Here is a 65239-nt window from a genome sequence, read left to right on the forward strand (position 1 = left end):
AAGCACTCGAGCAAGAGATGAGCCGTGTGTTCGATCGCGCAGTCGCCGGACGCGAGGCGGCGCGCCAACTGGCCGATCTCCGTCAGAACAACAACTCCGTTTCCGATTATTCCATCCAGTTCCGGACGTTGGCAGCCGAGTGCAAATGGAACGAAGAGGCGCAGTGGGACTTGTTCCTGCATGGGTTGGCTGATCGTGTTCAAAAAGAGATTTACACGCTGGATTTACCCAAGACTCTGGATGAACTGATTGAACTGGCACTACGAGTTGATGCACGATTACAACAGAGAGAAAATCGATCGTTCCAGACTCCAATGGGGAATTTCGCTGAGTTTCCCAGACTCAGGGAGCGAACACGGTCAGCCCCTCGAGCGATCCTGAACCCATGCAGGTAGGTCGAGCTCGGCTCTCCGGGAGGAGAGAACATCGCCGTTCGAGAGGTCTATGTCTCTATTGTGGAGAGGCCGGCCATTTCATCTCCACCTGTCCTTTAAAAGGCCAAGCCCGGCGGTAGGACGGAGGCTACTGTCGGGCGGGATATCTTTGACCAGATCCTCGAACGCCACCCTCCTCCCGGTGAGACTCCAGTGGGCAGGCCACACCTTCAACGGCCATGCGCTCGTGGATTCGGGAGCGGGGAATCTTATGGACTTTTCATTGGCACGGAAACTTCACGTCCCCATCACACCTCTGGAGCACAGTATCACCATCCACTCACTAAGTGGACAGGAACTTCCGGGCATCACTCACACCACTGGACCCATCACGCTTATCACTTCGGGTAACCACACTGAGAGAATCTCACTCTACCTCACTCAGTCACCGCACGCCCCTGTTGTCCTGGGTCATCCGTGGTTAGTGAGACACGGACCCAGGATAGAGTGGGGTCAGAACTCCGTGTCCAGTTGGAGTAATCAGTGTTATGCCTCATGTCTTTCGTCTGCTGTTCCGTCTGTTTCTTGTTCTGTGTTGCAGGAGGAGCCAGTGAATCTGTCTAACGTGCCACCAGAGTATCTCGATCTGAAGAAAGTGTTCAGTAAGTCTCGGGCTGCTTCTCTTCCTCCGCATCGTCTCTATGACTGTGCTATAGATCTACTGCCAGGTACGTCTCCGCCTAAGGGCAAATTATATTCGCTTTCTGTTCCAGAAAGGGAGGCTATGGAGAAATATATTTCTGATTCTCTAACAACTTGATTCATCCGCCCTTCCTCTTCTCCAGCGGGGGCGGGATTCTTTTTTGTGGGGAAGAAGCATGGCTCTCTGCGACCTTGTATTGATTACCGGGGGTTGAACAGCATCACGGTAAAGAATACTTATCCTTTGCCGTTGATGTCTTCAGCCTTCGAGAGGTTGCAGGGAGCATCAATCTTCACAAAATTGGATTTACGTAATGCATATCATTTGGTTCGCATAAGGGGGACGAATGGAAGACTGCGTTCAACACCCCCAGGGGGCACTTTGAATATTTGGTTATGCCGTTTGGGCTTTCCAACTCCCCAGCAGTGTTCCAGGCACTCGTCAATGACGTGTTGAGAGACATGGTAGACCAGTTCATATATGTTTACCTGGATGACATTGATTTTTTGCTCGTCTCTCCAGGAGCACGTTCAACACGTCAGACGAGTGCTTCAGAGGTTGCTAGAGAATGGGCTTTTTGTCAAGGCGGAGAAATGCGCTTTTCATGCACAGTCTGTTCCTTTCCTAGGGTACATCATTTTGTCTGAGGGAGTGCGAATGGATCCTGAAAAAGTTAAGGCTGTGGTGGAGTGGCCAAGCCCAGATTCCCGTAAGGCCCTACAGAGGTTTCTGGGGATCGCCAACTTCTACCGGCGTTTTATTCGCAACTTCAGCCAACTAGCCGCACCTCTGACGGCCTTGACCTCCCCCAGGACGACGTTCAGGTGGTCAGACACAGCTGAGGCTGTGTTTGCTAAACTGAAAGGCCGCTTCGTTTCAGCCCCCATCCTTATAGCCCCTGATCCGTCACGTCAGTTCGTGGTGGAGGTCGACGCGTCAGAGGTGGGGGTAGGAGCAGTGCTATCCCAGCGCTCTCCCACAGACGACAAGATGCATCCCTGCACGTTTTTGTCCCGTCGTTTATCGCCTGCCGAACGTAACTACGACATTGGTAACAGAGAGTTGTTGGCAGTAAAGTTAGCGTTGGAAGAATGGCGTCATTGGTTAGAGGGGTCAGGGGTACCTTTTATCGTCTGGACCGATCATAAGAACCTGGAATATATCAGAACCGCCAAAAGATTGAACTCCAGGCAGGCTCGGTGGGCACTTTTTTTCGGTCGTTTTGATTTTTCTCTCTCGTACCGCCCGGGTTCCAAAAACATCAAACCCGACTCTTTATCGCGTATTTTTGACCATTCCGATCGCCCGTCTACTCCCGAGTGCATTTTACCCGAGACCCTATTTGTCTCCACACTCACATGGGAGGTCGAGTCGAGGGTCAGATCGGCCTTAAAGGGGTAACGCCTCCGCCCGATTGCCCACCGAATCGTTTGTTTGTGCCGGAGGGATTACGGTCCGACGTTATTCAGTGGGGTCATTGTTCCAACATAGCTTGCCATCCAGGAGTTGCTAGTCGCACTAGTTTTTTAATCAAGCAACGGTTTTGGTGGCCATTGATGGCTCGTGACATTCACAGTTTTGTTTTGGCTTGCTCGGTTTGTGCCACTGGTAAGACTTCCAATCGACCCCCAGATGGGTTACTTCAACCGCTGCCTGTCCCTTCGAGACCCTGGTCCCACATAGCGCTAGATTTTATCACCGCCCTCCCACCCTCTCAGGGCAATACGGTCGTTTTGACTGTGGTGGACCGATTCTCGAAGGCGGCTCATTTTATTCCCTTGCCCAAATTACCCTCAGCCAAGGAGACAGCGTTGGCACACAATACGTTGCCAGTGTCGTCCACGGGCCTATCTCCGTTTGAATGTAGCGTAGGTTACCAGCCACCAATCTTCCCCAGTCTGGAATCCGAAGTCGCGGTCCCCTCCGCTCACGCCTTCGTTCAGAGGTGTCACCGCACATGGACTAGAGCCCGTGAGACTCTACTCCAGGTGGGGGCGCGCACCAAGGCTAAAGCCGATCGCCACCGGTCTAAGCCTCCCGTATACGTCGTTGGTCAAAGAGTGTGGCTTTCAACCAGGAACATTCCTCTCCGCTCCGTTTCTAATAAACTTGCTCCCAAATTCATTGGCCCGTTTACTGTCACCAAGATCATTAGTCCGGTGGCAGTCCGCCTCAACCTCCCTCCAGCGTACAGAAGGATTCATCCCGTCTTTCATGTGTCCAAAATAAAGCCCGTATTTCGTTCTCACTTTAATCCGCCTGCCCCGGTTCCTCCCCCGCCGCGACTCGTAGATGGGGAACCTACCTATTCGGTCAATCGTATACTGGACTCTAGGCGGAGGGGACGCGGATTCCAGTATTTGGTGGACTGGGAAGGTTACGGTCCAGAGGAGAGAAGTTGGGTTCCTGCTAGGGACATCCTGGACCACTCCCTTATCGATGATTACAATCGACAGGTAAGGGTGTCTGGGAACGCCAGGCGGCGTTCCTAGGAGGGGGGGTACTGTCACGGTTCATGGATTCACTGACTCGCCTTTGCTATGTGTGTGCGTGTTGTGTGAATGGGCGCAGCTCAGCAGCACGGCTCGTTATCGCTGATGAGCTGATCAGCGCCAGCTGTGTTGAATGAGAATGTCCTATATATTGTTTGTCACCTCGTCTTGTCTTTGTCAGATGGTTGTGGAGGTTCAGGTTCGGCTCACGGTTTCTCTCCCTCGCTCCAGTTCCTGTGTTCCTGTGCTGAGATTCGCCTGCCGGTTCCGAGGATCGTCTACGGTTCGTCCATTGCGTTCTGCCCACGGAGTCCTGCGTTGCCGAGCCTGTTATTTCTACTGTTGCCTCGTTTCTCATCTGCACTACCTCTTCTATTGTGTTTAAATAAACACCTGTTCTCACTTGCTATTGAATCTGTGACTTTTTCCTTTGAGTCATGACACTTGAGGCCACATTTGGGCCGAGACCGTTTGCTATGTGGGTGTTTGTATTGAATAAACAAACATTTTTGCGTGGTAGTCATATTTATTTATTTTTATTTTCGGTTGCAAAGAACAGCTTCATATTTAAATGATTTTGTCTTTAATCAGATGAGAATGGCTATTAAATATACTATTTGTGTAATACTGATGATTAAGTTAGAGTTTTTATTATTTTTAGACAGAATTTTGTGTAAAAAAATGAAAAGGGGACAACAGCAGCAATACATGCAAGGTTTCTTCAAGAAGAATGTCAAAGACAGGTAGATGCAGTACAGCGCAGTGCAGGTCAGAGCCAATCCACCCAGCAGGGCCAAGTCGGCCAGCAAATAAGCAGCCCTGAACCTGGCAGCACGGGTCAGAGCCGGTCAGAGAGGGTCAGTGAGGACTACACCAGCTGACATCTATCTGCAGCAACAGGTGAAAGTCAGAACATGAACAATTTTTACAAAATGTTCACTAGAAACAAACACACTCACACACATGTTTGTTTTGTGAAAAGTGGGGACTCTCCATATGCGTAATGGTTTTTATACTGTACTTACTGTATGTGCTATTGTCCTACACCTAAACCTACCCCTTACAGGAGACTTTCTGCTATTTCAGATTTTCAATACATTCCATTCTGTGTGATTTATAAGCGTTTTGAAAAGTGCGGACATGGGGTAATGTCCTGAAAAGTCACCTTTTCCTTGTAATACCTGCCATACCCTTGTCATTATACACATCTATGTCCTCATTTGTCACAAAAATGTCACAGAAAAAGCTATGGTGTTAGCTTTCACTGTTATGCTGATGATACTCAGCTCTATATTTCTTCTCGGCCCGGTGAAACACACCAAATTGAGAAACTATCGGAATGCATAGTCGATATAAAAAATTGCGACCTATGCTCTCAATGTCAAATGCAGAAATGTTAGTTCATGCGTTTATGACCTCAAGGTTAGACTATTGTAATGCTTTATTGGGTGGTTGTTCTGCACGCTTGATCAACAAACTACAGTTAGTCCAAAATGCAGCAGCTAGAGTCCTTACTAGAACCAGGAAATATGACCATATTAGCCCGGTTCTGTCAACACTGCACTGGCTGCCTATCAAACATCGGATAGATTTTAAAATCTTGTTAATTACTTAGGCTGCATTAATTAGATCAACCGGAACCGGGAACACTCCCCATAACACACAATGTACTCGTTACATCGTAAGTAGAATGGCATCTAAGCTAATATTACTCTGTTTCTTTCCTATTCTGTTTCTCAGTCCGTATCCGATCAGATGTTGGATCAGCACCAAGAGATGATGTCTACAGCCCTGATCATCAGCGGAGACCAGCACACCCAGATGACCCCCAGAGACATGTCCCCAGCAAAAACCTAGATTAAAATACAATAAAACTGAAAATATAACAAAATAACTAAAAATATAATAAAATACCTAACTACATAATACTATTATTGTTAGAAATTGCAACAAAATTAAAATAGAAATATAAACTTTTGAACTGCGGGTTTCGTCTGGTCAGAGGAGAACTGACCCCCGACTGAGCCTGGTTTCTCTCAAGGTTTTTTTCTCCATTCTGTCTCGGAGGGAGTTTTGGTTCCTTGCCGCTGTCGCCTCTGGCTTGATCAGTCGGGGACACTTAATTTCTAGCGATTATCGCCGATTTGATTGCACAGATACTACTTAAACTAAACTGAGCTGGACAATGACATCTCTGAATTCAATAATGAAATGCCTTTAACTGAAAATTGAGTGTTTAATCTTATCATTATACATTACTGACACTCTATCCTCCAATTTGATACTGTTAAGTGCTTTGACACAATCTGTATTGTAAAAGCGCTATATAAATAAAGGTGACTTGACTTGACTTGAAATCTACTAGTCATGTCCCGTAACTGAATTTCATAATCGTCTTCCCGATCACAAATACGTTTCAATCTTTGAAATTGGCCATGAGGTATGTTATCGATCAGCCAAGGTGGATGAAAACTGTTCGCTCTAAGAATCATATTGCGATCAGTTGGTTTCCTAAAGATCGAAGTATGTAGCTCACCATTAGCCTCCTTAGTTATTTTTAAATCAAGAAAATTAATCTTAGACACTGAATATTCAAGGCTCAATTTCAAATTTCTATTTGTGCCATTAATATATCTGTGGAACCTATGTAATTCTGATTCAGAACCCGACCAGATCATAATGAATACAGCTAATAATACAGCTAAAATTGTCGTGCCGCGACAGCAGTCGTGTCCGTTGAAGACATTACTATCCGTCACGGTGTTGCCAAGTCTGCAGTTTTCCTGTGGAATTGGGCTACTTTATCAATGTTGCCACGGGTTGTTTTTCATGTCCACGGGTTGAAGCAACCCTAATAACGTATATTTTAGGCCCCAGATCGTGATTTTTACCGAGGGGACCCCTTCGAAACGTGGTTAGTTTGGGTTAGTTTTGAGTAGCAATTGGGCGGGTTTTGTTGTGAAAACCTGGCAACCCTTTCTGTCAAGCAGGTAAGTTATTATTGCTAACATAGCGACTCATCGAAAAATACATTGGCATCATCTGTATTAAAGAGAAAATAATCACTTCATCCGATGTTCAAGTGAATAAAATAGCCTTGACAGCCTTACTTACTGGAGTTCCACAACTATTGACTTTGTTCTCTCTCACCGGACTTGTGTGTGTTTGTAGGTGATGTAAAAGAGGAGAGCAGGCATTCGGACCAAAGCACTGTGAGGCAAGGGAGGGCAGACTCAACATGTTTCTAAACTTAAAATGCATTTTTGCCGTGTTTGTGTTGTTTTACTACTTTATTTAAAGTATAACACATTGTTATTTACAACACACAGCGTGGTTTTTAATCAGATTTTTAGGGGGGACAACCCTCAGATAAGGGGGTCCTGTCCCCCCGACCTCCCTGGGATTTCTGCCTATGTCTGTAGCTTCTGAAGGGCGGCATTAAATGAAAAAATATTATATTTAGGCAAAATGAAAATAAAAATGTACTCATCTACATTCTTTTCAAAAGTTTTCACCCCCTGGCTCTTAATGCATGGTTTTTCCTTCTCGAGCGTTTGAACTTTCTGCAATAGTTGCGTATGAGTCCCTCAGTTGTCCTTAGTGTGAAAAGATGGATCTCAAAATCATACAGATTGTAAGGTACTGATACAGGTCAGTACTAAATAAACAATGACGTGCATTTTGTATGATCCCTTATTTTGGTAAAATAATGAACATTTGGCAGATTCTGAAAGGGGGGTGTATACTTTTGACCTCAACTGCAGGTTCTCCCAAATACAGTGCTTTCATCCACTTTAAGACCAATCTAAGAACCAGTACTTTTAATTTTTCCCTCATTTCATTGGCAATATGTGTTATTATAATAATGCAACAGCGATCAGATTTGTGACAAGACCCATTTTTTTATCCATTATTTTCTTTTAACACTTGTAAATCTCTAAAAGAACAATCCATTTCTTTTTGAGAAAACTATCTTCTCCTTTGAAAAAAAAAAAAAACGCTGTTCTATGAATGCACCGTCTCCAACAGAACTTTAGCATTTAATGCTTCTGTCGAGGTGATCAACACCTCTTTCTCTTTCTGCCGTTTAATTTCTGCTGCCTTCTTATGAGCTAAGCTGTCTCTGTATTTGTAAATTTTCTTTCTCATGGCCTTGACATCCTTTGCAGAGACCTCCCCAGAAGTCCACTCCTCTGCCACCTGTACTCCCTTCTGAGTTCCCAAAAGGCGTTTGGCATCTTTGCAGTTATTCAAGTTAAGTACAACCAAGGGGAGTACTGCTGGGTCCATGCCTTAAGCTGCTTCCCGCTGAAGTCTCTTATAATCTGATCTGTGCTTGTATGCAGGGACAAAGCTGGATGTACACAGTTTGTTGTGGATGTGCTGACTAGCGTCGTCCTGGATTAGAGCTGGTCTGTCTTTAAATGATGTAGAGTCTGTAGACTGAGCTCCTACAGTTAACCTCGGTTATCAGAAATGTAAGCCCATGTCAGAAGCATTGCGTAAACGAATAATACGGTGCTGTTTGGTTTGCATTTATTTGTTGCGCCCTCTTTGTGAATTGTTGATTCAAACATCTGGTGTTGAGTAGCATCTCTCTTAACTAGCATTACTAGCATCTTCTATGTTTTGTAGGTTGAGCAGCTGTATTTATTTGTTTTTGGGATGTGCATGCACTATTTTTGAGTAAATAACATGCAAACAATTAGCATATTAACAGCCACTACAGGACAATCTGAATGTGACCTCTGACCTCATCCTGATCCAGTATCTGCTCCTTCAGTTTCTCCACCAGCTGACACTAAAGATTGATCTCATCATCCTACAAAACACACACACACACATATATACTTTATTTGATTCCACATTACAAGTCACAATTCATTAGGAATCAAATTTTTTGAATGATCCAACAGATTAAAACAGATCAGCACATTGTTATGGGTTATACAGTTCTAAGGATACAAGAAACATCGCCTTTTCCAAATGAACATGCTTCCTGTAATTGCTGAGATTGAACAGTACTTTGCCAACTGTTTAGCCCTTGTTTTAGATAGGCCCCCAATGCAAAGTCCACGGATCGCCAGCCTGTGTACATGACCTAGACTACCAAACACTAGCACAATAAGCTGGCATTTGTACCCAAGGCTCTCAATGGTAGATATCAATAACTGATATTTTAAAGTTTTAGAGCAGTAAGAGTCCTCCATAAACAAGTCAATAACAATATCTATATTAACAATATCTGGAGTATTAGCAATTCCTAGAAAAGTATTTGCAGTTGAGTTAAACCATTCAGACTGTACAGTAGTGTGTTTAAAGATCTGTTCATCAGCCACACAGGGAATCTGAGCAGCAATGAGATCCACAAGTCTGTCATGTCTAGCAATATATAGTCCTTTAAATGATGAACAACTGTTCATGATGTGAGCTACTGACTCCAGGTGTTGAGGGGGGTCATGCAGCAGGCAGAGTGGGGAATGGGTCGAGGGAAACCACAGTGATAAGTTGTATTTTGTAGGAAGAACCTGCAGACGTGCTTTTACACAGAAAGTAAGGATCTCCTCACTGACGGTGGCATTGCTGTAGATGGTGTGTGATACAGAGTGGTCTGCACAGGGCAATTTTTCCAACTTTCCCTGGAGTTTTAGACTGGACCAGTACTCCATATTTTGAACTCTTTGAATAGACAAGAGAGTCTGCCTTGATGTTCTAGGCTGGAGCAGGTGAACAATGTTGTTATGGTGCAGCCTGGCTTCCACGATGACAGATGGATCCTCTACGACTGCATCAGAGACCTCTACAGTTTGATTGTGGGAGGTCCACTTCAGTTCAGTACCTGTCCTCCAGCATAGGTCGTTTAAGTCTGGCCAGTCTGATGACACACCAAATCCCTGTGCCCGTCCATCCAGCTTTCCATTGGTCTTTCTTTTAAAACCCAGGAAGCTGTCTTCCCCACTGCATGCATGTAGCACTTTCCGTCTTTTAAAATCCAGCAATAAGGATGCTCTGGCCATTTGCCCCACGTTGAAATCATCACAGTTTAGCATGTTGGTAAGGTGAGACTGTCTTGTGGCTGTGTACTCCCACATGCAGTTTGGAACTCCAAGCCCCCCGTCCTGTCTCTTCTGGAAGATGAAACATCTTGTAGAATGTGTGTTGAGACAAAGCCATTTCCTAACCACGTTTACGGTTTTGTTGTCCATTTCACGCAACACTTTTTGTGGAACATGGACATTTGCAAAAAGATGTTGAATTTTAGAAAAAGCTATGTCTCTTATTGCTTGCACTTTTAAAATAACGGGAAGAGTTGATGCGTCAATGAGATCCAGTCTGGTCATAAACTGATGTACCATATCAGTCACTTGCACACTCCATTCTCCAGCAATGTTAAACTTGTGACCCAGGTAGTTGTAGGTCTCATGTCTAGTGTACACTCTGAGTGGCTGGTCTAAGATGGTAAAAGAGGGGGGTTGGTCGGCCTTTGATCTATACCAACGGTTGCCACCACTCCTCCTCTCATAGAAAACTGCACATTTACTGTGCTTCACTTGTAGGCCAGACCATATCAAGAATCTATCAGTGCAAGACAACATGTTTTTAATCACGCCTTCATCTCGAGATGCGACGACCACATCATCAGCATAGCCCTGGACTGGGTTCGGTGACAGGACGTGGGGCGGGGCATGTGCGCAGAGCCATTTTAGCCATTGATTTATTGCAATGATAAAGTTTACAGCACTCCATGGACAGCCAGTTTTGATTCCTACCTCAAGTGGTATTGGTCTGGTGAGGTCTTTTCCACAGATCACTTGTAGGTAGGAGTCACAATATACATCTTTTATTATGTCCACATAGATCTTAGGGAGCTGCATCTCTTCCAATGCATCAATCATGACTCTATGAGGCAATGTGCCAAAGGCATCTCTGAAGTCAAGGAAGACAATATATAGCTTAGCAGATTCATGCTTAAAATCGTCGATGGCAGTTTTTAAGCAAAAAACATGCTCATTCATGCCTTGTCGCTCAATATAAGCTTTTTGTTTGTTAGACAAAATTCCAGCATCAACCAGCCAAGGTAGTATTCTTGAAAGCAGGCACTTCATAAAGACTTTGTATACAGATGGCAATAGTGAGATGTCCCTCCATGTTGAGGGGTCTTCTGGTACATTGTCTTTCTTCGGTATTCTGTAAATGAGTGCTCCCTTACATGAACTAGGGACTTTACCATTAATCAAACAGGTGTTAAATATGCTTTTCAATATGTAGCAGGATGTTTGCCTAGTGGCTTTCAGATTCTCATAAGTAACACCATCTGAGCCGCTGGCTTTGTTATTGGGCAGATTTACAATTACTTTCTCAATCTCTTCTATTGTAAACGCCGATGTAGACGGCAACGACTCAGTCAATGTATTGTCTAAGTCATCATTCCACGGGGGTAATTCAAGCGTGATAGTAGTCGGGTCAGCTGTGAAGAAACACAGAGTGCTTGTGTAACGGGGCTGACGAGACGTGAGACGTGCGGATCCATGTGCAAGTTTTTATTAGGCAGAGACGTGGTCGTACAGGCAGGGTCGAAACAATGGCAAACAGGTATGGCAGAGACAAGACAAAGAGTAATCCTGGGGCAAGCAAAGGTCGACGATCGGCAACAGTATCCAGTGGGCAAGGCAGAGAGATAATCCAGGCAACACGGGCTAGAATCCAATGGGGTGCAATCAGAGTCCAAACGGCAAGGCAAGGGTTAATCCAGGGAAACACAGGCTAGAACAAACACGGGAAAACACAAACCAAACAGGCAGGGGAAAACTAGGAAAACAACAGGGGCTCTGTAGAGTAGCTACGGCTATGGGAGCAGTACACGCATACAATACTCGGCAGAGAGGCAGAGAAAGTCCAAGGCTTATAAAGAGTGTGTGATCAGTATGTGCGTGGGATCAGGTGTGCGTGTGATTAGTGCAATGAGTGATTGGTGACAGCTGTGATCAGTGTTGGATGATGGGAAATGGAGTCCATGTGGTGTGTGGTGAGAAAGTCCATGTGGTGAGCGAGTGACCTCTGGTGGTGAATGGACGGAAGTGCAGACCAGATTCGTGACAGCTTGTAATTTAGATGCGTTTGGCAGAAAAGAGGAAAATGATAGAAATTTTCATTTTCTCTGATGCCACTTGGCTTATGGTGGTTCAGTCATTAGTCCAATGAGAAAAATGGTTTAACCAGACCATAGATAATCCAGACCCAGAGAAGCTAGCCTGGATTGCATGCTGAGGTGCTCTTTTGGCAAAATATGTGGATTTCTCTGAGCGAAAAAGGCTATATATCCCTGAAGATAAAAGCAGGAAGAAAATAGGTAACACTTTACAATAAGGTTCATTAGTTAACTACATTAGTTAACATGAACTAATAATGAACTGCACTTATACAGCGTTTATTAATCTTTGTTAATGTTAATTTCAACATTTAATAATACATTAAAATCTTGTTAACATTAGGTAATGCACTGTGAACTAACATGAACTAACAATAAACATCTGTATTTTTATTAACTAACGTTAGCGAAGATTAGTAAATACAGTAACAAATGTATTGCTCATGGTTAGTTCATGTTAGTTAATACATTAACTAATGTTTAACTAATGAACCTTATTGTAAAGTGTTACCAGAAAATATAAGCAGAAAGCATCTGGTTTATTCAGACAACGGTCAAGCCAGCCGCTACCTGGATTTTGCTGCACGTCTGTATGTGGAATTACAGTACGGATACACAGAGTGGCCAAAAAACTGACGAAGACGTACATTTCAACAGTTATTAATGAAATGTTTTTTGTTGGTTTGATTGCTTCTGTAAGATTCACGAATTGGCCCAACGGAGGTATCCCAATGGCTTTTTGGCTTTTGGTATGAATATATTCCCATAACAATGACAAAATTCGCTTTTACAAGATGCATTCAAAACTTACAGTCTCTCACTTCCGCCAATATTGGGAGGTGCAAGATTCGATGGCTAACATTACCAGATAATCCGTGCCGATCGAGGTGCTTGACAAGGTTTTTGCTCTGATTCTCGGGAGGGGAAAATCAGGGCTAAATTGGGCTAAAACTCCTGTAGTGTGAGCCCGGCTTAAAGGGGTCATCGGATGCCCATTTTCCACAAGTTGATATGATTCTTTAGGATCTTAATGAAGAGTCTATAACATACTTTGGTTAAAATTTCTCAATGGTAGTGTAAAACAACACCCTTTTTACCCTGTCAAAATCGGCTTTGCACGCAGCAAGCCATTTTAGTGCATGTACCATTAAATGCTAATGAGCTTATTACATCCAACAACAAAGCACCTCAATCGCTTAGGAGACATTCTTGTCTACTCCTGCTCTGTTGGTGAAACAATGGTGGACTGATGACAGCTCACTCAGGGCGGGGCTAAGGTAAAGCGCTACTGTCAATCAAACAATCATGGGAAAGGCCTGTCAGTGTGATGTCACAGATGGGCATCTGAGAATGGCTTGATATGAGAAAGGGGGAATGATTTAACGAAAAAAAAAAAAAAAACACTGGGTGGATCTTTATCATTATAGGGTGGTTGTGTACACACAGTGCCAACACCCATTTAATTTTAATTTTGTTTATTTATAAAGCACAAATAAACCCAACAAGAGTTGACCACTGTGAAAGGAAGAAAGGTAAAATAAAAAAAGAATAATAATAAAAGTGATACACTGAATATAAGTTGAAATGAGGCAAGAGTAAAAAAAATACCACTAACTAAAATCATATACAGAAGATGCAGATCTCACAGATAAGGGAAGACTGTTCCATAGCCTAGGACTGGCCACTGCAAACGCACGGTCACCTTTCAACTTCAGTCTTGATCTTTGATATGACAAAACTGTCTGAGGATCGCAAGCATCTGGCAGACCTACTCACATTTACAAGTTCTGACAAATAAAAAGGTGCCAGACCATTTAAGGACTTAAAAACAAACAGCAGAATTTTAAATTCAACTCTATAATAAACTGGCAACCAATTAAGAGACATTAACATCGGAGTAATGCGTTCTCGTTTACAAACTCCTGTTAAAAATCTGACTGCATTTTGAACCATTTGAAGCCGTGACATGGAGGATTGGGTTAGCCCAATATACAAGGAGTTACAATAGTCCAAACGTGATGAAACAAAAGCATGTATGACTCTTTCAAGATCTTTAAAAGATAGAAAAGATTAAACTTTTGACAGAAGTTTAAGATGGAAAAAACATGACTTAACTACTAAGTTAATATGTTGGTCAAACTTTAGGGAGGAATCAAAAAGAACTCCCAAACTGTTTTACCGTTTAAATAACCACAGGTAAAATTTGGTTTTCCTTTACCCACAGATGGTCCAAAGACAGTTGCTTCCGTCTTACCTTCATTTAAATGCAAAAAAAATTGGACATCCAAGATCTTACATCAGCTAAACATGCAAGCAATGTTTCTAAACCATTCTTGTCATTGTGTTTTAAAGGTAAATAGATTTGGGTGTCATCAGCATAAAAATAAAAGGACACTCCGTGGTTCCTAAAAATGTAACCTAATGGAAGCATGTACGGTACAGTGAAAACAAGATGGGAGCCAGAATAGAGCCTTGAGGAACACCAGAGGTAAGAGGAGCTACAGATGAAACAGCGTGTCCAATACCTACTGAAAAAATTCTGTTACTAAGATGAGATCTAAACCAGCTCAGGGCACTTCCTTTGGATGCCCACACACTTTTCAAGGTGCGATAAAAGAATGCCATGATCAACTGTATCGAATGCTGCACTCAAATCTGAAAGCACTAAAATTACTGAGGTCCCAGAGTCAAGTAGCAAAATGTCATTTAATACTCTTAAAAGAGCAGACTCAGTACTATGATTTTTCCTAAATCCAGACTGTAATTTTTCAAGAGTAGTATTTGTTTCCAGAAAACCCTGTAACTGTAATAACACAGCTCTCTCTAAAATTTTTGCAATAAAACGTAAATTTGAGATTGGCCTAAAATGCGATAAAACAGTTGCATCCAGATTAGGCTTTTTCAACAAAGGTTTCACCATTGCATGTTTACAATAATCTGGAACAACCCCAGAAAGAAGGCTCTTATTTACAATTGCTAGAATCCAGGCCCCAACAGTATCAAAAATCAGTTTAAAAAAGTGGGTAGGAACAATATCAAGAGCAGACATGGTAGGCTTCAGTTTGATGACTGAATCCATTAAACCCTGCATAGTAATCTGCTCAAATGAATTAAAAAACCTAGTAAGAATCAAAAGATCTGAAGGGTCATCGGTAGAAGAAATTATGGACTGTCTAATTGCTTCTGTTTTTTTCAACAAAAAATCTTCACACAGTTGAAGACTCTGCAAGACAGATATTGCCTGTTGGATTAAAAACAGAATTCAAGATATTAAACAAAGTCCTTGGACTATTGGTGTTTTTGGAAATTATTTCAGAAAAATAGCTGGACTTGGCAACTTTCACAGCTTTTTGATATGTTATTAAAGACTCCCGTAAGATTTCATAGGAAAACTTGGGAGTTTATCCTTTTTCCATCTACGTTCTGCTCTTCTGCAGACTTGTCTTAGACTACGAGTATTACTGTTTAGCCATGGTTCAACTTAGTTTTTTTGTTCATTCTCATAGGGGCAACGATATCTAAAGCATTGGTACACAAATAATTAAACGTGTTAAGAAACTCATCCACATTTAACATATTAGCAAGATAGTCTACAGGGAGCAAATGACAAGCCTCATTGAATGCTATAGAAAAATCATCCACAGAAGTTGGACCTAATAGGCCAACACGTGACCATTTTGCAGGTCTAATAATTTCAGTAGTATGACACGACACATTTCAGTTCAAACAACTTATAAAAGTGCATGTCGCATCTGGTGACCCCTTTAAAATTGGCCTTAAAATCCTCTAGTGCGTGGCCAGCTTCAGTTACAGTTTAAAATGGTTACATTTGATTTATAATAAAAAAAAAAAAAAAACTAAACACTACATTGGAATGGAGGAATAGTCAAAATCACAACATGTGTGTATACTTCAGTGTTACTTAAAGCCTCTTTTAATAATTACTTTAAATGACAGGTCCAACACTAAAGGTGACACGCTTCTGATTTTTTCTCCATACGAAATGACTTAAACACATACATAGTTAAATACTTTTACACACAATTGCAAATATTTAGTCAAATCTATACTCAGGCCTATTGTTTTTAAAATATGATCAAGGTCAAGTAGTAAGTAAAATGTGCTGCCACTGAAGTGACTTTATTAACAATCAGTATCCCATACTTTCTTCCTGAATCTTTCCATGTCTCCATATTCAAGGAGCAGTGTGTCATGCATCTTTTGAGATACTTGAACATTGTCATCCAGTCTTGTAAACTGCCTTCTTTGGAGTCGAATTCACTTTAGGTCGCACTGACTCTTCTACATGATGCCTTGTGTTCGGTTATCTTGAGTGAAGTTCTGAAAATTTAAAGTACATCTCTAACCTGTTGGCATTCTAAGGAACAACAAAAAATATGGTTGAAAAAAAAAAAAAGATATTTCTTGCAAGACTTTACCTATTTCTTTGATTTTCTGACTTTGTTATAGAGCTTACTCAAATTCTGGTATACTGGGCTTGTCCCATGACGTCCTAGATCCCCTAAAGACCATTTAAAGATTGTAAAAGTACTGGACATTGCTTAATACATTGCTTGATAAATAGTTTTCTTAAATTAATTAAACTTATTAACATGACTTAAACCTACCCAGCATCATTCCAGACCACAGGGTGGCATGCGGGAGGAAGTATTTGTCCAAACTGGAAAGGAATGTTGGTGTGTAATAAATGTTGGAATCACCATCAAGTTTAAGTGGTGCACTATTGATTGTTTTTCTGAAATGATCCATGAGTGGTGTGGTCCTAACATCATGCTGAAAAACAATTGCAATTATGTCAGACAAATTTCTAATGTATATGCTTAATGAATTATTAATCATTTATTTTGTTCAATGTTAATCTGGCTCAGCTAAGACTGTCTGACATGCAGGATACATCCTGGACAGGTGCTGACTGAATCACAAAACTCAAACAGAATTTAAACTTTAACCTAGATGTCTACTCTGCAGTTGGTTCAGACCACCAACAAGGCCAAGCAGGTCTGGTTGGTTTTTATTATACAGTATACTGTATGTATTATAGTTGTGAGGCCATGTGCTGAAACGCATTGTAACTGTAACATTATTTAATACCTTGTAGTCTTCAGCAATGATGATTTTCTCATCTAGTTCAAAGGTACCCCTTTGTTGCAAAAGAAATTGCAGGTTATTGTAGTGCTTCGCTACATTTGCTCCACTGCAAGGAATGCAAAAAAGGACCGCTGAACTACAAACCACCTCATCCATCTCTTTCAGTGTTGAACAACATGCAAGGAAGCCAAATATGTGCATTGCCAGTGTGTAGTGTTTGGGAATTCTACAAAGAAAGCAAACAAAAACACAAACATTATTATTGTACATTTCATTTCAAACTGTATGTAAAGTGATCATACCCCATAAATACATACTGTTTTTTGCAAAGATCCTTGGCATTCTTCATGGTGTGACTTAAAGGGGTCATCGGATGCAAAATTCACGTTTCAAGTTGTTTGAACATAAATGTGTGTGTACACATCCATTCTATAATGATAAAAATACACCCAATGGTTTTTTAAAAATCCCTGTTTTAAAATTATTTTTCTCAAATCGGGCTGTTCTGAGATTCCTGTCAAAATGTAGATGTCTCAGATTAAGCGTCCGATTGAAGTGCTTAGTTGTTGGATGTAATAATGAATAAAGCAGTCATCATTTACTACTGACATTTGAGCCGCTGAAGACGCAGAGGATTAACGTTACCTTCGTTTTGAAGTGAATGCGCCGATCCCCGATCTGCCTAAATGCGTCTATGCTCACACGAATCATTCGTGATCAAGCTTCATCTACAGAAGAAGTGAGTATAACTTTTTTTATGAATCTTTGCAAGTCGCCTTTCCTAATAACGTGCTAGTTAGCCAGTTTCGCGGCTAAAGTAAACAGTACTGCTCGTCACCCCACGGAAGAGAGGGGCGGGTCAGCAGAGCTCATTAGCATTTAAAGCAACAAGGACTAAAAAAACGGCTTGATGAAAACAGAGCTGATTTTGACAGGGTAAAAAAGGTGTTTTTTACACTACCATTGAGAAATTTTAACCAAAGTATGTTATAGACTTTTCATTAAGACCCTAAAGAATCATATCAACTTGTGGAAAATGGGCATCCGATGACCCCTTTAAACATCTGAAGAATGGGGAGGTCAAATGTTTTTGTATTGGATGCTGTCCAGTAATTAAGAGAATGCAGAATGTAATGGAAATGGAGTGCAAAAGCACAAGGGATCCATCATATATTATCATGACCGGCCTTTTGATTGCCACATTTCCATACATCCCCATGAGATCAGTCTGAAAAGCCTGCAGAAAATATGTCACAGATGCTGTGGTGTGGTTGCATGTGACATAGGTTGCCACAGGTAAAGTTGATGCACCCTTGGATGGATTTCTAACAACCAGCTCATAAACATAGTATGGTGGGCTTTCTGCAGTCTTCTATTGAATTAAACTCCCAGTCACATCCAAGTCATTCTTACACCTTTTGTAGAACACAGAGAGTGTGTTCTTTGACCACAGCATAACTCCTTTGGGCTGCGACATCACCTTCTGCAGGACATCATTGTCTGTGCCATGTTGTTGGTCAATCAGTTGTTGTTTTAAACTTGTGAACTCATCAGATTACAAATTACTAGATATACGGACATGTTTATAATATATTAAGCTGACTACTGTCCTTTATTTTCCTTTACTTTCAACTATCCTTTATTTTATCTTTACTTTTACTTGTACTGCTTATTGGGTGACATTCCATATATTAATATCACAAATGTGTTGATACAGCCAAACTACAGAGCTGGAACATTAAAGCCTTCACGGACAGAGCAAAGTGATGAACAACTGGCTGTGTTAAAAAACGTAAAGTATTTTCTCCAGAGAACTCTTAACGCAGACCTAACTACAACAACAAATAACACTTTTTGTACTGTAATATTTCTCTTTATAATGATTTCTTCAGTTGTTTAGATATTTCTTTTACCAAATAATGTTGTTGTATAGTACAGAAAAATGAAACATTTAAACACTTAACTTTTTATATTACTCGCATTATAATGAATATGCAATGACTTGCTCCAGACATGCTGAAGTGTTTAATTAATTAAATTTGCCATTGTATTATGATTTGAGTATTTGTTACACTTAATAGAATAAGTACGGTTATCCGTTTCACTTACAGAAGCACAATCTGATTCCAAGTTATCTGTTAGAGGACTACAGAGGACATCACTGTCAGCCTTTGTCTCCTGCACATCCTGGAAAGACGGAGATGGTGGAGTCGTTTCTCAAAGTCTATGTTAGATAAAGTACACCAAATGGAATGCAAATTAAAAATAAAAAGTCACCAGATTGAAAGATGGACATTCAGCCTCTTCTTTGTGGCATGGAGGTAAATGACCATCTTAAGTATTTGAATGTTTAAAAAAATTAATAAATTAGAAGTTACATTTCCCTGAAAATGGAGTTGACCGTGTGTGTGTGTGTGTGTGTGTGTGTGTGTATATACACATCAGTATATATGAAAATGTGTATTTTTCAATTAAAGACCACTTATAGATTTAATATGGGCTGCTTTTGGTGTTTGACACTTTTTTTTATTGGCCATTTTGTGTTTCAAGAAAAATGTATAATGTTTCTCTCTATTTAACAACAAACAAGTCGAAAGACGACTTCCCTTACTGATCACATCTCTTGCGCAGCTGGATGCTGGACTCATGAAAAATAATCACGTTGTTTGTATTCATCAAAACTGATTTACTGAAGTCAAAACATGGCCAGAGTTGGCGTTGGCGTGAGCGACGAGCCGGCAGAGGATTGCGTAGCCTTCCTCGAACAGTTGTGTTCACGATTTCTGCTTTACTTAACGTATACTGTGAGGGTCGCTGTGACTGCATGATGACAGCAGGCCTGCTGTTTTATCAGTCAGTGGTTAGCAGAAACGGGACACATAAATTAAGCCCAATATACGGGACGTCCCGGCTAATACAGGACAGGCAACCCTAGTCTTAACACACAAACTGTTATGTTTCCTGGGCCCATAACCTGTTAGCAGAGTACCCAAATTACACATGGAATACGTGTACTTTTCCCATCATCCAGTCCCACTGACTGCCACTTTTCATTTAAATGAAATGTGACACATGACATGCACTTTGCAGCATGATTGCCTGTCCAGCAGGGTAACAGAACAGCAAGACTGGGAAAACAAATATAAATAAGAGCATAATACATACAGTATATACATATGAACAGTTTTAAAAATATCAAAAGTAAAATGCATGTCAAATGAATAGATAAATATGAATTTTTATAGTTCAGGTTAATCTGTGGCCTAACAATGGCTTAAATTACGTACATTTTGAGTACAAAAAAAAACAATATTTTAATACATTCTAATAATTTGATTAAGGTATGAAATGTTTTAGAAACACTCCTAACTGTTTTTAACATGCAAACTCCAATGTAAATAGATTCACCTTAACTGAGAAATACACTAGGCTTTAAAGAAAGAAAATTAAACTTTATTAACATTCACTGTACATACCCAGTCCTTGCACGTGACCAAACCCGATTCACCTCACGCTTGCAATCCATAAACGTTCTTATAGATGAACCATAAAATATTCATTATTAACATACTACGCTCACATACACATTTTATGCAAATCGTTCACCTCTTCTAGAAGTATATACATTTACCTTGTCAAATTCAGAATAATGGTGCAAAACCCGGAGCACTAGTTTGCGTTTGGTGCTCTCCTCACACTGAAATCCACGCAGATGTGTCGAAACACCGTTTCTTAAAGGACACAGAACCAATTTGTGCTTAACGTTAAGTTTTGTCGATTTTCACCACTTGGCTACACTGCATAAAATGCTTTTCTTACTTATTTTTGTCTTGTTTCCAGCCAAAATCAAGAAGGATTTTCTAGACGAGTAAAAACTATTGTCTTGTTTTCAGAAAAAACATGTCAAAATTAATGTCATAGGTGTTCCACTGGAAATGACATAAATGAGTGTGAAATCATAGTACCGCTTGATAGCTATTCAAAAGAATATGGAGCCGCCTGTTCTCACGGTACTTTCATGTCATACATTGATTGAGTCTGACTTGTGAATTCATTGAAGCATTATAACAGAGTAACTGTCATTTTAACCCTTCCAGTAAAATGTAGCTGCAACATCAATGACAGCTATTAACTCGTCATAGACATATAAATACATAGACGCCCTGTTGCTGCCCCTGCTGAAATAAAACAACAGAAACAGAAGTTCTAATGGTTTCCACTAGAAATACCATCAGAAACATTAAAAACCATTAAGCGTTAACCCTTTAAAACCATCACTTAATGATTTCAGCTGCAGGAACACAAATCAAGTAGGAGGAGCAACAGGGAGACACAAACAAAGAGAATACACAGGAGGCCTGTTTGTTTTTACCCAGGTACGTTCATGTTTAGTTGGTAACTTAGGCTACACAGCTACCCTTCTCCGGAGCAGGTTTTATTCTGTGTTAGAGATCGCAAACCCAAACTGGACCAATCAGCTGTGAGCACAGAGGCATATATCTGATGCAGTGAAGCCACTCCCCCATATCTCTCGCTTCAAATTAAAGTAGTTTACAGTCAAAGAATTTTAGAGACAAAATTGCCTGACTTTTGCAGCTACTTATCTTACATAAATTATATAAATTAATGAATTATTTATAATATGTTAACCCATTTAATCCCACCTGTCACAATAGTGACCGTAAAAAAAGGTTTTCATTTATAAAGCTGTAAAAACTGACTGATGTTTTAGTGCACTTCCTGCAAATATGGAAAAAAATAAAGGGTCTCAATTAAATATGTGCAGTTTCACATGATTAATGCAAATTGTTACATGACCAGAGCAGTTTATTTCCTGTTTGCACCTTGAGAAGATGAAAGGCTAGTAAATTATATGTTAACAAAGATATGACAAAGATTTTTGATACACATTATCTTTAGGGTGTCTAGTATTAATATATGCATTCGCATATGTTTAGTTTTGTTGAGTGTGGTCATAGAGTGAGTAAACATGTTGATGGTCACAATAGTGACCGCTGGGATAACGGTGAACTTAGGTATACAATACAAATCCAATTGCAGTTGCTAGTGAAAATGACAATAAAATGTTGCAATGACAAAATATTGCACTAAATTGAAAATTTGATGTTATATTTTAAAAAAAAGTAACAATTTTGAAATGCGGTGATGGTTGAATTTTTGTTTTCTGTCTCAGTGTTCCTATCAATGTCGCATAAGGTTTTTTTATGCGTAGTAGTAACCTTAGAATGTGATCAAACAGTTTAAAATAGCTGAGCTGAGATATATAACAATATATAAGCACCGCAAACATGGATTTCAGTGCACACAGAACTGTTTGCGTTTTAACTCACGAGATTTTTTGCATGCTCTTTTTCAAACAGTTCTAAACAGTTGCAAACAGTTCTGTGCTCCACATTCCTAACCCAGCACTGTCGGATTACTTATTACTATTATCAGCCCAAATTGGGTCAAATCAAGCCAGCTTTCAGTTTGTACAAAACTGAATGAAGCCATTTTACTGACATTGACAGTGAAGTAATACTTAAGATTGCTTACCTTCGACATGCCACGCCTGTGTGGTACTGAGATCCCACATCAACTCCACTTTTCTTTAACAAATCAATACTTCGTTCAGATGACACAAAGGGCTATGTTGATGAGTCTCTTGATTCGCTTAAAGTTGTCTTCATTTATGTGTCTCACCATCAAGTTCATTGGGCCAGATGAAGGGTTATTGGCAGCCCATTTAGCCACCATGCATGCTATGTGCTGTCGACTTTTATTGTGAGCTTCTAGGGCTTGTTTACTGTAATTGTTGGTTACGACGGAGAAGGCGCCAGACTTGTCTGCCTTTGTTTGAAACTGACGGCAAACTGTGCAAAACATTACCTCTTTGTCTTCGTCATGTTTTACCCATGGAAACGTCTGCTTCCAAGAGGTTAGAAACAGACTTTTTCCTTTCACCTCATAATTGGAAGCTACTGCCATGTTGCTGTCTCTTCGTTGTATTTGTTACCAGGTGACATCATTAAATCAACAGCGTTCACAAGGTAAGAGAAGCCGAAATGCACAAACAGTGTCATATCTACTGTAAACATGATTGACACAACGTGAGTCCGTATTTTTTAACGTGTGAAAATTTTGGACGAGAATTTCAGACACAATTTGCAAAGACCTTTAGTCTCTCTGTGATGGTGACAGCTCCCTTAACTAAACTGTAACATTTCATTAGGTATGCATGTATGTCTTGTTTGTTGAATGACAACAGGACACTCTGGATGAGTGCCCAGCTATAATCAGGCTCAATCTGTTGAGTTTCCCTGTCTTTGTGACGGTCTGATACAACCAAAAAGAAACATTTGGTATTGTGTGGTCATTTGGAAATGGCTCATCTTGGCTGTGTCCTGTTAAGCTGATTCTGTTTCCATAGTTGCTCATTTGTTCATCACCTGCTCTTAGTTCTGTTGATCAGCCCTGCATGTATTTAAGTCTTTATTTAGTCTCATCAATGTTTTATATCCGGGGTGTCCAATCCTGCTCCTGGAGGGCCGGTGTCCTGTAGAGTTTAGGTCCAACCCCAATTAAACACACCTGAACCAGCAAATCAAGGTCTTACTAGGCAGACTAGAAACTTCCAGGCAGGTGTGTTGAGGCAAGTTGGAGGTTTCCTTTGTGGATTAATAAAGAAGTGTTCCTTTTGGATATTCTTCATCATTGTGTAGTTATTGCAACCATTGCTGCCAGATTTGTGAAAAGTAAAAGAATTAAGTAAGAATTATATACACTCTTTGCTAGTTTTGACTAAACACAACTATTGAACAGTTCCACTGTTGCCCAGGAAAAGATACAAATCATACCACATAACACACACTGACTTTTTGGAGGGCATTAATCACTATTGGTAGAGATACTGCTAGAGAAACCACTTCTCCTGATACGCCAGTAAAGGACCAGGTCTTAATTTCTGTGAAATAATATGGAAAGAAAAATAAAACTGGGGAGAGAGAATGCCTTTAAATTCTAAAACATACATAGATATGTTCTCGAATGGCTCTGTCAAAAATAATAAGGCTAGTTATATTTGAGTTCAATAATATTAATATTAATATTAATAAGACTAATTTGAGGCTGTTTTGTGAAACTTCCTTGGCTCACCCCCTCCATCCAGCACCTTAACTGCTGGTGCAAAAGGTTCCAAAATCAGCTTTAGGATGCATGGAAACTGCCTTCGGAGGAGGGATCAAAACATTGTGCCAAGGTAAACAGTTCAAGGTAAATTCAGGATTAATAAATAGTTACATTAGACAGCTGTCAGCTGTGTGCAAAATTATTAGAACACTGATAATAAATACTGAATACTTGGTGGTACTCTTAGAATTTTAAATGAGAGCGGGTGAAATGCTGTGAGATGGAGTGATGGGGAAAAACCTTGACATTTAGTGACTTCACTGTAAAGAAAAAAAAAAGAATTATATGTGTGTGTGTGTGTATTAGGGGTGTCAACGTTATTAATCGCAACCCCCAATTAATCGCATGTAACGCATGCGATTAATAAAAAAATTTTAACACGTTAATATTTTTTTGACGCAGATAAATCGTTTGATAAGGTTTGACCCCAACTTCCCGTCATCGCAGCGCGGAAGGTTATCTATCATTGTGTGATGAGGGTACAGCACCAGTGTTGCCAGGGTAACGATAGCGGCACAAGTGGGCTATTTTGAAAATACAGTCGCGGGAAAAATTACAGAGCCGTGGTTTGCGGTTTTTTGGACTACTTTTATAATGTACCGCGGCCGCCCAAAGTGTAGACAAATAAAAATTAAAATAGATCCTTTTACTAATGTGTATTATACTTGAAATGTATACCTGGCAACTTAAGAACAGAGAGGTGGTTAACATCACAAACAACGTGAGTTTCAGCAGAGCATACATGTTAAGGCTTTTACACAGCAGAAATACACATGACAACAGCCACTATAGATTATATACGATAATAAACACACGATTACGATAGATATGGTCTGTATGTGATTTTTTTTTAAAAATGAATGTGTACGTCTGAAATGCTAATTTGTGCAGCGATTATAAAAGGCTATAAATAGCATATTTTAACAACAGTAAACGACCAAATTCCACATGTGATCGCAAAAGGAAGTTATTACAAACATTCAATGGTGATTTGAAGTGAGTTCTGAGTAAAAGTGTACTATTAATCTCATTAACTGTCTTATGTGGCATGATGCTAATGTTAGCTCTAATGCAGCTGCAGAACAGGTCCAATTCTTCTTCATAATGCATTTTGTCATAATACTTCATGTAAGGTCGCAAGAAATGTTTTGTTGTATTTATTCAGAAATACTTTTGATAATAGTTGGGTAAATGTATACTGGGATTGAAACGATGTGGCTTGGTAAACGTTTTATTGCCAGTTTAAAGGCTGATAATGGCTGAATAAAAACAAAGGAATAATGATAAAAGAATAATAAGAATTATGTCTCATACCTGGCGGAGGTTTCCTTAAACTAGTTTGTCATGCATTTCTTTTTCAACACATTTAGAGGTAAATCCTAGTATTTTAAATTTGTGATTAATCAAAGTCCACGACTGTGATTAACGCGATTACATTTTTAATCGACTGACAGCACTATTGTGTGTATATGTGTGTATATATATATATATATATATATATATATATATATATATATATATATATATATACAGTATATATGTATATGTGTGTATATAGATTATTTTTCTTGTCCCTTTGGCAGATATTTTTCCTGGTTTTAAAATGCCCCTATTATGCCATTTTTAAGGTTGCTAATATTGTTTTTTGAGTTTCCTAAAACAGGTTTACATGCATCCAAGGTCAAAAAAAAGTTTAGTTTTCTCAAAAAATAGCTTTAATTTTACCTCATTTCTAAATGATTCCTAAACGACTCGTGCGAAGAATCAGTCTCTCTAAGGCCCCGTTTACACTAGTGCGTTTTCGTTTTAAAACGCATAACTTTTGCTACGGTTACGCCTATCGTTTACACTACTCTGGTGTTTTCGAGGTCAAAAACGGAGACTTTTAAAAACGCTGCAGACCCTGTTTTAGTTTGAAAACTCCGGGGTTGTGTTTCAGTGTAAACGGACCAAAACGGAGACTTTTGAAAACGATGGTGTGGCTGCCCACATTCGCACTGCGAATCCTTGACAACCGTGTAAACAATAACATCATGCTCGTTATTGTACTCATAGATATGTATGTATATCTATGGTTAGATTCCCCATTCGACCACTCCAAGCACGCAGACGCGTCCGCCATCTAAATAATAGGGAATAGTCTCGGGTTACTTGACTGTAACCCTGTTCCCTGAAAAAGCGGGAACGAGATGCTGCGTTCAAAGCTCTATTGAGAACATTTTTTGTTCAACCGGTTGTTGAAGCACGTGTGTCAAACACGCCAAACTTTGGCTTAAATAACCTCGGTTAGGTGACGTCACTCGTTTACGAACACCTGGAGGTTATAAATAGATGTGACGCGGAAACATCCTCAGGTCAAACTTTTGTCTGAAAGGACGTCCAGTCATGCTTACAGTGCGGCACTGAGGCGCAGCATCTCATTCCCACTTTTTCAGGGAACAGGGTTACAGTCAAGTAACCCGAGATGTTCCCTTATCAAAAGCTACTCTCGATGCTGCGCTCAAAGCGCTATTGGGAACGAGAATACCAACGCCGCCGCACTGGTAGTGTCTGGACCCCCAACGTTGTGTAGTGTGTGCGCACAAACATTGACGAGGTCTCAGACATGACTCTGGGATGTCGACTCAAGGACATGCGAGCCCGGAGTAACATGAACATCCAAACTATAGAATCTAACAAATGTGTGAGAGGACCAACCTGCTGCATCACAAACTTGCTGCAAGGGGACACCTCTTGCCAAATCCATTGAAGATGCAATCCCCCTGGTTGAATGGGCCCTTACACCTAGAGGCGAAGCTTGACCACGCGCCTCATAGGCTAGGGCAATAGCACCCGTCACCCAATGTGACATAGTCTGTCGAGTGGCAGCCGCCCCCCGGTTGCGGCCTCCATAACATACAAAAAGCTGCTCCGACTTACGCCACTGGTTAGTGCGGTGGACGTAAACCTGGAGAGCATGTACTGGACACAGTAAGGGAAGTTTCTCTTGCTCCGGTGTCATGAACGGCGGAGGGCAGAAGGCTTTGAGAACGACTGGATTTATGGTCGAGAATGGAACCTTTGGAAGATAACTAGGGTGAGTATGCAAAATAGCTTTTACCAGCCCAAGGGCAAAATCTAGGCAGGATGGCGAGACTGACAGAGCCTGCAAATCCCCAATTCTCTTCAGAAAAGTAATAGCTGTTAGAAAAAAACATCTTTAGGGTCAGAAACCTGACAGGCGCTGACTCTAGTGGTTCGAAAGGGGTGTCCACTAAGCCCTCAAGCACTATAGCAAGGTCCCATGAAGGAACTGTCGCTCTAGTGGGTGGCCTCAACCGCTTAGCTCCTCGATTGAAGTGCGCAACTAGAGGGTGTTTTCCCACCGAAACCCCATCAATCAGAACATGGCAAGCCGAAATGGCGGCCACGTAAGTTCTGAGAGTATTAGGACATGTGCCCAAGGACAGTTTTTCTCGCAGAAACTCCAGTATTGAAACGATCTGGAAGTGAACTGGATCTGTATGGTATGTCGTACACCAACTTTTGAAAACGCACCATTTGATGGCATAAGTTCTTCTAGTGGAGGGAGCCCTAGCGCTTAGAATAGTCTCTATTACATTGCTGGAAGGCCAGCATCTCTTAGTTGGTCCCCCTCAGGGGCCAGACGTGAAGGTTCCAGAGCTCGGGCCGGTGATGAAATATTGTCCCCTGTGCCTGAGAGGGAAGGTCCCTCCTCACCGGAATCGCCCACGGCGAGCTGTCGAGGAGAGATATTAGATCTGAGAACCATATTCTGGTCGGCCAACGGGGCGCTATCAGTAAGAGGTGAGACCCCTGTTGACGGACCTTGGCCAGGACTCCCGGGAGCAGAGCAATCGGAGGAAATGCATAAAGACGCAGTCTGGGCCACACATGGGCCATCGCGTCCAGACCCAGGGGAGCTGGATGAGTCAGAGAGAAGTAGAGGGGACATTGTGCTGTCTCCTGTGAAGCAAAGAGGTCCACCTCTGCTTCGTAAAATCTTTCCCAGATTTGACTGACTGCTTCGGGGTGGAGTTTCCATTCCCCGTGTATCACAGCTTGTCTGGACAGCAAGTCTGCTCCCACATTCATATGCCCGGGAATGTAAATCACCCTGAGGGACAGGAACTTCTTCTGTGCCCAAAGTAGAATCTGCTGCGCTAGCTCGTTCAAGTGGCGCGACTGCAGTCCGCCCTGACGATTTATGTAAGAGACTACCGCCGTGTAGTCCACCCGCACTAGGACATGGTAGCCTCTTAACTGCTGGAGGAAGTATTTCAGGGCCAGAAATACAGCCTTCATTTCGAGGCAATTGATGTGCCATTCGAGAAGATGACCTCTCCAGATCCCTTGGGCTGGACGGCCATCTAAGACCGCTCCCCAACCCATGAGGGATGCGTCTGTCGTTAGCATCTTGCGACGACAACACGGACCTAGAGTGGGACCCAAAGTCAGAAACCGGGGTCTGAGCCACATAGATAGGGTACGAAGCCCCCGGCACGTAACCCTTATTTGCCTCTGGGGATTGGCCCTTGGATGAAATCCCCTGGCTCTGAGCCACAACTGAAACGATCTCATGTGCAGGAGGCCCAAAGGTATCACCATGGATGCAGGTGCCATGAGACCTAGCACTCTCTGAAAGTGGTGAACCGTGACTTTCTGGCCTAGCTTGATGTTCTTTAGGGTGTTTAGAATGGATTCGACGCGTGCAGGAGACAGCTGTGCCCGCATTGCGATCGAATCCCATACGACCCCCAAATACGTTGTCCTCTGAGCAGGAGAGAGAACGCTTTTCTTGGCGTTGAGTCTCAACCCCAGAGATTCAAGATGAGCTAGGACGACACCCCGATGTTGAAGCGCTAGCTCCTGAGACTGAGCCAGAATCAGCCAATCGTCTATGTAGTTAAAATGCGGATGCCCTGGAGTCGTAGAGGAGCCAGAGCTGCATCCATGCATTTGGTGTATGTGCGGGGTGACAAGGCTAGGCCGAACGGAAGAACCCGATACTGGTAAGCTTCGCCCCCGAAAGCGAACCTCAGGAACTTCCTGTGTTGTGGCAATATTTCTATTTGAAAATAAGCGTCCTTTAGATCGATTGTCACAAACCAATCCTCAGATTGGATGTGAGAAACAATCATCTTGATTGTCAGCATTTTGAACTTGTATGTTCTGAGGTAGCGGTTCAACCCGCGAAGATCTAAAATCGGACGCAACCACCCATCCTTCTTGGGAACGAGAAAATACCGGCTGTAATAGCCTGACTGTCTGTCTGGCAGGGGAACACATTCTATGGCCCCTTTGTCCAGCAGAGTTTGCAATTCCTGTGTCAACAAATGCGCTCGTTCCGGTTTCACGGAAGTGGAGACCACGCCGTTGAAATGCGGAGGATGATACACAAACTGAATCCTGTAGCCTCTCTCAACGGTCCTTTGAACCCAGGGGGAGATATTTGGCAGTAGCTTCCATGCAGCTCTCTTTTTGTGCTTCACGCCTCAAAGGAACCAGACCTTGAGCACGGCGGGAAGGAAACCTCACAAATGCCTCCTCATAGCGTTTTGCCTCCCGAAACCTAGTGGCGACGGTGTTGACGGCGTCGCCAAATAGGCCGAAAGGTGAGATGGGGGCATCAAGGAGGAAAGCACGGTCTTTATTCTTGATGCCCGTGAGGTTGAGCCACAGATGTCCATGTAAAACCATGGCAGCCATAGAATGGCCGATGGCACGGGCCGTCTGCTTGGTCGCACAGAGAGACAAATCTGTGGCCCGTCGAATTTCTAAAAACGCCTCTTCATCAATTGACCCGCCTGTGCTCAAATCTTTCAGCAGGTCAGCCTGGTATGCTTGCAAAACTGCCATAGTGTGCAAAGCAGCACCAGCCTGACCCGCTGCTTGAATAGCTTTCCCCACCAGTGAAGATGTTACTCTGCATGGCTTGGTGGGGAGAGTTGCTTTCTTTAATGATGATGAGCTCCCAGGAGAGAGATAGCCCGCGAGCATCTCTTCAATCTGGGGCATCATCATATAGCCCTGTGCCTTTGCATCAATGATAGTCGAGTAGATCAACTTCGATGGCACAAAAACACGGGACGAATACGGTCTGTTCCATGAACGAGTTACCTCGTCATGGAGGTCACCGAAGAAGGGGAGAGACCGTCGCTGAGGTCCCTCCCCCCGACCACCCGACAGATATCTGTCGTCTAACTTTGAGCGTTTGGAGGTCTCTTGCTCCTGCGGCCAGTCTAGATGTAATCGATCGACTGTTCGAGTAACCACCTCGAGTAACTCCTCATAAGCTTTTTCATCACGAGAGGAGCGCTCTGAGGTGGCACTTTCCACCTCCCCAGAAGCAAGAGATGAAGTCTCCTCGGCCCGTTCAGAAGAAGCGCCAAAGCGTGCTTGAGAAACGGACACGAGGGCTTCATGATCCGGCGAGAGAGCGAGAGAAAGGGGCAGGTCCGTCTCACATGCCTCGGCCAGATCGACACGCGATCCCCACGAGCTTCTAAAGAAGGCGAGCCGCGCACAAAGCACTTTGATCGAGAGGAGATCGCAGTGCTCGCACTCGCCCTCGAGCCCCAGGATCGCGTGCTCTTCCCCCAAACACTCAAAGCAGAAAGCATGGAGATCTTCGTCGGAGAGCTGCCTCTCATGACATCTCTCATGACCTGCTATAGTGAGTAGTTGTTTTTTATATATATATCTATATCTGTTGGGTGGGTGATGATTAGCTTACAGTGAACTAACCAAATGCTTTCTATGGTCTTCATGGAGGTTGCAATGGAGGGAAAATAATTCCAACTGAGATTAAACAAACTTGTTTGCCAAAAGGAGCAGACTAGAATGTTTGCCACTCTCTCATTTTTGTTTTCATAAAAGTTGATGTCAGCGATCTTCAAGAAGTTTATCATACAGAGAACATTAACGGCAAACAGAATAGCAGGAAAACTTCATAATATTCAACCTCAACATGATTCTTCTGGAAGAACAGACTACTGAGAGCTTTCATGAACAGAGACATTCTGAGCTGAATATATGAAAACAACTGAATTGTTGTCACAAGATTATTACTAATAATTTTTATTTTATTATAATGACAAACACAATGTACAAGAGCGGCACAAATCAGCAAGTATTATGTCAGCTGTGTCAAGTGCAGAATGGGTTACAATTTGCTTTATATATGCTTTTAAAATGCCAAAACAGGGTTTGTGCTGGCTCAAGCTGTTATAGTCAATCTGGCCATAACTGCATCATATACAATTTAAATCAGGCCAGTCAATGGATGGTTTTAATTATCACAATGAAGGATGTCTTAAAAAGTGATAAGACGTGGATGCAATGATTTATCCATCACTAGAATGTCACAGTGACATCAGTCTGACTCAAAACTCTCTCAAGCAATTTTTTTCAATTATTAATATGTCAGTGTGGACATTCATTACTATCGATTTGATCTCATAACTAGACAAAATAACATAATGCCCTTGCAGCTGTTTGATTTCGTCAGCATTTTGGCTGCAGTTCTGGAGGAACAGGAAGCTAAACTCAATAAAATCACAGTCACTGCATTTTTTATCAGCTGCAGTTTCAGGAGTGTTTGGCATCTTTCTCTATATTACATTACAATGCGATTTTTAATTTACTTTGTCTATTTTTAACCTCTCCTAGCAATCAGAAAATGCTAGTAACTGTCAAATCTGTGTATATCTGTATATCTATGTGTGTTTATATTTACACTTTGCAACCAGCAACCTGTACATTGTATTTACAGTATTACACTGTATTACAGTACACATTTTATCAGTTTATGCATTCCTCCAAATCAAACCCAAGCATTTGTTTAATTAATTAATTAATTAAAAATGTCATCTAATAATATTTTTGATTGGATTTAAAGGAGTAAAACATTGTCACAGTTGTCTCTTTTGAGAGAACTTTTTTTTCCCCTTAAATGAATCTCAACATACCTGCAACTTTTTAAAAAAAGTTAATATTATTAATTATTCACAACATTATAATAGTATTAAATGTATTTGTTTTGCATTAATTTGTTTTATTATTAATTTTATATTTAATATTTATACGTAATTTGTCGTTACATATTTTGTCTATATGTTAAAGGCCAACATTTGTAAATAGATTAAAACTACTATGTTCTACATTTACATTTAAATTGCATTTATTCATTTAGCAGGTGCTTTTATCCAAAGCGACTTACAATTAAGGAATACAATAAGTGATTCATCATAAAGAGGCAAATAAATGCAGGAAGCGCTTGCAATATAAAGTTCCAGGCATTGTTCAGATTAGTACAAACTAGGGAGAGATTAAGGAAAGAGAAAGCAAAAAAATAATTTTTTTAAGATGAAGTCAAATAGTGACGAAAGAGATGAGTTTTCAGGTGTCGGTGATTCAGCATTCTGGATAGGGGTGGGAAGTTCATTCCACCAGTTCTTTAATAAGCAGTTATAGGCTAATATTTGGTGGATGGAGCTACAACAATAAAATTGTGCATAACACCCATTCAGCAAAAAGTGGCTCTGTTTTCGAGAATAACTTGCATAAGATCTTGCGATTTTGAGTCTGTTCTCCTCTCACAAGGGATGCAAAATATGTAGCTCAAAACAGGCATCGTCCTCCAGAGGGTGCTGCTGCAAGCCTCCTTTGTACAGCATTCAAATCTCGAGACAAATTTGATTTTAAGGATTATATTTGTGCGATAGAAATTATAATCGTCTTTAGTTTGGCTGCTTGATGTGTTTATGGAAATCCGCCCTGTCAATCTTTATATAAATGACAAAATAATCCTGATCCAGTACCCGGCTGTGATTGGTCCATCCTGAGCAGCGCTGAGGAAAGTAACACGCACCACGTGACAGCGGGTCTGCTTTCTTCTTCAGCAGAATAGATTATTTCTAATTAATTACGATTAATATCTTAATAATAACAGCGAGAAGCTTGATGCGAGTGACGCCGTGCAGTGAAGAGTGAAGGCAGTGAAGCGGTCACGCAGCGGACACGCCCTGCCCCCCTCCCTCCCTCCGCATCCCTCATGACAACAGCCTCAGCCTCAGCATCAGCAGCATCCTCCTCCTCCACAATCACACGAGCAGCTTCCTGCGAAACACCCCGCACCAGACACAACGACCTCATCCCAGGACCTCAGCTGCGTTTGAATCCAGACCTCTGAAGCAGACGCCGTTCTCTCGCGCTCAGGCCACTAACGCCACCGTCTCGCGCTTCGATATAAACAAAGCATTCCGCGTTCATCCGAATCCCCGTGTTATCGTGTAGCATCATGACGGACGCAGTAGCTGAGTGTAATATTAAAGTGCTCTGTCGCTTTAGGCCTCTCAATCAGGCCGAGATCCTGCGCGGAGACAAATTCCTGCCGACCTTTCAAGCGGACGACACCGTCATCATCGCGGTAATAATTCTGATTTGTGATTATTAAACCGGATTCCGCAGAAATGCGCAGCTCTTATGTTAAACGCTTAGGTAAAGTGATGCTGAGGAAGCGGCTGGCGGTGTGTCAGTATGACGTCAGCACATCTAGAGGCTGTAGGCCTCTTCATCTCCAGCGCAAAAACAGCATCCTTATTACTGGCATCTTCCTCATGACTGACCTTCTATATGTGTATATATATATATATATATAATCTTCATGTAGTGAGTGAGTGTGAATGCAGGGAGTGGCTGATGATGGCTGCAGTGTAACAATGTTTTTTGATTAAGGAAGTGTACGGTTAAAGGTGATGTAAGTATGCAGTACGTAATGCTAAAGGCTTATGTGACCCTGGAGCACAAAACCAGTCATAAGGGTCAGTTTGTTTGTTTTTAAATTGAGGTTTATACATGATCTGAACGCTGAATGAATAAGCTTTCCATTGATGCATTGTGTGTTATGATAGGACAATATTTGGCTAGGAAATATTTTTTTAAAAATCTAAATATTGAGAAAATCGCCTTTAAAGTTGTTCAAATTAAGTCATTAGCAATGCATATTACTAATCAAAAATTAAGTTTTGATATATTTACGGTAGGAAATTTATAAAATATCTTCATGGAACATGATCTTTACTTAATATACTAATGATTTTTGGCATAAAAGAAAAATGGATAATTTTGACCCATGCAATGTATTTTTGGCTATTGCTGCAGATATCCCCCAGCGACTTAAGACTGGTTTCGTGCTCCAGGGTCACATACTGGATAAATCTGAAATGACACGGTTTATAGCCTCCTCTGTGACGTGATCAGTGGCCTGATCAATACCAGAGTGAGACCAAACAATGACTCTCCTTTTTTCCCCTCGTGTCTCTTCTCTTCCTCTGTGTGGGTTTTATGGGTGTGCAGGGAAAACCGTACGTGTTCGACCGCGTGTTTCCCACCAACACCACCCAAGAGCAGGTGTACAACACCTGCGCCAAGCAGATCGTCAAAGGTCAGTGTGTGACGCCCTCATGCTCCTCAGCAGCGTGTCGCGTTTCATAGTTTGGACCATAGCGGCATTAATTATGATTTGACTGTCTGTGGGGATAATGTTTAGCAGATGCTCCTCAGAGGAAACGTGTTCTCTGATGTTTAGCTGTGTGTGTGTGTGTGTGTGTAGATGTGCTGGGAGGTTACAACGGCACCATCTTCGCTTATGGACAAACCTCTTCTGGAAAGACCCATACCATGGAGGTACAGTTATATTTTAGATGAAATAATGATCATACTTTTAACACTTTTACATTATTGCACAATTTTGTACCCGTGAATGACTCGGTCTGATATCATCCGTACACAGTGTGCCTGTAACAAAACAAACATCAAATATTATTGGCCAGTTTCCCTGTAAGTACTCACAAAATCAATCACAAGATAATGCATCCTATATATCAATGTAAGAACGATACCTGATCATTTCACAGTAGATCTTTAAGTTTGTTCTAGACTCAAGGATGTACAGTCATGGTGCTTTCACATAAAGACAAAATTTTACATCATTGGCAACCTTCCACTGTACCAAAGTAATTACCTATAATAAAAAAAGACTTACTGTCAATTTTGCAGATGTTTAGCATAACACAAATACAGTTTTGCTTTCTAAATTTCAATGGTTTTATGCTCTCCGCAGCTAATACACATTATTTATTTATTTAATGTTTTATTTTTTTAGGGACAGATACAATAAACATGGATGGATGGAAGATGCGCATAAATTTTAAGTCATATTTATGGGTGATTATACCTTTAATGGACAGGACAGTAGAGAGCAGAGGAAAGCATTGGGTGGAGCACATTTATTGTGTTTCGTCCGCTCACTCGAGGCACAAGTCATTTATTATAAAAGAAAATGATTATTTTTATATTTAGCGGCTTCTCCTTTTTTTCTTAGTGATATTTAGTGCTAGTTTATCAGAAAGTGACGATTTTGTTCTCATTGGATGGAAATGTTGCTTATTATGCGATATTCCAGTTTTGTGCTGAAGTTAATTTCGCATCTTTGGATGGAAACACAACCAGTGTCTGCTTCACCTTCTGCAATTAAAGGTTTTCAAGGATGGAACTTGTCTTTCTGCCGTGTGAAATAATATGATTATTTTGCTTAATTATCTAAATAATAAACATAATAACAATATAAATACATTTTGCTATCATTTGTTGATTTAGAAGCACTGCTGCACGGTTCGATTAGATTAAGATGAGTTTTAATAACTGAAGTCAGTTTGACTGTGATGGCACTTCCAGGGCAACCTCCACGACCCGCAGCAGATGGGCATCATTCCCCGCATCGCAGAGGACATCTTCAACCACATCTTCTCCATGGATGAGAACCTGGAGTTCCACATCAAGGTACACAAAGAGCACAAACGAATGGCATGTCCATCGTCTAGTTATAAACCTGACCGCACTCAATTAACCCGTGTTTGAATTTCTCAGGTGTCCTACTTTGAGATCTACATGGAGAAAATCCGGGATCTTCTGGATGGTTTGTAGAAAACAGAAAAGCCAAATTCACTACAATGGTTGTTATATTATTCCTCATTGTGCTTCTTTCCTCTTTAGTCACGAAGACCAACCTGTCTGTGCATGAGGATAAGAACCGCGTCCCTTATGTGAAGGTGATTTTCCTCCGGCAGCGTGTTTTGTGAGGATGTGAGTTAATCAGTGTGAACTGTAATGAAGCAGCTGTTTTCTGTGTGTGTGGCGTCAGGGCTGCACCGAGCGCTTCGTGTCCAGTCCTGAAGAGGTCATGGACGTCATCGACGAGGGAAAGTCCAACCGGCACGTCGCTGTCACCAGTGAGCGCTTTTGTCATTGTTCTCAAATTCACTTCAGGTTCAATTTTTCAATTGTTATCGCTAGTATTTTGTAATCACAATAACAGGGTGTAAATTACAGTCATGATGCCTTCATCTCAGTCTGACAGTTCAGTCACATTAAAAAAAGTACAGTACAGTGGAGATCTTATGCTTGAAATTCACGTTGTGTTTATATACATAAGCCATTCAAAAGTTTGCTGTAAGCTTGTCTTGTTCACTTTTTAAGTTTTTGTTTCTCACCAAGGCTGCATAAATACAGTATTTAAAATAGCTGTTTCAAATATATTTTAAAATACAATGCATTTCTGCAACGACACAGCTTGAGTTTGAATGAATTATAATTTTAGGCTTTGAGAATGAGCTGTAAACGAGAGGCTGTTCTGTTGTCAGATATGAACGAGCACAGCTCTCGCAGTCACAGCATCTTCCTGATCAACATCAAGCAGGAGCACGTGGAGACGGAGCAGAAACTCTGCGGAAAGCTCTACCTGGTGGATCTGGCTGGCAGCGAGAAGGTCTTTTTATTGTAAAAATGATCTAATTGTCATGTTTAAGAGCTTAGCTCTCTCTTAATGAAAACACTAATTTTGACCCCCTCTTTCTAATGTGAAACACAAAATATTTCTAAGAACATTGGGTTACAAACAACATTAATTAAAAAACTAAAGACAGAAAATTATACAGGCAAACAAAAAAGGAATAAAGCCTCATCTAGAGTCATATCAGGAGACCCAGAGACTCGTGGAGCTCGTTGCTTAACAATGAGTTTAAACAAAACAAAATGCTCTAGAAACTACTTACATTTATTTTATTTTATTTTTTTTTTTTTAGAAAATGAAAATAATTTACCTAAAATTCTCCCTTTAGTTTGGAGAAAGCAAGTAAGCATAATGTCACTATATATCATGGAGGTATTAAATATTTGAATGTATATCTGAGTTCCCCCAGTGTATGATATTTCATATTGACAACTATGAAAACAAATGAAATAGGGCCAAGGGGGCGATGAAACACCAAACTAACAGAAACCGTGACGTAAAGCTTGTTAATGGTGTATTTTCACACGCAGGTCAGTAAGACAGGAGCAGCTGGAGCCGTTCTGGATGAAGCTAAAAACATCAATAAGTCTCTGTCTTCTCTCGGCAACGTCATCTCTGCTCTCGCTGAAGGAACTGTAAGTGCTCGCAAACGCACACATATATGACCGTGCATATCTGTGTTTGCTTACGTCATGTCCCTGGTGTGTGTGAGCAGAAGACTCACGTGCCGTACCGCGACAGTAAGATGACCAGGATCCTGCAGGACTCTCTGGGAGGAAACTGCAGGACCACCATGTTCATCTGCTGCTCTCCCTCCAGCTATAACGACGCCGAGACCAAATCCACCCTCATGTTTGGACAGCGGTACCTCCAGCACATTCACACCTGCACAACAGTAGTGCAAAAACACCACAGCTAGATCAAACACAAATCTTCATTGAGTTCAGTTATCATCTCAGTTATAATTATCATGTTTTCTGACAGCTTTACTAATAATATAAAACAGCAACATTCAAATGATATTATAAACCTAAACTTCAGAACAAAGTAAAATCAGAGCAATTTTAAAGGGGTCATATGAAGTTGCTAAAAAGAACATTATTTGGTGTAATGCAATGTTTATGTGGTTCGAGGTTCAAAACACATTATTTTCCACATACTGTACATTATTGTTGCTCCTCTATGCTCCGCCTTTCTGAAATGTGCCGATTTTTACAAAGCTCATCGTTCTGAGAAGCGAGGTGTGCTCTGATTGGCCAGCTATCTAGTGCGTTGTGATTGGCCGAATACCTCAAGCGTGAGACGGAAATGTAAACGGCGCGATGACACAAAAACAATAAAACCCATTATAAACGAGGCATTTGTTGCATCCAGTGAGGACTGATTATAATGACTTATGCATTTGGATCTGAGAAACGACAAACAACAAGCACTACTCTACACAGCTCAAAACTCGCATCTGAATCATCAGTGGCAATTTTTTTAAATAAGAAAACATACTTACAGGCTGTGAGTCAGAAGCGCCAGACTATCCTTGCAAAGTTGGAATTGCCCCACTTTATAGTGTTCACATTGTAGGCTACTCTTCCAGGTTCAGGAAATAGTCCTCCGTAAAATGCGCTGCACACACTCGAATATTTGGGTTGAACTGTTCTGGAACAGTGCTGTAAATACAACTTAACCACTGATTTCTAGTTGTGTCCTCTTTTGGAAGCCCAATCAAAGTACTTTCGCTTTCACAATGAAACACAGCGTCTCCAGGACATGGCGCCGACGGCAACAACAATACTACAGTGAGAATAATAGTTCCGCCCTTTTTCTTTGCGTAAACATTGGGCGGTGTTTTGCAAATCTCGCCACACAATGACGTAGACATGCGAGGGCGTGTTTGAATGAGGTGTTTAATCTTTGCAACTTTAGAGATCTTATCTATGCACACACAGCTTGTAACACTCCAAAGAGAAAGGAAAACATGAAATCGCATCATATGACCCCTTTAAAACAATATTTTCAATGGTCCTTGCCCTTGTGAAAAAGAAATGCACTTTTAAAAGAGTATTTACAACACAAACAATTAAGTGTTAACTGAATGCAATGTTGCATGTTAATTGCAATTAAATACAAATGAATTATAGTTCAAGCATATAATTAATGGAGTTAGCTGAACTTTTGAGTGCTTTTTTGATTCAGTGAAGTAGGGCATCTTTATATGTAGTCTAGATGTGGATTACTGCTATTGTCTGTCAAATATACATATTTAAGTGTTACTGCTGAATGAACTGACGAGCATTTATGACTAACTGAAAGACACTTTAATGTCTTACTGCAAAAAATGCTTTTCTTACTTAGATATTTTGGTTGGAAACAAGACAAAAAAATCTAAACATTCTTGAATCAAGAGGGATTCTCTAGACAAGTAAAAATTATTGTCTTGTTTTCAGCAAAAACAAGTCAAAATTAAGTGAGTTTTTGCTTAGAACAAGCAAAATAATCTGCCAGTGGGGTAAACAAAATAATCTTAATTCAAACTAGGGGTTGAACGACTTGTTACTTTTATGTGATGAAAGTCGAGTCGAAGTCGACTAGTCGCAGATCATTAATGAAAAAATAAGTCTGGAGCTGAGACTCAAACAGCTTGTGCACAGCTGGCATATGACACAGCGCTGCCCACATGGCTATTGCTCCTATAACAGCTCATTTTTATCAGTTCTTTTGTCTTTATATTCGTTATATGTCTCACAGTTCTATGCTCGTTCTAAATCAGATGCAGATAAAGTTGCACAGTAAAGATTACATTCATATGAATGCATTAGTGAGAGCGATTGCATGTGTGAATTAATTCTACCTGGCAGCGACTCTCTACTAGTAGTGAAGCTGTGGGACTTAGTTATTAAGAAATATATGCTTGAACTTTTCAGTTTCTAAGCTATTTTATTGAGGAATCACAGAACAAGTGAAGTGTTTTTGGGTGAACTATCCCTTTAACAAGCTAATTGTTGTTGGTTAAATTGAGGGTTGAACATTCTATCAGTGAAAACCAATGGCAGATTTAAAGCTTTAGAATTAATTGCACTGAATTAATAGACTGGTTGGTGTGTGTGTGTGTGTGTGTGTGTGTGTGTGTGTGTGTGTGTGTGTGTGTGTTGTAGTGCTAAGACCATCAAGAACTCGGCCTCCATTAACCTGGAGCTGACGGCTGAGCAGTGGAAGAGGAAGTACGAGAAAGAGAAGGAGAAGAACAAGAGCTTGAAGGACACCATCCAAAGTCTGGAGCTGGAGCTGCGGCGCTGGCGCAGCGGTGAGCCTTTGCACTGCTCTGATGAGTCAAGTCAGTTTTATTTATATAGTGCTTTATACAATACAAATTTTACAAGATGTGTGCAATGTAATAGTTGATTCCAAGCTACAGTAGAATTCAGTATACTGAAATTGATGGTGTTCATTGTAGATTTAAACTGACAGATAGTTTCTGATCTCTGAATAACACTTTTATAAGGATCTAAATGTGAAAAGGATCTACCACAATGACATATACAGATGATTGTGATATTCTTGGTATTAGCAATTTGACAGAGTTCAAACCTCTAGCTGCTGCATTTTGTACCACCTGGAGTTTTTTTTTAATTTTATTTTTTATATATATATACAGTATATATAAACCTGTTTTATTAAACCATTACAATAATCTAGCCTTGAGGTCATTAATATGTGAATTAGCTTTTAGACGGTTTTCCTATTTGAAGGTTTTTGTTTCAACAATGAAGACCTTACTAGTTGTCCTATGCAGTCCATTAAGATAGTAAATTGGTAGGTTTCATGGGGCCTTGAGAAAATATGAATTTGAGTATCAGAATATAAATTAGCAATGAAAGATTATAGCAATGAAAGACTGGTCCATGTTTCCTGATCATGTCTTCTATGAAAAGCATATGAAAAGTGAAAAGCAAAGGACCTAGTACTGAGCCTTGTGGCACTCCGTAACTAACTTATGTTTTATATACCATTTCTTCATTTCCCAAAACAAAATGATAACAGTCAAGATACATAAGCTTTAAACCACACTATCAGTCCACTGATACCAATGTAATTTTCAAGCTCATGCAAGGGAATCATGGTGACAAGCAGAACTAAGGTCCAATAATGCGTGAGATGCAGCCATGATAGGATGATCTGCAGAAATAACATCGTTGAGAGCATACAACTTTGTCGAGCATATTTGATATGAAAGTTAGAGATAGAGATTCTGCAGTTAAGGTCTATAATTGACTAATCCTTTTGGGTCAAGTTGTGTTTCTTAATAACTGCTAACTTCAAAGATTTTGGAGCATATCCTAATGATAAATAGACAGATAACACTACACAGTTTCGTAAGTCCACAGCCGTAAATCGTAAGCCATTTGGGACACAGCATTTCACAAATTCTTCAATAAAATGAACTGATAATTTAATGACATCACATCCCATCTTGATATACTTACTCAAATATCAATTGAAAATTCCTGCTAAAAACAACTTAAACCAGCTTAAGGTTGTTTGCTGGTATTATCCGGTTTAAGCTAACGAATTTTGGTAAACATTGTTGAGGATTCACTGACACGTAACTGATGCCATTGTGTTTTTTTTCTCTAGGAGAGAAGGTTCCAGAGACGGAGCAGACAGATGCTGATGTGGTGAAGCTGGACGGCAGTGATGAGACGTCTCTGGATAACGAGAGACCATCCGAGCGCCAGCGCGAGAGAGAGAGAGACTCTGACTCCTCCTCTATTGTGGTGCGGATCTCGGAGGAAGAGCGGCAGAAATATGAGGAAGAGATCCGCAAACTCTACCGACAGCTGGACGATAAGGTGACCTTGCACTCGTGACATTATTACTGAGATGCAGATGCATTCAGAGTAAATCAGAAAACTAACTACTGTGCATAATGTGTCGTCCATTAGATCATGGATTCCTGTATTTATAGCAGAACAAGATAAAAAGATTTATTGCTCTCACTGTCTGTGTTTTGTAGGATGATGAGATCAATCTTCAGTGTCAGCTGGTGGAGAAACTGAAGGAGCAGATACTGGATCAGGATGAGGTCAGAGGTCACATTCAGATTGTCCTGTAGTGGCTGTTAATATGCTAATTGTTTGTATGTTATTTACTCAAAAATAGTGCATGCACATCCCAAAAACAAATAAATACAGCTGCTCAACCTTCAAAACATAGAAGATGCTAGTAATGCTAGTTAAGAGAGAAATGCTACTTAACATCACATGTTTGAATCAACAATTCACAAAGAGGGCGCAACAAATAAATGCAAACCAAACAGCACCGTATTATAGGAATATGGATGTGTTTTTTTTGCCCCAATCTGAGTTGTTTAATGTTGATAACTTATATTTTTCTAGTGGTAAGTGGGCACTTCAAGTACATTATATCACTAAAAATAAATCCAGCGTAGTCTATATGCTTGCTTGATTGACAATTGAACAGCTCTGAAATGTATTAAGAAAAAAATGACCTTGCTGTTCATTCGCTGTTCACAGTGGGTCAATCCCAGACACGACTGACTATGATTGGATTATTTGAAACACTACATCTGTTCTTTCTAGACGTCTCTTTTTCAAACCTAAATAAATAAACTTGACTGTCATTGAAATACGTTGTTATTATCTGAAATTCAATGAATTTGCAAAGTTACAAATGTAATTTGACATCCCCACTGAAAAATATCCAAACATATTATTTTAACAAAAAGTTAGTTTGCAGTTATTTAAAACAACAACAAATCACACCATATTAGTAAATAAGAAATAAAAGTAATAGCAATATTTTAATAATAATTGAATTTTTTGGCTTAAACAGCTCACCCTTTCACAGCAGATTTGATTCACAAATAACTGACAGTCTGAATATGAGTTGAGGAGACTCGCTCTGTGGTGCGTTTTCTAAAAGCTTTGTTAGCTAACTATGGTCGCTAGTTCCCAAAACGTGGCTCATCCAGTCCCGATTTAGAGGCTGAACTATCTGTTTGTAAAGTGCTGTAAGGTGGATATTGGAGCTTTTGCCAGCTCGCATTAATGACCGCCATCTCGTTGCAGCTGCTGGCGTCCACGCGTGGAGACAGTGATAAGGTGCAGACGGAGCTGGGCCGCCTGCAGATGGAGAGCGAGAGCGCCAAAGCCGAAGTGCGGGAGGTTCTGCAGGCGCTGGAGGAGCTGGCAGTCAACTACGACCAGAAGAGTCAGGAGGTGGAGGAGAAGAACCTGCACAACAAGCAGCTGGCCGAGCAGCTCAGCTTCAAGATGGTGACGTCCGCTGTCCTATTCTCACGCTACACAGTGATTCAAGCAGTGAATGACTGACTTGAGTGATTCACTGCTTCTGTTGCTTTCTAGGCGAATCTGATGGAGCTGGAGGCGGAGCTTGCTCAAATGCAGGAAGTGAGCTCGCAGCAGAGGAAGCGCATCGCTGACGTGTTAAACGGGCTGATGAAGGACCTCAGCGAGTTCAGCAGCATCGTTGGCAATGGAGAAATCAAGCTCGTAAGCCCAGAGAGTCCTCTTTTTAGAGATTATAAAAGGTTGTGCCATATTATAACGCATCTATGTGCTTGGAGCGGTCAAATGGGGTGTCTATATATGTCTATGGTTCATAAGCGCAGCTGCTTTGTTTACATCGGTAACCAAGGAAACACTGCATCATTGCTGTTCATAAGCTCAGCTGCTTTGTTTACATCGGTAACCAAGGAAACACTGCATCATTGCTGTTCATAAGCTCAGCTGCTTTGTTTACATCGGTAACCAAGGAAACACTGCATCATTGCTGTTCATAAGCTCAGCTGCTTTGTTTACATCGGTAACCAAGGAAACACTGCATCATTGCTGTTCATAAGCGCAGCTGCTTTGTTTACAGCGGTAACCAAGGAAACACTGCATCATTGCTGTTCATAAGCGCAGCTGCTTTGTTTACAGCGGTAACCAAGGAAACACTGCATCATTGCTGTTCATAAGCGCAGCTGCTTTGTTTACAGCGGTAACCAAGGAAACACTGCATCATTGCTGTTCATAAGCTCAGCTGCTTTGTTTACAGCGGTAACCAAGGAAACACTGCATCATTGCTGTTCATAAGCTCAGCTGCTTTGTTTACATCGGTAACCAAGGAAACACTGCATCATTGCTGTTCATAAGCTCAGCTGCTTTGTTTACAGCAGTAACCAAGGAAACACTGCATCATTGCTGTTCATAAGCGCAGCTGCTTTGTTTACAGCAGTAACCAAGGAAACACTGCATCATTGCTGTTCATAAGCACCACCTGCTCGCAGAGAGTGAATCTGTGTCTCATTCAGCTCTTCTGCTGTTTCGTTCAGATATGTTTTATATAGTTTCACAAAACTAAAGTCAGACTATTCTGTTCTGTCTTTGTTCGGATCATGAATAAAATGCAGTGGTTGCCTCTTTAAACTTTAAATGGAAAGAGCACAGACAAAGCCTTAGTTTGTTTATATGAAGAGATTTCTTTTATTTGTTTGATTTGGGGTTTGTTTTAAAATTTCATTTTAGTTTTGTTATATTTCAATTTCACAAAGAAAAGTGCAGCAATAGCCTAATAAAAGGACACCTTTTCATTTACTGTATAATGTCTTCAATCTCATTTTGTTTAAAAAAATCGTGAGAGAATCGAATCGCGAGTTGAGCGAATCGTTACATCCCTAGTAATGGTTATATTAAATTTGAGCACAAAGCATCTCTAATTAATTTAAATCATGAAAAACAATTTATTAAAAGTAAAAAAACAAACAAACAATAAACAAGTAGGGCTCTATAAAATCAGATTTGTTTTTCCCCAAATTCTGTATTTTACAATTTAATTTTTCAAGATTCCATTTAATTTTTTTTAATCAGTTTTAATAATAAAAAAAAAAATGTCTAATCAATGCAATTCATACATTTATTAAAAATGTTACAATAATAGGGCCCTGTGCATTTATTTAGGAAATCCTGTGTTGTTTGTTTCTGGATTTATGATTTATTACAAATTTATTCTTAAAAAGAAGTGTGAATCACAGGAAGTAATGAAGCACTATATTAAATGCAGTTTCCTGTAGTTGTAGTTGTGTGTGTGTTTACAGTCCCTGCAGTAATCTGTGTGTGTGTGTGTAGCCGGTGGAGATCAGCGGTGCGATCGAGGAGGAGTTCACTGTGGCGCGGCTGTACATCAGTAAGATCAAGTCGGAGGTGAAGTCGATGGTGAAGCGCTGCAGACAGCTGGAGAACATGCAGCTAGAGTGCCACCGCAAGATGGAGGAAACCAGCCGAGAGCTGTCCTCCTGCCAGCTGCTCATCTCTCAGGTGTGTGTGCGTGTGTGAGTGTGCGTGTGTGTGTGTGTGTGTGTGTGCGCGTGTGTGTGTGCGTGTGTGAGTGCGTGTGAACTTTATTATGAACACATTTTTAAACCTGAACTACTCTGAGCAGCATGTTTTGAAATAAGGTGATGGTTTTCTGAGCAGACGTGTTATCTGGGCAGGCATTCGGTTTAGATTTATTAATAACGGTAAATAAAAATTATGCTAAACACTGGATGCTATACACATTTAAGTCACCTTCTATTAGGTCTCTCATCATTTGCTAGTTATGATTATTTTGACACATTGAACTAATGATAAGATTGGTTTAGTGCAAATATGTCTCTGTCCACATAATTTTCAATCTATTTTAAAACATTCTTAATAGTGACCGTGGCTAGACATGCACCGAACTGAAATTATTCGGCCGAAAATAGCTAAAAAAAAAAAGTATTTACAAAAAGACTATAGGAATAAGAAGAATAAATGAAAAGACAGAATAAATTGTACCGAACAATGATGTTACGTGATCAAATAGCAACCAGCGTACATGCGACAAACATCTTCCCAAATTTGTAATGATTCCCAATCATTTATAAACCTGCTGTTATCAACAAAAAGAAGCACTGAGATCTTCCTGCGGGTTTGCGCCAAAATAAAAGCCCCCTCCATTTTAATTTTACTGTTGTTCTTTAAAATAAACTAAAAAAGTAAGACAATAATAATGATGATAAGAATTACTACAACTCTGTTAATACATTTATTATAACATTCACACATAGTGTTCAAATCGAGATCTGTAATATTTTCTAATATTTTAAAACGATTTTCTTTCTCTGTTTTAAAATTGTAAAAGCAAGACAAAACAGTAACAAGCACATTTTGGCTATTTAATTTATGCAATGCTGAAAAGAACCTGGCAAAATACATGTGGAAAAACAGTGTTCAGTATTACATGATGAATCTTTCTGAGGCTGAGCTGGAGCATGACGTGTGGTTCTCGAGGACTGATGCTGTCTGTGTGTGTCTGCGAGCAGCACGAGGCGAAGATCCGGTCTCTCACAGAATACATGCAGAACGTGGAGCAAAAAAAGAGGCAGCTGGAGGATAACTATGACGCTCTCAGTGAAGAGCTCTACGTGCTGCAGAACTCAGGTGAGACAAACAATTACACACCTTAAGTGATATAAAGCCCAATCATTGCACTTCAAAAAAATATTATTCTTTTAAAATTATGTTGATGATGATTATTATGACATTTTTTAACTGTTCTGACTCAGGTTCCTCAGGAGTTTCAACTAACATTTCCAATCACACCATTTCAACCGCTAGCTCAATATTACATACTGCACCTTTAAGACTTCTGCTACATTCAAACTCAGAACTGTCTGCAATTCTGTGCATGCCGTATCTTTTCTAAATGTGTGGTCTTCCTGTGTGTTGGACATTAAAATTCAGCAAAAGCCCTATAGACTGTCATTGATGGACATTCAAATGAACTGAAAACTTAAGATTTCAGATTGAGCTCACTTCTGTACACTGTACTGCTATACTGATGATTATGTATATCTGTTTATATCAGAGAGTAATGTGGCAGAAGTGGAGGGAGGAGAGAAGGCAGACAGAGAGGCTGATGGGAAAGTAAGTAGAACAAACATGGATCTAGTATTCAATACATAAACATACGCATTACGACTCGAGAGATGTTGTACATGATGGGTTCTCACACAAAGAGAAGTCACTAATGGCAGGAAGGTGTGTCTAATATGATTATTTGTGTGTGTTTGTGTAGAAGGCTCTCCACGCGGAGTCTCGTCAGACGCAGCTCAGCCACCTGCGGGACGAAATCAACGAGAAGCAGCGCCTCATCGACGAGCTTACCGAGTCAGTCAGGCTGAGACTTCTTCCTCTGTAGATGAGGCTTTAGCGTAATCGCTGGGTATGGTAATTAATGCTGTCACCACGTGTCTTACAGTAAGAACCAGGCTCTGGATCTGGAGCTGGTTCACGTGCGGTCCAGTCTGAGTAACCTGAAACTGCAGGACGACACCAAGAGCGCCTGCCTGGAGCAGCTGTCGTACGTTTCCTTCCACACTGAGACTGTAAATCAGCTGTAGTGTGTAATGAATCTGTTCAGTGTGTGTTAACAGTGGTTTCTCATCAGGTTTCAGCAGGAGAGGAACGAGCAGTCCAAACAGGATCTCAAGCGCCTTGAGGAGACTGTCGTAAGTTTCTCATACACTCTTCCTCTTATTCTTTTTTTACATCATTCTAATCTGAATTATATACAAATCCTGTGTAATCCCAGGCTATCTGTAATCAGAAGCACATTTAAAACTGGAATATAATTTAATTTCATTCACATGTGTTTCATATAAACACATTATCCTTTCAAAATGATACATTTAATTACTCCAGCTGCTGTAAGAAAAGGCTATAAACGATGCGCCACCTGCAGGATCTTCACATGTGATAGCATACTAGCTGGGACAACTTCTTTATGTTTACAGACGTGACGTAATGATGCAGTGCCATGCTCAAATTTCCCACGAGAACCTACCCATACCACTTAAAATTGGAAAACATTATTATAAGCTAACCGTTGTGAATCGGGCTGAAGTAAGGTTATAGTTTTGAATACTGGCTTATGTTCTTGCTCAAATATTGATTTTGGATCATTTTTAACCCAAAAAAGTTACGGACTGCAGCTTTAACTTTAGTCAAGAGATTCAAATTGAGACATTGGGCAGAACAAGCTGAAGTTAGTGCTACAAACTGGGGTGCAGATACTGGATACTTGAGAAAATGTACGCAGTACGAGTGAGAACAGCTCTAGAGAGAATAGGTTACACCGCAAAATACTGGTGACATGAGACGCGATGCTCAGAAAAGTGGTTCATGAGTGTTTACATTTAGTCATTTAGCAGATGCTTTTATCCAAACGACTTGGAAGCAATCAAAATCAACTTAAGAGCAATGATATGCAAGTGCTGTAACAAGTGTTCATTTGCATTCCTGCTTAATGAAAATGATTGTGAATTGCTAAGAAACTTTACCTTTGATTTATTATCATGTTTCTGTAGCAAAGCTAATTTCAGAGGATTTTTCTTCATGGTTTATGGCTGTTTTTAAAGAACATATTCAATGAAGTAACCTAGAAATACAGATAACCGTTAAAGCAAGGACGTCGCTGCTTCACATACGTGTGTATAAGTGTGAAGCAGGGCTTCAACATTCAGCATGTGTTCATGACGGTGATGATTATGAATCGTCAATATGTCCTGAAAATGAAGAATTTCACTCTCGATACTGTATGTTAATCACCAAACTAGGTATTTCAGTCTCATGCTCTTGTTAGTGGTCTTATGTACCTGTTTCTGTCTCTGTCTCAGGCCCGTGAACTCCAGACCCTCCACAACCTGCGCAAGCTGTTCGTTCAAGACCTCACGACTCGGGTTAAAAAAGTGAGTTCACATGTGAGCAGGGGTATCTTGCTTAACATATATTCCACTGCTGTGTGTGTTTCTGACTCGTTCTCCTCACACAGAGTACAGAAATTGGACCTGATGATAGTGGGGGGTCTAACACTCAGAAACAGAAGATTTCCTTTCTTGAGAACAACCTGGATCAGCTTACAAAGGTTCATAAACAGGTTAGGATGTGTATACATTTCTGTGCAAATTCATTCTTAAATTGTTAATTGGGACAGTTCTTATACGAACGGATTTCTTTTTTTTCTATTGAGCAAAGTATTTATATAAATCGCAGTACTTGAACAATAACAGGTTAACCTTTCAAGATGTGATTCACGCACTGATTGATATTTCCAGTCTTATGTTCTTGTTTCAAAAAAAACAGTTGTGAATAATACAGATAATGTGCACAAGAAGTGCATATCAAAATGTCATATTAAAAGTCCATGCAACCAAATTGTCCCAAGCTTCAGAAGGCTCCTAAAGACGTTGTAAAAGTAATCCATTTGAATCAAGCGGTTTAATCCAAGTCTTTTGAAGAAACACAACAGATGAACAGATTTAATTTAGGCTTTTACTCGCATATAAACATTGATCAGTGCACACTGAAGTCTATTCTGCTGTGTCAGTTCTTAATGTGTACTTTCCTTCTTTTCTATCATGCACGAGTGAGCAAAAGGCACAGCGTGTTTATGTAGACTAACAATTAAAAAAATTACAGCATCATTAGCGCCATTGATATTCTCAGTGATGAAGCTTACCAAACAACTAGAAAAATGTCTGGTTGTCTCACAACTAATGCCAAATAAAACATATGGAAACATGTGGATCACAGCAGTCTTAGTATGAATTTACCTTGATGTTGTTGACGGTGATGTAATCCAGGCATATCTGTTTCAGTTAGAGTCCAAACCATACTATTTGTATGAAAAATCATGACCAACACACATGTAAACAGTATACACATGCAGCTTTTGCCTTTTCATTTGTAACTTCAAATACCACCCCCGCCTCTTAATTTTGGGGTAAAAAAAAAAACTTTCTGTGGTATTATAAAAATAATATAAGGGTCAATATTAAATAAATAAGCTTTCCATTGATGTATGGTTTGTTAGGATCGGACAATATTTGGCTGAGATACAACTATTTGAAAATCTGGAATCTGAGGGTGCAAAAAAATCTAAATATTGAGAAAATCGCCTTTAAAGTTGTCCAAATGAAGTTCTTAGCAATGCATATTACTAATCAATAATTACCTTTTGATATATTTACGGTAGGAAATTTACAAAATATCTTCATGGAACATGATCTTTACTTAATGTCCTAATGATTTTTGGCATAAAAGAAAAATCAATAATTTTGACCCATACAATGTATTTTTGGCTATTGCTACAAATATACCCCAGCGACTTAAGACTGGTTTTGTGCTCCAGGGACACATATAAAGAAATGACACTGCTACATAAGCGTTTCTATATCAGCTGTGTACCCTAAAAGACTAGCGTTGTCACTGTAATGAGAATTTGTACTGATTTACTTTCACAGCTTTACACTGTTTTAAGCACATTTATTTCATAATATTGTATCCCTCTATTTGTAATGATGATAATACTGATTACTAACGGCCTGCTCTGCAAATGTTTGCGCAGCTGGTACGTGATAATGCAGATCTGCGCTGTGAGCTTCCGAAGCTGGAGAAGCGTCTTCGTTCTACGGCTGAGCGGGTTCGGGCGCTGGAGGCAGCACTGAAGGACGCTAAACAGGGCGCCATGAATGACCGCCGGCGCTACCAGCAGGAGGTGGAGCGCATCCGTGACGCCATGCGCCTGCGCTATCCTACACGCCGATCCAACGCCGCTCAGATCGGTACTGCGCCTCTCCTGAGATTCAGTGAAGAGTGCATTTTCTGTTTGTGTCAAACCTTACAATGACTTAATTGCAAGTAGGGATGGGCGATATGGGCTTAAAAATATATCACGATATTTCTGGTATTTATTGCGATATCAATGACGATAATTCAGGGAATCCTGTTTCTTTAGAGAAAAGTATTATCTTTCCGATTTTTACCCAAAATAAGTTTAAAAGAAGTACACGCGTAACGTAATGACTGTTTAACTCATACTGGAAGCCGGAGGGCGCTCTTGCGCAGAAACTCCATATGCATCGCAGAAGTAATAGCACTGACGACGCTTCATGAAATCCATAATATAGACAAAGGTATCCAGTTATCACTGAATAAAACACACAACGAAGAAAGAGAAATTTTAACTGATGAAACTTGAAGACAATACACATACGACTGCACAAAATATATGGTTTATCTGTGTTCTTCAAGCAATCTTGGGTATTTTTTATAAGGAAAGTATATTTATAATGCAATGCTAATCGACATAGCCTTTATCACTGTATATAATACTATCATTCTGTAATATGAAACCACGCCTGGTCACAAAAAGAAGTTATTTCAAACGGTCAACTATGGAGTTAATTTGGAGAAAAAGCATGTCAATAAATGATATCTTTGTTTGTACAGCAGGTTTGTAAACAGGCTCATACACATGCAGAACTGTATCGCACACGTGCCACTGCAGTATATTTATTCATCGCCTGGTTTTTTGTGCGCTGTACAGCCCTGAGATTGTAGAAGGAGCTCCTCATTTCACGTCCACCTTCCGCGATGTCGCTCCACACGGTCGCACACAGAAATATGTCAACAACTAGACTTTATCATTATTATCGTAGGGAGAATTTTTAGCGGTATATCGCAAACTATAAGATATCGCCCATCCCTATTTGCAAGTGCTATATAATAATATTCAGTCATTAAAATCACATTTATTTTTATAGCATTTTAATCAATACATATTGCTACAAAGCAGCTTTACAATAATGAAGATGATGCAAAATCCTTGATTTAAGAAATAAATTCAGTTATAATTGCAACTTCAGTTTCTGCTATAAAGCAGCTCTAGAGAAGAAAATGTTACGTCATTATTCTGCTTAATTCAATTATTCAAGTACAGGTAAATCAATACGATTTACTGAACATTAATTGTCTTTTAAGCCACCACTAAACAGTGGAAGAGAACAAAAACTCCATGAGGGAGTAGCAGACTAAGATTATATAAATAATATTTTTGTTTTGTTTTGTGTGTGACCGCTGTAGCTAAGCCAGTGAGACCTGGACACCATGTTACAGCCACGTCTCCCACCAGCTTCTCCTCCACGCGTGCGAGTAAACCTGCCACGTCCTACAGCAACGCTCTCTTCCATCAGGAGGAGAAATCTGCTCTTCAGAAAACCAACACGTGAGTGTCTGCCCTCACCGTCCACTTCCTGTCTGTCTTCACTTCCTCTCACCTGCCGTTTGTTCATTTCAGTGTTGGATACAGCACTGTGAGATCCACAGACATAATGAGCTCCTGTCCGCTCGACGTGGAGAACGGTAAGCGTGTGCACTAAAATAATTTGTCCATGCTTCTACATAAGCAGCCCACGAACAATCATGATGCATTCAGGTATTTGTGACTGTAACCTAGTTTATCATTTAATTCAGTCCTTACAAACTGTTCTCAAGTGTCTTTGATGCAACAAAGTTTAAATGTTTATGATAAATAGTTCTTGACGTTGTCAATGTGATACGTAGTTGAAAATCTCCAACATTAATAGCAGTAATTTCTTGTTTAAAGAAAAGGTGTTTTGTAGTTCTGTCAAACGATTAATCGCATCCAAAATAAAAGTTTTTGTTTGCGTAATATATGTGTGTGTTCTGTGTATATATAAATACACACACATACAGTATATATTTTGAAAGTATTTACATGTATATAATTTATATTATAAATAAATATATTTAATATATAAACATAACATATTTTTCTGAAATATATACATGCATGTGTGTGTGTATTTATATATACATAATAAATATAGACAGCACGCATACATATATTATGTAAACAAAAACGTTTATTTTGGATGTGATTAATCGTCTGACAGCACACACTTACAGTAGGAGTGATCTAGTGTTGTTTTGTGTCAGTTTACCCAGGGATCTTGTTATTGTGAAATGTTTACCTGGTTTAGATGTGCCTTGTCTTTGGGTTACTCTGTAGTAACCTCTTCCTTTATGCTTTTCAGGAAATAGTACAGATATTAATGATAACAGGTGAGTAAACTCCATATATATTGTGACTCAGTTCAAGTCTAACCAGTGAATTTTAATTTCAGCGTTGAAGTTTTCATTAGCTTGCGTTTGCATGCACTTGACTGCGTAGAGTACGCTTACGCTCACTGCTTCTGTGTTTCAGGAGCGAGGTTCACTGTGGCAGCATTGTGGACGATGCTTCACGAATCTATATCATGCAACAGGAGACTGCAGCCAGTTAATCGTTTAATGTAAGCCAGCACATACGCATATAACGAGCTACGAAACTTCTGTTTTCTGCAGATTCTCATTCTGTCCCGCTTTCTCCAGATATTCCAGTTGTGTGCATGCAGCCGTCCAGCCCTCGCCATCTTCGTAGAGCTCCAGAACTTTCATTCCTAGACATCTTGACTCTGTAGCGTCTTATACTGTATGGATTATATCGTTCATGCAGAGTCATATCACGTATCCCGTCTCATGTATCTCACTGTTGCATGTTTGTCTGTTTGTCCCTCACGTACAGTAGATATTTGAATACACACATCTGTATTGCTTGCTTTATAATACAGGAGAGTACTAGAAATAACTTCCCTTTAGTCTTGCTGAGCCTTAAAGACAGACGGTTAAATATTGTGAATGTGTATGCGCAAATACACACTCCTAGATTCCCATATAACAGTGTGTGTCATAATGTAGATTTTGATACATATTATATTCAAGTACTGACTACCTCCAATTGTGAAAAAAACTAAACATTTTCAATAATATTTGATTTGCGTCATATTTGTTTTCACATCAAAAATGATTGGGATGAAAAATTGTTGTGATATGTCAAGAGAACATATAGAGATTCACAGATGCTGCGGTTCTAAATTATTATTCTGCCAAAGGCTCTGACCAATCACAGCTCTGATTTCTCTCACAAAATCCTGATCAGCCAGTCAGGATGACAGAATGAAGAGCCGTGTGATCTTTCCTCCACCTCCGCCGGTTGGTCTGTTAGATGAATGTGTGACTGTTCTTTCCACATCTTCAGTTCTCTTTCAGGATGTCTTTAGACAGATATGCTTCACTTCTATATTTAGTAAGACAATGAATGACTGAGGCCGTATAAACTGTATTATGATGAAGGTTTAATCATAGATTTAGTTTGCTCTGAAATGTTCACTTCTCACACTTCTTCCCTAATTCAAACCTCTGTCACGCCACTAGAAGAGAAAATTTCACTTCAGAAACAGATGAAGAGCGTTTGTGCAATAGGTCAGCTGTTTTACTCAAGATATCTTTATTGAAGGTTGTTTTATGTGATATATGTACAGTGTGCTAGTTTGCTGGAAGCCAATCCGAGAAATAAATGTAATTCAAAGAAAACTGTGATTGTGTGTGTGTGTCTGTACCTACTTTACCATATTTTGGGGACAAATTTGTACCCAAAAGTGAGCAAAACTTAAATAAAATATCCAAAAACCAACCTTTGGGGATGTCCTCATTCGTAAAACTGGTATATATATATATATATATATATATATATATATATATATATTCACAACCCAAATTCCAGAAATGTTGGGACGTTGTTTAAATTGGAATAAAATGAAAACTCAAAGACTTTCAAATCACATGAGCCAATATTTTATTCACAATAGAACATAGATAACATAACAAATGTTTAAACTGAGAAATTTTACACTTTTATCCACTAAATGAGCTCATTTCAAATTTGATGCCTGCTACAGGTCTTGAAAAAGTTGGCACGGGAACAACAAAAGGCTGAAAAAGCAAGACATTTTTGAAAAGATTCAGCTGAGAGAACATCTAGCAACTAATTAAGTTAATTGACATCAGGTCTGTAACATGATTAGCTATAAAAGGGATGTCTTAGAGAAACAGAGTCTCTCAGAAGTAAAGATGGGCAAGAGGCTCTCCAATCTGTGAAAGTGCATAAAAAGATTGTGGAATACTTTAAAAACAACATTCCTCAACGTCAAATTGCAAAGGCTTTGCAAATCTCATCATCTACAGTGCCGTGAAAAGGTTTTTGCCCCTTTCCGTTTTTTGGGGGGTTTTTTTGCATATTTGTCACACTTAAAATATTCTAATCATCAAACAAATTTTAATATTACACAAAGATAACCCGAGTAAATACAAAACGCAGTTTTGAAATAATGATTTCATTTATTAAGGGAAAAAACCTGTCCAAACCTGCCTGGCCCTACGTGAAAAAGTAATTGCCCCCTAAATCTAATAACTGGTTGTGCCACTCTTTGCAGCAACAACTGCAATCAAGCGTTTGCGATAACTGGCAATGAGTCTTTCACATCGCTGTGGAGGAATTCTGGCCCCCTCTTCTTTGCAGAATCGTTTTAATTCAGCCACATTGGAGGGTTTTCGAGCATGAAAGGACTGTTTAAGGTCATGCCACAGCATCTCAATTGGATTTAAGTCCAGACTTTGATTTGGCCGCTCCAAAACCTTCATTTTGTTTTTCTTGAGCCATTCAGAGGTGGACTTGCTGCTGTGTTTGGGATCATTGTCCTGCTGCATAACCCAAGTGCACTTGAGCTTGAGGTCACAAACTGACGGCCGGACATTCTCCTTCAGGATTTTCTGATAGAGTGCAGAATTCATGGTTCCATCAATTATGGCAAGTCATCCAGGTCCTGAAGCTCAGAGCATCACACTACCTCCACCATGTTTGGCTGTTGGTATGATGTTCTTTTTATGAAATGCTGTGTTGGTTTTACGCCAGATGTAACGGGACACACACCTTCCAAAAAGTTCAACTTTTGTCTCATCAGTCCACAGAATATTCACCCAAAAGTCTTGGGGATAATCAAGATATTTTTTCTTTTTGGTCAGCAATGGCTTTTGCCTTGGAACTCTCCCATGGATGCTGTTTTTGCCCAGTCTCTTTCTTATTGTTGAATCATGAACATTGACCTTAATTGAGGCAAGTGAGGCCTGAAGTTCTTTAGATGTTGTTCTGGGTTCTTTTATGACCTCCTGAATGAGTAGTTGTTGTGCTCTTGGAGTAATTTTGGTAGGCCGGCCACCACTGGGAAGGTTCACCACTGTTCCAAGTTTTCTCCATTTGTGGATAATGGCTCTGACCGTGGTTCGCTTGAATCCAAAAGACTTGGAAATGGCTTTATAACTAGGGCTGGGTTTTGACACAAATTTCACGATTCGATTCGATTCTCATTCACAAGCTTTCGATTCAATATCGATTATTTTGGATATATATATCAGGTACAGTACACGCCAAATTTTCTCAAGGAAAAAATATCTCTTAACTAATGCTGTAAAATATACATGAAAGTCAGTTGGTAATACATTACTATAATACTGAAGGTTAAAATTGACTTTGTTAAAATTACATTTTAAAATAATAAAGTTACAATTAACCTACATAATATTTCTACTTCAATTAGTTAAAAAAAATATATATAAACATAATGGTGGCAGTCATAAAAACTTGATGGATTCATTCAAATATAAATTAAACATTGAAGAACAGTAAATTAATATGTTATATGATGCATATATTTAGTAAAATGCCCTTCTCTACAGTTGATTTTTCTTTATTTTTTATTTTATCTGACAAATGCGTTTATGATCACCAAATATGTTTTTCTGAGGTAAATGTGACGTTACGTGTCATTGTTTACAAGCTGTTATATTGACGTCTTTGCGCGGCTGAAACACTGATTGAGACAAGATACGGATTGTAAAGTTCTTAAAGAAAGTACTCTTTCTTTTAACTTACCTTTGGATGTTTAGTCATGTTTATTTCGTGCTGAAACTGGTATTAATGTGGAGGAGATGATCGGTTCACGTGCGCTACGCGCTGCCGCGTCTGTTGAACTGAGGAGCTACAGCGATCTGTCACTCCACATTAAACCGCGCCAAAATGGCATTTATTGTTTGAACACTGCAATACAATGGACAGAATTTGAAATCTGAGACTTTGTTTCATATTAAAAGTACCAAAGCACAATGCTTATTGCGATATATTGGATGGGAAGTGCCCTTCAACATTCCTTCCATTAACTGAAAACAGACTAGACTAATCGATTCTTGGGATTTAAGAATTGATATTGTTCCGTAAAAATGGCAGATGGGAGTTTTACTTACTCAAACATGTTCTGAGGGCAGAAAGGAAAATGATTGGTTCACAGATTCAACCAATGAAATTGAAGCAGAGGCGGGGTCAGGAAATACATCAGACAGATACGTTACTGACGCTTCGTGGGAGGCATTTATAACAAGGTAAGTGAATTTACCATGTATTTTAATGAAACAAACAAACAAACAAACAAAAACAAAAAAAACCATCTCAAACCTTTAGTGAGATAATTAGCGAACAAAGATGCACAGAACAAATAGTATGCATTTTCATTAGACTGCTTCATCAGTCGATCGCACCAAAGCTGCTAATGAGGTAAACATGCTTTTCCAATGCTACCGCGGTATCTGTGAAACCGATATGAGCGACAACATAACTAGTTCAAATCTCCATGACATTTCATCAGTCAGTTAGCATTAGCATTAGTACTGCTCTCAGGGCAGAAGTACTCAATATTCATATTACTGTTCTTATTACTGAACTATGCACTGTTCTCAGGGCAGGAGTACTCAATAGGTCCCTATTACTGTTATTTTTAGTGTAATATGCGCTGCTCTCAGGGCAGGAGTACTCAATAGGTCAGTGTTACTGTTATTTTTAGTATATTATGTGCTATCCTCTATGATCTAACCATTGTTCATTCTTTTAAACAACACATTATATCAAGCATGAAGAACATTCAGTAAACATGGCTGTTAGCTCCTGGGCATTCTTGACTGTTGTAAAACTGAAGCAAGTTCAAGTTCAAGTTGAGCTTTATTGTCATTCTGCTACATGTGTGGACATATAGAGGAACGATATGTCGTGTCTCGCAGGGCCACGGTGCTACATACTAGTTAGACATGAGATACACATACAGCAATGCAAATATAGGAAAAAAAAAAAAAGTTGTCCCATAATATACATTGTATTCTACACTGCATAGATATATATATATATATATATATATATATATATATATAATTCATTTTTTATATAGTATTGATATTTTGGCATAACCTTCCTGTTTATTTTTACTAGTTTTAGTCTAGTAAATGTATGCATATTTTTAAGGGTATTCAATTTATTTATTTTTTTTAAATCATTACATTTATAAATCAGTAGACAATTACTGTATTATTGATTGATCTTTTATTTTATTCTTCAGTTACCTGGACGAGCTGGCAGAAATTCGACAAATCAAAGGAGCTACCACTGAAGAGGCATCTGATGCTGCCGAGTCCAAAATGGTGCAAAAATGGAGATGTATGAAAAATGGTGTATGTTTGGTTCCACCTGATAAAAGCACATAATAGCCAGATTTGGATGGTAATTGGTTCTCATGGGGACGTAAGCGATTTTCAGCATTTTATTGCCATCTGAATCCAGAATGTCAGTGTTTTTCTCCCACCATCCCTGGCCGAATTAATAAAGTCATGTGGTAATTTAATTGCTGTCCGAATCCACATCTCTGAGAAGAAGAAATAGATTCAAAACTAACTGTTTAAATCCTTTTTGACCACCGTTTAACATGATATACTAACTGTTGTACTTTGCATGCATATTACTGAAAAAAAATACTGAAATGCTAGAAAGTATTTACAAGAACAATATTTCATAACTGCTCCACCACAACAATCGAGTGCTGTTAAGAACAAAAAGACCAGAAAGCATGTAAACATTTGAAATGGGTCATTATTATGGCAGTAACAGGTATACAATACAACTTTAAAATATGTATAGCCCTACAAGTACATACATAAAAATGTAAACCAAGCAGCTTTGTTTACCTCATGTAAATAAGAGGTTGCAACGCATTACTGCTAATCTCCACATTTTTAATGACACCCATCATTTTGAGAGCTAAAATTTAAGAAAACTATTTAAACTATAGTGGGTCTTTTTTCCTATTTTTAAACCAGAGATTTAAATAAATAATGAATAGTATATTACATTTAAATTTATTTATTATTCCAAGCATATGCCATTTTATTTATTTATAGCAGACAACCATGCGATTGGCCATGTCAGCAGTGCATTTCTAGGTTCATATGATCACACCTCTTGCTTCTCCACTGTGAAAAAAGCATCAAATCCATGAGTAAATACATTTTTACATATGTTCACATGAGAAACAATTACCATCTGATAGGTCTTCTGTCACAGAGTTGACTTGTGTTAAATGTGATTGCAAAAGATCCCAGTGTCAATCTACAGTATGTGCAACCACTTAATGTTCTCATAGTCTATTGCAGTTGCGCTTGTAATGTAAAAAATAGCCAAAATAGTTAGGTTTTTTCTTCTTTTCCGTGCTGTTAATGTTGTTTAATTCAATGTCAATTCAATTGTTTGTGTAAGAACAAAATGAAAGAAATTTTGATTGAAAATAATCAGTTTACAGGTCCAATATTACAATAAAATAATCAAGTATAATTATGACTTCTTTCCATTTTATACAATTACAAACAAATCCAGAGAATTAAATGCATGTATAATCCACAGGAACATTTCACAACAAAAGTTATAGCAGGTGTATTATTAAACTGCTGTAGTTTGAATGTGCTCCCTTTAAACCAGGCCATAGGCTGGCTTGCCAGATATCTTCTCAAAGTATCCAGACCGGGTGTGTCTCACTCGTCCTTAAAAGTGAAGCTGCTGGCTCTTTGATCGCCCCCTGGTGGCTGGCTGCAGTACAGGTAATAAACCCCGCTCTCCATGTAAACGAATGGGACTTCAGTCAAAATAAAAAATTAATTACACTTCCAATACAATTTTCGAAATATGGTTTTAGTAATTTAAGGTAGTTGTTATCACGCTGATATATGTTCAGTTGTTTGTTTTTGTGACATGTTTGATTTGCTGCTGTGTTTGGGATCATTGTCCTGCTGCATAACCCAAGTGCACTTGAGCTTGAGGTCACAAACTGACGGCCGGACATTCTCCTTCAGGATTTTCTGATAGAGTGCAGAATTCATGGTTCCATCAATTATGGCAAGTCATCCAGGTCCTGAAGCTCAGAGCATCACACTACCTCCACCATGTTTGGCTGTTGGTATGATGTTCTTTTTATGAAATGCTGTGTTGGTTTTACGCCAGATGTAACGGGACACACACCTTCCAAAAGTTCAACTTTTGTCTCATCAGTCCACAGAATATTCACCCAAAAGTCTTGGGGATAATCAAGATATTTTTTCTTTTTGGTCAGCAATGGCTTTTGCCTTGGAACTCTCCATGGATGCTGTTTTGCCCAGTCTCTTTCTTATTGTTGAATCATGAACATCCTCATTATCATATTTCCTGGACCACTTTATTTTGTGGAGCAAACTTGCATACCAGGAACATTACATTACTGACCAGCTCACTTCACAGCATCTGAAATGTAGCAATGTAAACAAACATAATTACTAGTAAAATCATAAGATCAAAGATAAAAATCTGATTTTCAACTTCCTCAAATGTGACAATTTCTTAAATGACACGTAATACATCCTTAAACACTGCCATTCCTAGAGCCTACTGTACTCTGGCCTCAGCTACAACTACAGTGATTGAGGGCAAATTAGAGTAGACGTTTGAGGGACAGCCGATGAAGTCCATAGGCTGGCATTATGCAGACAAACCTAACAGGTAATTGCTAACAGGAAGTGAGACTGGAGTTTCTGACACTCACTTCAGCACAGCAGTTCAGAATCAATTCTTACTTTTAGGAGACAAAACTCATGAAATTTGATCTTTAAACTTTTGCAGACCTTTTACATTTACAAACAGCTATTTTACAATGCATGAAAACTAATATTTGGGGTAAAAATAATATGAATATTAAGTACTCCTGCCCTGAGAGCAGCATATAGTTCAGTAAAAATAATATGAATATTAAGTACTCCTGCCCCAATAGCAGCACATAGTTCAGTAAAAAGAACAGTAATATGAATATTAAGTACTCCTGCCCTGAGAGCAGCATATAGTTCAGTAAAAATAATATGAATATTGAGTACTCCTGCTCTGAGAGCAGCGCATGGTTCAGTAAAAATAATATGAATATTAAGTACTCCTGCCCTGAGAGCAGCACATGGTTCAGTAAAAATAACAGTGATATTAATACTGAGTACTCCTGCCCTGAGAGCAACACATAGTTCAGTAAAAAGAACAGTAATATGAACATTGAGTACTTCTGCCCTGAGAGCAACACATAGTTCAGTAAAAATAATAGTAATACGGACCTATTGAGTACTCCTGCCCTGAGAGCAGCATATAGTTCAGTAAAAAGAACAGTAATATGAATATTAAGTACTCCTGCCCTGAGAGCAGCAGATAGTTCAGTAAAAATAATATGAATATTAAGTACTCCTGCCCTGAGAGCAACACATAGTTCAGTAATAATAATATGAATATTGAGTACTCCTGCTCTGAGAGCAGCGCATGGTTCAGTAAAAAGAACAGTAATAGGGACCTATTGAGTATTCCTGCCCTGAGAGCAGCACATAGTTAAGTAAAAAGAACAGTAATAGGGACCTATTGAGTATTCCTGCCCTGAGAGCAACACATAGTTCAGTAAAAAGAACAGAATTTGAAATCTGAGACTTTGTTTCATATTAAAAGTACCAAAGCACAATGCTTATTGCGATATATTGGATGGAAGTGCCCTTCAACATTCCTTCCATTAACTGAAAACAGACTAGACTAATCGATTCTTGGGATTTAAGAATTGATATTGTTCCGTAAAAATGGCAGATGGGAGTTTTACTTACTCAAACATGTTCTGAGGGCAGAAAGGAAAATGATTGGTTCACAGATTCAACCAATGAAATTGAAGCAGAGGCGGGGTCAGGAAATTTGAACGTGCGTGTGTGTGGAGGAGGAATACATCAGACAGATACGTTACTGACGCTTCGTGGGAGGCATTTATAACAAGGTAAGTGAATTTACCATGTATTTTAATTAAACAAACAAACAAACAAAAACAAAAAAACCCATCTCAAACCTTTAGTGAGATAATTAGCGAACAAAGATGCACAGAACAAATAGTATGCATTTTCATTAGACTGCTTCATCAATCGATCGCACCAAAGCTGCTAATGAGGTAAACATGCTTTTCCAATGCTACCGCGGTATCTGTGAAACCGATATGAGTGACAACATAACTAGTTCAAATCTCCATGACATTTCATCAGTCAGTTAGCGTTAGCATTAGCATTAGTACTGCTCTCAGGGCAGGAGTACTCAATATTCATATTACTGTTCTTTTACTGAACTATGTGCTGCTCTCGGGCAGGAGTACTCAGTATTAATATCACTGTTATTTTTACTGAACTATGTGCTGCTCTCAGAGCAGGAGTACTCAATATTCATATTACTGTTATTTTTACTGAACTATGTGCTGCTCTCAGAGCAGGAGTACTCAATATTCATATTACTGTTATTTTTACTGAACTATGTGCTGCTCTCAGAGCAGGAGTACTTAATATTCATATTATTTTTACTGAACTATGTGCTGCTCTCGGGCAGGAGTACTCAATAGGTCCCTATTACTGTTCTTTTTACTGAACTATGTGCTGCTCTCGGGCAGGAGTACTCAATAGGTCCCTATTACTGTTCTTTTTACTGAACTATGTGCTGCTCTCAGAGCAGGAGTACTTAATATTCATATTACTGTTCTTTTTACTGAACTATGTGCTGCTCTCAGGGCAGGAGTACTCAGTATTAATATCACTGTTATTTTTACTGAACTATGTGCTGCTCTCAGGGCAGGAGTACTTAATATTCATATTATTTTTACTGAACTATCTGCTGCTCTCAGGGCAGGAGTACTCAATATTCATATTATTTTTACTGAACTATGTGCTGCTCTCGGGCAGGAGTACTCAATAGGTCCCTATTACTGTTCTTTTTACTGAACTATGTGCTGCTCTCGGGCAGGAGTACTCAATAGGTCCCTATTACTGTTCTTTTTACTGAACTATGTGCTGCTCTCAGAGCAGGAGTACTTAATATTCATATTACTGTTCTTTTTACTGAACTATGTGCTGCTCTCAGGGCAGGAGTACTCAGTATTAATATCACTGTTATTTTTACTGAACTATGTGCTGCTCTCAGGGCAGGAGTACTTAATATTCATATTATTTTTACTGAACTATCTGCTGCTCTCAGGGCAGGAGTACTTAATATTCATATTATTTTTTACTGAACTATGTGCTGCTCTCGGGGCAGGAGTACTCAATAGGTCCCTATTACTGTTCTTTTTACTGAACTATGTGCTGCTCTCCGGGCAGGAGTACTCAGTATTAATATCACTGTTATTTTTACTGAACTATGCGCTGCTCTCAGGGCAGGAGTACTCAATAGGTCCCTATTACTGTTATTTTTACTGAACTAGGTGCTGCTCTCAGGGCAGGAGTACTCAATAGGTCCCTATTACTGTTATTTTTACTGAACTAGGTGCTGCTCTCAGGGCAGGAGTACTCAATATTCATATTATTTTTACTGAACTATGTGCTGCTCTCAGGGCAGGAGTACTCAATATTCATATTACTGTTCTTTTTACTGAACTATGTGCTGCTCTCAGGGCAGGAGTACTCAATAGGTCCCTATTACTGTTATTTTTACTGAACTATGCGCTGCTCTCAGGGCAGGAGTACTCAATAGGTCCCTATTACTGTTATTTTTACTGAACTATGTGCTGCTCTCGGGCAGGAGTACTCAATAGGTCCCTATTACTGTTATTTTTACTGAACTATGTGCTGCTCTCAGAGCAGGAGTACTTAATATTCATATTATTATTACTGAACTATGTGCTGCTCTCGGGCAGGAGTACTCAATAGGTCCCTCTTACTGTTCTTTTTACTGAACTATGTGCTGCTCTCAGGGCAGGAGTACTCAATAGGTCCCTATTACTGTTATTTTTACTGAACTATGTGCTGCTCTCGGGCAGGAGTACTCAATAGGTTCTTTTACTGAACTATGTGCTGCTCTCAGGGCAGGAGTACTCAATAGGTCCCTATTACTGTTATTTTTACTGAACTATGCGCTGCTCTCAGGGCAGGAGTACTTAATAGGTCCCTATTACTGTTATTTTTACTGAACTATGTGCTGCTCTCGGGCAGGAGTACTTAATATTCATATTATTATTACTGAACTATGTGCTGCTCTCAGAGCAGGAGTACTTAATATTCATATTATTATTACTGAACTATGTGCTGCTCTCAGAGCAGGAGTACTTAATAGGTCCCTATTACTGTTATTTTTACTGAACTATGTGCTGCTCTCAGAGCAGGAGTACTTAATATTCATATTATTATTACTGAACTATGTGCTGCTCTCAGAGCAGGAGTACTTAATATTCATATTATTATTACTGAACTATGTGCTGCTCTCAGAGCAGGAGTACTTAATATTCATATTATTATTACTGAACTATGTGCTGCTCTCAGAGCAGGAGTACTTAATATTCATATTATTATTACTGAACTATGTGCTGCTCTCAGAGCAGGAGTACTTAATATTCATATTATTATTACTGAACTATGTGCTGCTCTCAGAGCAGGAGTACTTAATATTCATATTATTATTACTGAACTATGTGCTGCTCTCAGAGCAGGAGTACTTAATATTCATATTATTTTTACTGAACTATGCGCTGCTCTTGGGGCAGGAGTACTTAATAGGTCCCTATTACTGTTATTTTTACTGAACTATGTGCTGCTCTCGGGCAGGAGTACTTAATATTCATATTATTTTTACTGAACTATGTGCTGCTCTCGGGCAGGAGTACTCAATATTCATATTATTTTTACTGAACTATGTGCTGCTCTCGGGCAGGAGTACTTAATATTCATATTATTATTACTGAACTATGTGCTGCTCTCGGGCAGGAGTACTTAATATTCATATTATTATTACTGAACTATGTGCTGCTCTCGGGCAGGAGTACTCAATAGGTTCTTTTACTGAACTATGTGCTGCTCTCAGGGCAGGAGTACTCCGTATTAATATCACTGTTATTTTTACTGAACTATGTGCTGCTCTCAGAGCAGGAGTACTTAATATTCATATTATTATTACTGAACTATGTGCTGCTCTCAGGGCAGGAGTACTCAATATTCATATTATTATTACTGAACTATGTGCTGCTCTCGGGCAGGAGTACTCCGTATTAATATCACTGTTATTTTTACTGAACTATGTGCTGCTCTCGGGCAGGAGTACTCCGTATTAATATCACTGTTATTTTTACTGAACTATGTGCTGCTCTCAGAGCAGGAGTACTTAATATTCATATTATTATTACTGAACTATGCGCTGCTCTTGGGGCAGGAGTACTCC

General features: G+C 39.7%; 2 protein-coding genes across 3 annotated transcripts; one reads left to right on the forward strand and one right to left on the reverse strand.

Annotated features, from left to right (window-relative positions):
- Positions 1 to 27636: 27636 nt before the first annotated feature.
- Positions 27637 to 33171, reverse strand: LOC131546684 (uncharacterized). The gene is given in 4 exon segments (XM_058786453.1): positions 27637 to 28928; positions 28931 to 29501; positions 29554 to 30621; positions 33028 to 33171. Coding segments are annotated over 4 exon segments (3075 nt in total).
- Positions 32956 to 54286, forward strand: kif5aa (kinesin family member 5A, a). Of its 2 annotated transcripts, none has more exons than XM_058787942.1 (29): positions 32956 to 33445; positions 34375 to 34462; positions 34631 to 34704; positions 35755 to 35859; positions 35947 to 35995; positions 36073 to 36128; positions 36221 to 36308; positions 36720 to 36844; positions 37399 to 37503; positions 37584 to 37732; positions 40018 to 40196; positions 41498 to 41712; positions 41877 to 41945; positions 42952 to 43158; positions 43249 to 43395; positions 45013 to 45201; positions 46233 to 46350; positions 46778 to 46836; positions 46988 to 47079; positions 47171 to 47272; positions 47360 to 47420; positions 48588 to 48659; positions 48743 to 48847; positions 50318 to 50534; positions 51835 to 51976; positions 52049 to 52113; positions 52809 to 52836; positions 52979 to 53066; positions 53146 to 54286. In XM_058787942.1, exons 1-28 carry the CDS (start codon positions 33317 to 33319, stop codon positions 53055 to 53057), a joined length of 3114 nt encoding a protein of 1037 aa, XP_058643925.1. In that variant the 5' UTR covers positions 32956 to 33316; the 3' UTR covers positions 53058 to 53066; positions 53146 to 54286. The 2 variants fall into 2 exon arrangements, with proteins under 2 accessions (XP_058643925.1, XP_058643926.1); XM_058787943.1 differs by having other exon boundaries at positions 32958 to 33445; positions 40018 to 40166.
- The last annotated feature ends 10953 nt before the right edge of the window (positions 54287 to 65239 follow it).

This window comes from Onychostoma macrolepis, chromosome 09, assembly GCF_012432095.1.
Source record: "Onychostoma macrolepis isolate SWU-2019 chromosome 09, ASM1243209v1, whole genome shotgun sequence".
NCBI lineage: Eukaryota > Metazoa > Chordata > Actinopteri > Cypriniformes > Cyprinidae > Onychostoma > Onychostoma macrolepis.

Bases quoted from the DNA above. Each gene is read 5' to 3' on its own strand.
- kif5aa (XM_058787942.1), top strand. From the start codon at position 33,317: ATGACGGACGCAGTAGCTGAGTGTAATATTAAAGTGCTCTGTCGCTTT. The intron at 34,463-34,630 runs GTCAGTGTGTGA...GTGTGTGTGTAG, and splicing joins CGCCAAGCAGATCGTCAAAG to ATGTGCTGGGAGGTTACAAC. The intron at 35,996-36,072 runs GTTTGTAGAAAA...TTTCCTCTTTAG, and splicing joins AATCCGGGATCTTCTGGATG to TCACGAAGACCAACCTGTCT.